This window comes from Sander vitreus, chromosome 21, assembly GCF_031162955.1.
Source record: "Sander vitreus isolate 19-12246 chromosome 21, sanVit1, whole genome shotgun sequence".
NCBI lineage: Eukaryota > Metazoa > Chordata > Actinopteri > Perciformes > Percidae > Sander > Sander vitreus.
Window position 1 is genome coordinate 5,627,921 of NC_135875.1, and position 60,948 is coordinate 5,688,868.

General features: G+C 40.0%; 4 protein-coding genes across 8 annotated transcripts; 1 reads left to right on the forward strand and 3 right to left on the reverse strand.

Annotated features, from left to right (window-relative positions):
• Positions 1-20,456: 20,456 nt before the first annotated feature.
• On the reverse strand, positions 20,457-33,423 carry arl4d (ADP-ribosylation factor-like 4D). 2 transcript variants are annotated; one of them, XM_078279233.1, is made up of 3 exons: positions 33,337-33,423; positions 22,447-22,674; positions 20,457-21,467 (listed from the first exon to the last, which is right to left on the reverse strand). In XM_078279233.1, exon 3 carries the CDS (start codon positions 21,346-21,348, stop codon positions 20,743-20,745), a length of 606 nt encoding a protein of 201 aa, XP_078135359.1. In that variant the 5' UTR covers positions 21,349-21,467; positions 22,447-22,674; positions 33,337-33,423; the 3' UTR covers positions 20,457-20,742. The 2 variants fall into 2 exon arrangements, with proteins under 2 accessions (XP_078135359.1, XP_078135360.1); XM_078279234.1 differs by lacking the exon at positions 33,337-33,423 and adding an exon at positions 23,328-24,829.
• On the reverse strand, positions 25,654-33,429 carry tmem106a (transmembrane protein 106A). Of its 4 annotated transcripts, none has more exons than XR_013503730.1 (9): positions 33,337-33,428; positions 29,463-29,648; positions 29,131-29,194; positions 28,809-28,962; positions 27,668-27,808; positions 27,536-27,579; positions 27,377-27,430; positions 26,131-26,351; positions 25,654-25,855 (listed from the first exon to the last, which is right to left on the reverse strand). XR_013503730.1 is itself a non-coding variant. In XM_078279231.1 (9 exons), exons 3-9 carry the CDS (start codon positions 29,617-29,619, stop codon positions 26,243-26,245), a joined length of 723 nt encoding a protein of 240 aa, XP_078135357.1. In that variant the 5' UTR covers positions 29,620-29,648; positions 30,098-30,375; positions 33,337-33,429; the 3' UTR covers positions 25,654-26,242. The 4 variants fall into 4 exon arrangements, 3 of the variants coding, with proteins under 3 accessions (XP_078135357.1, XP_078135356.1, XP_078135358.1); XM_078279231.1 differs by adding an exon at positions 30,098-30,375 and having other exon boundaries at positions 25,654-26,351; positions 33,337-33,429; XM_078279230.1 differs by having other exon boundaries at positions 25,654-26,351.
• Positions 33,430-36,788: 3,359 nt separating this feature from the next.
• nbr1a (NBR1 autophagy cargo receptor a) lies at positions 36,789-53,445 on the reverse strand. The gene is given in 23 exon segments (XM_078278711.1): positions 36,789-37,005; positions 38,652-38,751; positions 39,053-39,140; positions 39,545-39,630; positions 40,631-41,097; positions 42,319-42,470; positions 43,841-44,008; positions 44,467-44,494; positions 44,496-44,647; positions 45,341-45,451; positions 45,629-45,704; positions 45,862-45,984; positions 48,269-48,514; positions 48,912-49,071; positions 49,415-49,714; positions 49,983-50,102; positions 50,786-51,009; positions 51,125-51,202; positions 51,582-51,764; positions 52,161-52,183; positions 52,424-52,442; positions 52,828-52,890; positions 53,230-53,445. Coding segments are annotated over 23 exon segments (3,258 nt in total). The 5' UTR covers positions 53,332-53,445; the 3' UTR covers positions 36,789-36,816.
• A 537-nt stretch (positions 53,446-53,982) lies between these two features.
• psme3 (proteasome activator subunit 3) lies at positions 53,983-60,121 on the forward strand. Its single transcript, XM_078279719.1, has 10 exons — positions 53,983-54,139; positions 55,393-55,425; positions 55,513-55,575; positions 56,320-56,424; positions 56,964-57,012; positions 57,969-58,087; positions 58,568-58,704; positions 58,896-58,950; positions 59,549-59,635; positions 59,747-60,121. The coding sequence occupies exons 1-10, from the start codon at positions 54,098-54,100 to the stop codon at positions 59,825-59,827; spliced, it is 771 nt and encodes a 256-aa protein (XP_078135845.1). The 5' UTR covers positions 53,983-54,097; the 3' UTR covers positions 59,828-60,121.
• Positions 60,122-60,948: the final 827 nt, after the last annotated feature.

The window sequence follows — 60,948 nt, forward strand, 5'->3', positions numbered from 1 at the left end:
GAAAGTACCCTGCACGCTCAAATCTGATTTGAAGTGACCCTGTTGTGACTAATATCTGATATTAGCTTTGTTATCTTAATTTAAAAAAGCCTGCATGGAGTCTGTGAGTGGCTGATTAGAGCAACAACAGCTGAGTCCCACATGTAAGATTTATTTATTTGTTTGTTTTTTGCTTATTTTTTGTAATTCCGACAGGACTGTTGAGATATTAGGCCCTGCCAGATGCATTGGATAATGTTTGAATGCACATTTCTAACTAATTTGAATTGGGGTTTCACATCTTCTCTCTTTATAAGATCCGGCGGGGGAGAGTTCTAGCCCGACCAGGCTCCTCTCCTTAACCTGTCTCCCTTAATTATGCTGTTATAGTTTTAGACTGCTGGGGGACTTCCTTTGACACACTGAGCTTCTCTCTCCTCTCTTTTTCCATCTGTGTGCATCCTTGTCCCAGAAATGCTTGTTACTAACTTAGCTCTGGGGAGCTTATTCCCCAGAGTACTTATGTTTTTTTTTTCTCCCAGCATGTTTCCTTGGCTTAGGGTGGCACCTAAATCATGGTTGCAGCTGTCCCGGTGGTCCTGCTCCGCGCCCTGCTATGCCCTGTTACGCCCTGCTACGCTCTGCCGTGCCCTGCTACGTCCTGTAACGCCCTGCATTGCCCTGCTACGCCATGAACTACTACAACTACTATTTCTAGTCATTGTTCAATTATCTTTATTGTGACTATTATTGACACTGTTCATCACACCCCCAACCGGCACCGTCAGACACCGCCTACCAAGATCCTGGGTCTGTCCGAGGTTTCTCCCTAAAAGGAAGTTTTCCTCACCACTCGAGGTTTCTCCCTAAAAGGGAGTTCTCCCTCGCCACTGTCGCACTAAATGCTTGCTCTTCAGGGAATTACTGAAATTGTTGGGTCTTTGTAAATTATAGAGTGTGGTCTAGACCTACTCTATCTGTAAAGTGTCCTGATATAACTAAATATTGAATAAGTGGAAGGGATTATAAGGGGTTAAATCTTCTTTCTCTTTCCTACGTTTGTCACCAAAACATCTATACAGAAAGAGAAGCCTGGTAATCATTGTCAAGCTTTCCCCAGATAGCTCAAAGCACCTCTGAGTGGAAAAACAGTTTGGTTTGCATCTTTCTCAGCTACATCTACTAGCAGGGCCGATTGAATATGGGCCCACTATCATCATGTAATATTCATATTATGTGGGATTTACCTTCGCTCGTGCACATGCAGTGGGCAGATATCTCAATCTAAATAGCGCAACCTCCTCAAAACTTGCGTGGGTGAAACACGCAATAATGGGTTTCCATCTCCGTGACCAAGACAGTATCCCATCTATGAAATTACACTCATTACTGTCAGAGAAACACCAGTAGAGGTCTACATTTAACAACAAAACTTTCCTACACTTAAAAAAATAAATGAAGCTCTTTTCTTATTTATTTTCTTATTTTTTTATTTACCTTTATTTAACTAGGAAAAGACTCGCTGAGATTAAAAAGCTCTTTTTCAAGAGTGTCCTGGACAGGCAGCAGTACAACCACACATACACACAAACACAAAATACACAAAAACACTAAAGACATAAAACAACTGAAACAGCAAATCCCTCACCGTCAACCACAATCCTAAATGCATCAGGCAAAACATCTACAGACAGATGTGGCTGCCTCCAAGTCAATCAACATCCTCTTAAAGTGCTCATATTATGCTTTTTGGCTTCCCCTTACCTTTATTGTGTTATATATCTTTTTGTGCACGTTATAGGTTTAAAAAGTGAAAAAGACCAAAGTCCACCCCAAAGGGACTTACCATCTCCAACAGAAAACACTGTTCTCAAACTGCTCCAAACAGCTCTATAGTAGTCCAGCCTTTACTTCAGAGACGAACGTGCGTCACTTTATAACACAGGTTATAATGCTCGCCTAGCTGCTAGCGTGGCACGCCCTCATACTCTGCAACTGACTGGCTAGCAGTACTTACCTAGGTACTGCACATGTACGACTCCCAACAAAGATGGAACAGAAGTGAGATGTCTCACTCTGTAGCTAAAACAGAGAGCTCAACACACAGGGTGAAAAGAGGAGTTGCAGCAATGTGCAGTACAACAAAAATATAGTGTTTTTAGAAAATTAAACCATGTAAACCTATTCTGGTACGACCTCTAAATACAATTATGAACCTGAAAATGAGCATAATATGAGCACTTTAAAAGCGACCAATGAGACCAGCTCAATACATTTCATGGATTTCTCTCTTTTCTTCTTAATTCTAGATGTAAGATTCCTACCCAACAGCAACCTTTTGCTGAATTATCCAGATGGTCTCTGCATGTGCTGTACTATGCTTGCTCTATTGTAATGCATATCTGCACGTGGTGCCTTTTAGCCCTGAGCCCTTTTCATACCAGAATCAGTGCGTCTCAATCAATCTGAGTTCCTTTTATTCACAGTGACCCTTACTCGGTCCGGCTTTAACCAGAAGCTTTTGTAGCCAGTCAGTAGAAGGTTATTTGTCTTATGTCAGAGGATATGTAACAATAGAAGTTTCTCCAGGAGGGGGGGGGGGCAAACAATTGTGAAGTGTGATCACCAACCATCTGCCTGACTGGCCACCTTGATACAACTTCAGGAGAGGCGTGTAATCTAAATGCTGATGCCTTTGGATAGTGCAAAGAATTTAAAGTAAAAGGGTAAAACCACAATCACAGTGTGAAACAGGATATGTGAGATTACTTGGCTGCCTCCCAGTGTTTGCGTACATGCATCTAATCTGTGTGTAAATGGGCCATTCTGGTCTGTTAGTTGGAGTGTACTGATGATTCTGGCCTAGCTGACCACTCTTCTGGGTGGTCACTCTGTGCCCATATTAATCTCACAGCCGAAAGAAGAGGTCCTGACCTCGGGTGTTTTGCTTTCAGGGGAGGTCATTTTCAGTCTGAGCAGTCTGCTCATTTCTGATGTGACTTGTAAATGCAGAGCTGCACTTGGTCAAAAAGTGACTTTTAGTCTGAGTCTGTATTCCTCAGTGGTTAATTAAAATGAAAGCCTGCAGTTTACTGAAAAATATAAATATAGTTGGTTTGAAATGAAAAGAATTATTATTATTTATTCGAAATAATTCAACAGAGAGAAACCAGTATAGTTGCTACTGATAGGGTGAATTTCTCTGTCGATTAATCAGCCCATTATTTTCTCTATTAGTGACATTTAGTCTATAAAATGTCCAACAAATGTGTAAAATTTCCATCAGGACATAGATTTATTTATTTATTTAGTCTGACCAACAGTCCAAAAACCCCAATATACTAAGTTTACTGAATTTACACAAGACAAAAAAAACAGCAAAAAGTGAGGAGCTGGAATGAGTTAACGTTTGAAATTCTTGCCTGAAAAATTACTTAGGATTAATTGATTCTTAAAATACTTGGAAATAATTTAACCTCTAGATTTTGGGATGAAAATCTAACAGGTAACACTCATGACGTAATGAGGACACAAGTTCACACACACCATAAAGTTTTACGTACGTAGGAATATAAATTCTTGGCTGTAAAGAAAGCCTCACATGTTGTTCAATGGAAGGAAAATGACATTTGGTGAACCGATGGTCAGACAGCAAATCTGAAGCCGACATGTGGAACAAAGAATTTAGAGTTCATCTCGGATGTTTATCACAAAATCTGGAATGTCGTATGAGAACAATACAGTGGTAACATGTACGTTACCTTCTGTATCTCGTCTGCTGTACATCCTGAACACATCTTGTGATTATTACTTAAGCACATTTAGCATGTAATGTTTAACACAGTCACTAAGTTAGTTTAGCATGTTAGCTTGCTAGCTAATTAGCACTAAACACAAAGTAGAGCAGAGGCTGACGGGAATGTCATTAGTTTTGCTGTTGATGGCGCTAGATGAAAAGTCAGAGCGTCAACAAAGATATTGCAATTCATCCTGTGGGCAACATGAACATCTGAACCAAATTTCATAGCAGTCCATCCAATAGTTGTTTAGATAGCTCACTCAAAACCACAAATCAATCATCAAAAACTGTATTGTTACACAAATTAGCCATTGAATTAATTTAATTTAAAGGAAGCTACAATTCTCCTTTCACATTTCTCTAAGAAGACTGGGCAACCGTATAATCCTTCTTTCCTGATTCCTCTCCAATCATCTAAATTATTAACATTATAAATCCAGGCACATTAATGCATTATTTAGTAGGGTCCTTCATATTACGCCTATAAAACCTATAAAACAGACTAGAGGCTTCTTGTAGTTCATACCCTGACTGGATTCTCCTCCCTCTAACTTACAGTTTCATAACCCACTTCCATAATTCACTAACATAAGGTTGTAACACGTTTAGCTGCCCAGCACATGCTTACAGTGATTAGAAGCTTAGCCTATTAACATGTGGGGAAACTGATAACATTCTCCCTCTACAACAAACACTTTGCACCACAAACAAAGCTCAGTCTTATAAGCAGAGTGGCATGTTTGAGGAAAGGATTGCTCCCATTTTCTGAAATGCGATTTACAGCCGTGTTTGGCTTACAATGGCCTCATTGTCGAAACGTGATCGGGCTTAATGTTATTTCAACAACAGAGAGTGATAATGGGATTACCACAGCCACCCTGTATCGTCTCAGGTAATCTGTGATCAAATAATGACCCCCAGGAAAAGAGTCTGAGGGTATAAAGACAAGGCAAGCTGTTTGTCTGAGCTGACAGGGTCACTAATCACTTGGAGGAGGTTTGGAGGAAACCAAGCACAGTCCAGTGAATCCACAACTCGTGACGTCAGTGTGACGATATCAAATTCATATATTCCCCCCAGCAGTTGTTATGTAAGCTTGCTAGATCATATCATATCACAACTCTGAACTGTTTTCACATTACACAGATAATAGTTACAGAGAGAACAAGTAAATCCATGACTACCTGACCTGCTTTTAAAAGCCAACCGGATATATAGATCACCTGTGTGCTCATGTGTTTGTTGCATGTTTGCTTTGTGAGACTGGATTTGAGCAAAGACAAAAAATAGTTTTCTTTCCTGCCGAGTGTTAAATGAGAGGATCGATATGCATCGATCTTCCCATCTAAATCTCGGCAAGGAAGCAAATTTCCAAAAATGTCAAACTATTCCTTGAATTGACTTTAATTATACTACACTGTAAATCCAGACTTAGTTGTAATTAAAGTTTTTAGTGGTCACTACTTATTCTTTCATGATTTGTTAAAAACCATATTCATTACTAAATCACATTTGTTGTTTGTAATTATCAGCTTAAGTATGCAGTGCACAGATCATGTTAAGCAGAGATAAGTAAGGATGTTAAGTTTCTGTATGGGAGGGGCAGAGTAATTTGAGGCGGTGCAAAGGCTCATGGGAAAAAAATATATGTTCTGAACGGTTTCTGCCCTAGTTAAAGTGTGTTTTAATAATGTTATTTGGGTTTTAGTTTTGTATGGTTGACTAAATGTTCATGTTTATCTACATTCATTGTTGTACCATGACCGAGACCCGGGTGGGGACCGATGGCCTCTGGGAGAACGTTCAATGTCAAATATTCAGGTTGGAAATAGAGTTTTTTATGCAGAACAACAATACATTGGGAAACTTAAATGTTTTAAGATTAGTCTTATCCTTTTGTTTATTTGAATAGAATGTATTTAATATGTTATTCTTAAAATCATACTATCATAAAGGAAAATAAACAATATTTATATCAACAAATTATTTTAGAAGTGATTTCAAGTAGCCTTAAGTTTTATATTTATAATGTTTCTTTGCATGGTTAACATGTTTATTTCAGACAACATTACTCTGGAAAAATAATAATTCATGTTTACTAATGATTTTTAGTAATGACTACTAATATAAACTTGATTAGTCTACTGCATCAACTCAACACAACAAAGTTTCACCTTGTGTAACAGCTTAAACGGTTTAAGGCAAAGGGGTTCCACACAAATTTCTAGTAAAGTCAACTAATTCAGGATAATAGTGTAGTTCTTGTTTCAGTCGGTTTGTTCTCTGGGCAAGTACTGGCCAGATTGTAATGAAATTTGATCTTGATATCCCCAGAAGACGGTTTTCTAATGATTTTGGTGACCCTGTGACCTCTTCTTTACCATTAGGGCGGGATCAGACTACACACTGAGATGGTCACTGTGTCAGATTAGGCGATCAGAGAGTTATAAATTCTTGCAGTGACTTGGCCGAGAGACATTGGCAGACCCTGACTAATTGTAGCTTTCATGACGTAGGTAGGTAGGTGGTCCAGGTCAGGAACCAAATACCAACCTCATTGTTCCTCCTGACAGCACCCGCAACGAAAGTTTCCATATGTAATCACAGTTATACGGATGTAAAGGTGGAATGGTAAACCTGGAATTGTCACTGGACCATTTGGTAGACAAAGGATGAGGAGAGCATTTAGTGACCCACAAGTGTGATTAATTCAATCCCATTGCCAGGCACGAACGTCTATATTGGACGAGTCTGCAAAACCCTTGAAAATGTTCAATACCAAAGCATTTTATTTTACATTTTCTGCACATGGCAACTACAGCATGGTAAAGTTCATCCAATCACCTGCCAGTGCCTGCCCTTTCCCAAACAGTTTCCAATGACGGCTTCTCAGATGGTTCTGTGTGTTATGGCTGCCACAGAAAAGCTACAAATCCACTAAATGGAGCTCCTCAGGGGCTTTAATAACTAGCCTGTGTGATCGAGCTCATGGCTGTGTGCAGTTTTTTGGACAGTGTCCATTAGTCCACTTTTATCTTTAGACCCAAACTATTACAGAGCTGGATGGAGCTGATGAGACATACTGACATGTGGCCAAAGGGAAGTAGATCAGCGTGTAATTTCTGTTTAATTTACTACTTAATGCTCACTTTTGGCAGGACTGGTGTGCCAAATGTGGTCAATTAGAATCTGCTCTCGGTGTCTCTACTTACAGGAAGTATAAGGGAAAACTGTTCACAGAAAACCAAGTGTGGTCAGGCCACTAGACCGATCGATTGGTGACCTGCATCCAATGCGAAGCTCTAAATCCTGAGAAGTCTCGATCATGGTCGACTGAGGATCTTGTGTCAAGATCAGTGTGAAGAGATTTATTTCTACCCTTACAGGGCTGATACGAATCCAGGCAGTCTGCCATAATGTTCTGTTCTGGAACATCATAAATCAGAGGAGCATTACAGGGTTTGCAGGGATAGTGTGACGGATAAACGCACCCAAACATATGTTACCCACTTTTACACGGGGGAAATGCAGTTTCACCCTTTTACATCTTTTCAGGTTCACATGAATCTTGATAGGACAATATCTGATGCAGACTGTGACAAATTAACCCCAAAAATCTAAATAAATGAGGGCATTAAGGCTTCACATTCACTGTGGGTCTCATTACAGAAAAAAATAAAAATCCTATCTTATCTAAGTTTAGGATGACATTCATTTTTGGTATTATAGAAACCTACTGCATTTAGGAGAAAAATCTATCTTAGGACAGGAATTTAGCTATTACAAAACACTTTCAAGTTAGGAATCCTAAGTTAGGATGGCATGGAAAAAAAAAAAACTGCAAAAAAACGGCGGCAGCCCTTCATTTTCTCAAACTAGATACTCTTTGAAAGGATCAGCAAATAAGTACAATAAGATATGGGGACCTTTCTTAGATTATGTTAGAAGAACAAATCACATTACCTGACTCCCAGTAGAATGAGTAGAGACAGGTATATGTATTTTTCATTGGTGGATATGTATGGAAGTTCCGTAATGTATGAGGCAGTAGTGTTCAATACGTTCAATGTAAGAATGTCTCCTTGAAATGAAAAACCTGTCATGTTCATGTTGAATTGCAATAATAATGATAATAAAAAAAATGAATAAAAAAAACGCCAGCAGCACTGTTGTTTGGTCTGTATATCAATGAGAATAAAGATGGGGGAACAACATTAACCCAAACATCATGATTTAAAGGCTACTTAAACTGTATTATGACGCTTTCAATTACCAGGACCATGTATGGAAATGTATCGACTGCCAAGACGTTTCATTTTGAAAATGAAACGTCTTGAATGAATGAAAGACGTTCTTTTTTTGTCCATGGTAGCAAGATAGCTAGCCAGTGAAAAGCGAGAGTCATTCATATTATGGCTTGTCCATCTCGAGTAGCATTCATTCTAAACATAGATACAGGCTTGACAAGGCGTGTTCTGTTTGATGAATCAAAGGCGATTATAGCTAGGATTTCTTAAGTAAAATAAGATAGGACACAGTCACACACAGTCACAGTTTTTTCTGAGAAAAAACATGTCTAATTCTACAACCAATAGTATGAACACCACTAATTTTGCATTCTGCATAACATTAAATATACTACATTGTCTCATATCATGAATATTTATTTGGCACACACCTTTACTGAACATTACTGTAATGCATTATGGACAATAGTGTACATTATCTCAAAAACATTAAATTAACAATGTAGTTTTACTTTTTCTGTTGAATAAGGGCTTCTCATCCACTCTCAGGCCCTTGCTGTTGTCCCTCTGTATGTGTGTGTGTGTGTGTGTGTGTGTGTGTGTGTGTGTGTGTGTGTGTGTGTGTGTGTGTGTGTGTGTGTGTGTATGTAACCTTGACAGAGAAATCTAAGCTTCATTGAGTGCCTGCGAGCGCTGTGCTATCTTTAGCTTTTGTTGAAGCTTTTACCACTGGCCTCCTCCTACTCTTCCCACTCTTCCTCCTCTTCCATTCCCCTCAGCCCACTCACTCTTGGCTGCACATGCAACCATGCACACTTATGCATGCTTGCACACAACCAAACCCCACACACACACTACTGTAACATACATATGCACACTGCATAACTGTTACTGGGCAGAAAAGAGGAAGCAACCTACTTCTGGGATAAAAACATAAACCTGATGTTTGTTTCTAGCTGCCAAGTGAAAGACTGAATCGTGCTCCCTGAGCGGCCCTGATTCCTGCCTGGAGGCAAGTTATGCTGTAAACCAAGAGCCTCACAGGATACACACTTGTATACCTATTGGCCAAAAATGTATTAAATTCAGTCAGTAGTGTGCTCATAGACTATAAACTATTAATAAATGAATTTGCCCTGAACCTAACTGTGCTTACACCAGTTATAATTCATCAGAGTGTAATGGCCCAGCGCCTCTTTTTCTTTTTCTTCTAGAACATTTATATTACATATTATGAACATGAGCTATTGTTACAACGGGTGTGAAATGCATTCATTGTTTCACTTATTCTACCTTTTAATTAGCCATTCACATGCTGGTGCAGAGCAGGTGGACTCTGTGACACTATCGCAGCAATTTTTGACTATTTCTCAAGAAAGCACTTCTTATTTTACAGAAATTTTGGCAAAACAATAGTAGCTCCTTGTAGATGGATTAGTTACAACAATCACTGTAAACCCAGAAAAAGTTTAATTATGTTAAAACCATATGCATTACTAAATCACATTAGTTGTTAAGTATGCAGTGCACAGATCTTATTAAGCAGAGATAGCTAAGGATGTTAAAGGTCCTGTAGGTAGGATTGTGAAGATCCAGGACTTAGCCAAAGAATTTGAACATCGACAACTTCTCAGTCCCTCCCCCCCCTTTTTGCTAAAGCCCAAACGGTCTTCTAAGCCCCTCCCCCCACAAGGGAGAATTCATGTGTGTAAAATATACGTAAAATACATGTTCTGAACGGTTTCTGTCTTAGTTAAAGTGTGTATTAATAATGTTCTGTAGATGTTGGATGTGCATTTATGTTATCTGGGTTTTAATTTTGTACGGTTGACGTGTTCATGTTTATCCACATTTATTGTTGTACCATGACCGAGACCCAGGTGGGGACTGATCGGGTCTGGGCAGCAAGAAAATATTGCCTAACCCTAACCCTGCTCTGTCTGCTTGTTTTTACATTTGGGGTTTTGTGCAGATTAAACAAATTAGATAATGTTAATGAGCTTTTACTTTCAGAAAGAGCCAAGCTAGCTGTTTCCCGCTGCTTCCAGTTCTTATGCTAAGCTAAGCTAAGTGTCTTCTAGCTGTAGCTTCATATTTAACAGACACGTGAGAGTGGTATTGATCTTCTAATCTAACTCTCAGCAAATAAACAAATAACCGTATTTTGCTTTTATTACTTTTGCATCATTATATGCACATTTTGCCAAAACTTAGCCTGGCATGTTTGTACATTTTGGGATGATTATATACAAAGTTTGAATAGCATGACCCACTGTGGCTCAGTGATGTTTAAATAAAGGTGGAAACAGAACAGACATAATTTGTATACAGTAATAATACAAAATATAACATATAACATACATACAGACATACATACAAATTCATATGTAGGACGACTTTTAGAGCAACCTCTGAGATATTTTGCTTTGGATGTGAATGAATCGTTTTAGTTTTTTTTATTCAAACCTCTCTGCATATTAGTCATCATACTGTACATCTACTTGTCATCAGGCGAGCAAGTGCATTTCTCCTCCCAGCATGTGAAAATGACCTGGGAACTATTCACGCATTCTTAATATTCATTCAATCATGTCAGTGTGAGGTTGTTTAATAATAGTAATTGTTACAGCGCAGAATGAAAGTTATTGGTGTCAGCGTGCACCTGTAATTGTGTCCTCCTCCCTCTCCTCCTCTCTCTCTCTCTCTCTCTCTCTCTCTCTCTCTCTCTCTCTCTCTCTCTCTCTGTTTCTGCATTGCAGTGTCTGAAGCCGTCAAGAGAGCATATGCACCGTGTGTCACTGCTGGCCTCTGCTGCCTGTCATCTCTCCCCTGTGCACCGGCCACCAGGCAACCCATGGAGTAATACGATACACACTTCCTCTGTCCTCCCGCTTCACCTTCTGAGCTGTTTGTCCCCTGACGCATGCAGAGCCATGAGCTTTACACTGCAACCGACAGCGATGAGAAAGTCGCTGCTTTTCTCTGTGCTTCTAGGATCAGCAAATCTGACTAATATAATATGTTTCTTGATTGTTTATATAGGCTGTAAAATAAAATTTAAAAATAAAAAAAATAAAAAATAAACAAGAGATTACATCTGGGTGCATTTATTCTCCCTTCTTCTTAACAAATGTTTAGATATTCTGTGTATTTTCCTGCTAACCTTCTGCAGTTTTTCCAGCCAGCTGTTCTGTTCTAAATCCCAGTATGTGCATAGATAAAACACAGCTTGTGAATAATGAATGGGATGGCAGATTGTGGCCTCTACTGCCTTAATAGAAACTACATCCAAGTAAAAACAAGTGCCACACTGAAGTTCTCAAAACCACTGCATTTCCCTAAAATTGCAGCGTGTCCTTGACAGAATGACAGGGTGTTTAGTCGCATTCAACTGATGCCTGAGGCGGGGTTTTTTTTATGTCGCGCTCTCCGAGTTTCCACTCAGGTTTAATAAGTTCCTAATGAAAGAGGGCCAGCGGAAGCTGTTTGAGTCAATCTCCCCGTTCACAGTTACAGATCATTGGATGCTCCATTTAGGGTGATTTAAATGTGTGCCATGGGACATATTCCAAAAAGCATTCACACAATGGCTCCCCATTTACTTTCCTCTTTCTTCTCTTCTATTATAGTAATGAAAGCGGGGGTGTCTCAGGCAACAGACAAAAGAAAGCACAATAGTTATACCCCCCCTCCTCCTCCTCTTCATCTCTCCTCTCCTTGGAAATGGCATGATGGTTTCAAGTGTGCACCCCGGTGTCATTGTTAAATAAATATATAAAGCTGCACCCTTAATCGAGTGAGACAAAAACTACCAACTCTGCTGCATTTCTCCACGTTGCACCATATGGAAAAAAAATAACGAGGGAAATGAAGCATCTTCTGTTGTTTCATCAACAATGTGCAGCTGGAATTGATAAGGAAAGGTAGAAAAATGTGGGGAAATTATGTTCTCAGGATCTGCAGGACAATATATTCTGTATATTTCTTAATCATTTGGCAGGGCATGGGTCTTCACATGCAGGGTGTTATCATCCATTAGCTCTCCTGTCTGGACGTGACTTTAGGCTATTTGTGACCAACTGGTTTCAAACCACAGGTGCTTCCTGGCAACACTCCAAGCTTTAGGTCCGTCTAACAGGATTAAAGCAACACTGGATCCAGGACTTTGTGTGTGTCACCTGTTCATACAGGTACATGCAATTAAATAAACAGCTACTGTTCAATGCCATTGGAGCTTGATGTACATTGACGTTATATAAGATAGAAGGCTGAATGGGGTCTCTATTATGTGTCTTTGTAATTCATCTTCAGGTTTTATTCTCAACACAACAAGAGAAACTATGAAATGTTACAACACAAAGTTCATTCTGGAAACATAACATCTGTACATAATTGATATTATGAGTTTAATATAATGCAATAGAAAATACATAAACAAGCCGAGAGAGTAATTCAAGGAAGAATTTGATATTTGGGTAAATTTGCATCTTTGCTTTCTTACCGAGAGTCAGATGAGAAGATTGATACCACCTCTCACGTTTGTACTGTAAATATGAAGCTGGAGCCAGGAGACTGTTAGCTTAGCTTAGCATGAAAACAGGAAACGGGTAGAAACAGCTATAGTCTGGCTCTGTTAGCTATAGCCCCAGGAACATCACTAGGCTGTGAGGCGATTTTGGCACATGGCATCCAGTTTTTCTTCATACATCCGTGCATTGACAGTGATGACAACACTCCAGAAAGTCACTGCACCCAGCCAAGAAATAGTCAGGTGCACACTTGGGTTTTTGTGGGGTTTAAAGTAACAAACAAGCTAGAGGGTAATTGAGACAAAGCTTGATATTATGTAATAATGGCAGCTAATGGAGAAGATTTCTGTAACCAAGGATGAGATGATGCATTAAAAGGGTATGCAGTATGCATTTCAGAGAAATTGGTCTTTGCAACATTGTTTTAGTCATCTTTTGTTAATTGTTTCATCACCAGGAATATCCAGTACAAACCAGCCTCTCAAACGAGCTGACAAAGTGCAGATCAGGCCAAAACATGAGCAAATGGAGACTGTGCCGAATTATTTTAGGGCCAACACATTTGAGTCCAGGTTGATAGAGTGAGATTCAAGTGAATTACCACATCCCCTTGTGGGAATGAACTCACTGTTGTTAAATCAGCACTAATATTTCCTGTGTAGTCATGGCCACTAGAGGACTGGGAATTTACCGCTGAGCCTCAATAAAAAAAATTTAAAAACCCGTCTCTTTAGCCAAGCATGATGCCCGTTCAGAGGTATCCTGATTTGGAGCGGTGGCCTGACAGTCTGGCCAACTTCAGACCCTCAAACAGTGAAATCTTTGATAAAATAACACGAAAAAGCAACAAAAGGAATGCTGTGAAGACCAGAGCATGGTTGGGATGAACAAAAAGGCCACTATGGGTGCCTCATTTGGGAGATCAAGCCCCAAATACCAGATCTGATCCGCATGGATTCCCCTTCACAAACTTGGTCAAGATTCCTGGGATCTTCTCCACAATACAGTTTTCAGTCCATTGTGCACACATAATGAGCATTTATAACCAACCTATAACTGAGACAACTGAGTTTGTTATTTTCTTCTAAAGTCTTCGCATTTTGTGAGAGGAAATAGAAACCATGATGATACTGCAGCTTTGTCGTTTGTGTTATTGAGTGACTTTGGTGTTTTAAAAGGGTCAGAAACTATCAAAACTAACTAACCAATCGAGGAAGCGGTAGCCCAGCAACTCCTGTGTTCTGCGAGGTAAAATTACTGCTTTTGTCAAAGGAGTCTGGTGGCTTTGAAGAGAGCGACATACAGTAACGGTTTCAGTTCCCCGTCGTAAAGATCTGTTTGACAGCAGCTAATCTGTGAAAAATGTTCAGAACAGTCCAACACTGCAGTCTTGACTGAAAAGGAAATGTGGTGGTAAGAAAAAGGTAAAGAGATCCTTGGATTCAGCTTAATAAGGCTGTTGCTTCTCCTTGCAGTATTCTATGTAGCCTACTGTACTCGACACCGGCATTTGTCAACCCAATAAATAAAAATGTTTTTCTTCCTTTTGTACGTGCAAATAAATAGACAAGCCAAACACACCTATTCATTTTCATTTCAGTTCACCCTTAGTATCTAGGTTAGGGTTGGGTTATACATCTGCTCAGAGACCATGACTAAAATATTGATGAGAAGTCGTGCCTACTAGAGGTGCTCAGAATCGAAATGGTAATGTGTGATACGGTCAAAAACTTGAAAAGTGGACCTTGAGTTAAGATCGTTCTTAAAATGTCTTACTCAAAATGACAGAAATAGTGCATTCCATGCAGGTAGTTTATCGTCTCTACCAGTCTGTAATGTCAAAATCGGCAAGACCTGTAATTCCATGAAACTGAGGAAGTATTTCTGAAACCTTTTCCTCTTTTGTCTGACGAAGAAATGATTCCAAGAAAGGAAGGAAGACTAACACCAGAGAGAGGGAAAAAACAGATATGCATGAACTTTTTCTCCCAGAAAGAAAAACCTTCCCAGCACGGTTCGGTCCAGGATGATTTGTTTTTGCCATGAGCTCCACAGCTCACGTGCACTCTCACTCCCACGTGTTCAAGGCTGAACAACAACAAAAAACTCAACGCCGCCGGCATTTACAGCTGGTCCTGCATCCAGGGGAGAGCCACAGCACAGGGGTCCCACATTTGATAGAGCTCTGATCTTGATCTGCCAGGTGGGACGCAGTGTCAACAAAAAGCCACGCGGGAACAGACAGTACGACCTCAAAGATGAATTGTGTGTTTCAGTGGATCGAGTCAGTTTTTCTTATGCATTATTATAAGGTACAAATATGTGTTAGGTGTAAGGTGCTGTAACTGCTCATGCGCCATAATAAACATCCAAATATTCCCTCTGTAGGAGTGGTGGAAGGTAAATAAGCACATTCACTCCAGTACTTCCCTTACAGTTTTGAGATACTTGTACTTAACTTGAGTATTTGCATTTTAAACTTCTACAGAGGCAAATAATGTACTTTTTATCACATTGATTTGACGTCTTTACAATAAAGTAACTCGGCAGAATAAGATTGTACATACAAAACGTATGCTTAAATGATAGGAATTGCATTGGTTTAGATTAAAGTTACCTTAAACTCGGCCAGCTACAACTTTAAAGTACTGCTTACATGTTGATGAAATAATACAATATATAGTAATATAACACAGGGGCATTCTGCCATACTTTTTCCTACTTGGCTGATAATATTTTGCTTGTATTGGAGTATTTTCCATATTATTTCTATAGTATTGCTAGCTTTACTTAAGTAAAAGATAAGATACTTCTTCCACCCCTGCTCTGCTCCGATGAAACTGTACTAATGAAACACTGTAGCATACAGTAAGATTTAGCAAAAGTGAAGCATTGCATTGTGGGATTTTGTCAGGGCACTATATAGTGTAAACATTTTACACTTTCAGACTCTCAAATAAAATGCAGAGGAGTAAATATACTGTTGTGCACTAAGTAATAAATAAGGGGTGATTTCTTTACACGGCCGTTGTCTTAAGCATGCACTGAATTCACAAAGTTCATCTTTAACAGCGCCAATTATTTATGTCTCACACTTATCACATTAAATCATTCCATTCCATTAAATCAATCCACATTATTCCCAAAGTCAGCACATTCCCCGATCCGCCCACTGCCGAGGTGACACAAATAAACAGCCCTGATCTTGATACAGCAGCTCACAGCACGTCTGATCCACAGCGATCTGGTTGCAGCTCAGGGGCCTGTCTGGTTTTAAACGGCAGTAATAGTCGGGATTAACAAGAGCTGGTTTTGTACACCCAGCTACCTGGCAAGCGCCAGATGGGTTTCTGGGTAATCCTAGCTGGGATCAGGGGTAGTCCCAGGGTGGCGGTGTGGGAGTACACTGGAATAATCGCTGCCAAATTAAGACAAAAGAAAATACATCATAAAACGTTGCATAGATGTGAAGAATGTATCCAAATCTGTAAAATAATCCCAAACCAGATGTTTAAAAATGACACCATTATGCATCACCTCATCAGAACGTCACATCAACAAAACACAAGAAGAGGTTCTTCTTGAAAAGTGATTAAATGTTGACCCTTTGAGAGTCTATGTGGAAACATTAAATCATCCATGAAGTCATATTTAAACCCCCCCCTGCAGCTAAACAAGTTTGGCCATTAAGTTTAAATCACAGTAAATATGAGGCCCATAATTTCCTTAAGGCTCCCATGAGCAATGAATCATCCTTGACTCTGACTTAAAGTGCATTTATGAATATGATTAAATCCTCCCTGACCCCTGATGTGATACCAAATATAAAAATGATGACCATCTTTTAGCAGATGCCAAAGGATGAATAAAACAGATGATTGTATCCATATGTTTTGGTGCGAACTCGGAGGTAAAGGCAATTTCATACAACCAAAGAAGCCCCATCTACTGTGACTTTGTCTTTTCAAGAAATACAGCCTTGGTGTTTCTTCGCCTGAAGCCTCCAGGGTGAAAGACTGCACTATGTGGTAAAGTCAGGCTTCAGCTTCCCTCACAATCCGTCCCCATCCATTCAATCCTAAAAGCTTGACTCGAAATGTCCAATGGCCAAGTGGCAGCTTTACGACCTTTCAGGAATAAAAGCTAAAGCAACTAAGTCAGCCCTCCCACAAACATTGGTCCTTTTGAACCCACAAAGGACCTTCACTCTGCAGAGTGTCCCGGAGAGCCAACTCACCTCTGACTACAGAACCATCCCCCCCCTTCCTACATCCATGTCAACAAGGTTGATTTCCTAGAAAGACACTGGTGTGAAATTTCAGATATTTTCATCCACAGAGCAAAGGAAAGTGTAAGAGCAAATGAAACAGAGGTTGTCAACACATTTTATAACTGAAGGAGATTAAATACAGACACACGGAGGGAGAGACAAAGAACTGGAAAATAAAATGTGAAAAGAAAGAGACAGATATCAGGATTCCAGTATTGATCTGAGCTTCTTTTTCTAATCTCCCTGCCCGCTCAGTAACCTCAGCTGGATTGGACATCCAGCCACAGAAAAGCAATTTGACCCCCACAGGTCACTTTTTAGTGACTGCTGACTCCAGCTTGCCATGGTGACAGAAGAATTATGTCTAGACCCCGTTGGGACACGTTAAGAGGCTTGGATTTGTGCCAAGCGCCCTATTGCTTTTCATCATGGGTGCTATAAAGAGGCTGCAGCAGAGAATTATTGCTCTGTTGTTATTTATCTGGGTATTTTATAACTTTTGTGTTCCTGTTTTTAGCCACTTTTGCATCGTGGCACTATGAATGCCAATGCGGATTAGCCGTTTCGTCAGTCTATCCACCACTTTGTCCCAGATTTATTTATCTCCACAACTACTGAATTCATTGCCATGGCATTTTGACATTCATGGTTCCCAGAGGATGAAGCTTAATGGCGTTGGTGTTTCTCTCTTTTCCTCTAGCGCCACCATAGGGTTCACATCTGTGAATTTTGAATGATTTGTCTCGACAACTGGATGGCGAGTGATTCTTGAATTTTATTATAGACATTCTTGTTCCCCTTAGGATGAATTGTATTAACTTAGGTGACCATTTGATTTGACCTCTTACTTAATTCTCAAACATTATACCTGCTAAACATCGGTAGGCTATGTTAGCATTGTCATCATGAGCATTTTAGCGTGCTGACATTAGCTCAAAGCAACGCTGTGCCTTATGCTGCATTCATGTGGTGATGATTGAAAAAAAGATTTCACGTGAACGCCCCCTCAAGTCAGAACAACAACTCGGGAAGTCGGCAAAGATTTTGGTTTATGTCCTTGGGTTGACTGATTGACTGACTGACTAAGCCTGTCTTTGATTTATGTCACATGGTTCCAGGGATATACCTTGCGACGTGCGTCTAATCCCTGACACATAATCCCCAAAGTCTTCCCTCTTTTGTGTGTTTCCTGTCAGCCACCTAAAACAGAAGCTGCAGGCAAAAAACAGGGAGACTGTACAGTGTGTGACAGAAACATGCACAAGAAAAAAGATGCAGTGCACATGCAGCTCCCTCAGGTTTTCCCCCCCTCTGGATGGATCACGGCTTCAATTCAGTCAATCAAGTGTGCAGTGTACTGTCACCACAACAGCACCTTTCCTCAGCTGCAATACAGTGTCTTTTACACCTTTTACTCGGAGAATTTCAGTCTTGGTGGTCGATTGATGCCTCCACATGCCCACAGTGTGTCTCAGCTGTTGAAAAAAAAACACCACATCATGATGCAAATGTATTCAGGGACCAGCTGCTGTGTCAAGATGATTCATTTCTGCAAAAGACATCCTTGAAAGTTTTAATGAACTCACCGATGTTAATAATGGGGACGCCGAGGTAACACAAGTCAAGACGTGTGCGTGGGTGTGTAGGTGTCTTTTTTATATTATATGCGCATGCATTTATGTCTGTTTTGACATTTAGCATTTAAGAAGACTCAGCAGGAGGCATCTGATTAGGCAGCAAGCCATTATCTCATCATGTCAAGCAACACAAATATGCAGCGGGAGCACACACACACACACATGCACACGCACGCACACACACACACACACACACACACACACACACACACACACACACACACACATCCTTTAACACGTACAGAATGTAAACAAATAGATGTAATGGTTTCTGCTGATCACGAAATGACGCAGCAATGATAAACTATTACAACATGTCATGTTCTGATGACCTTTAAATGTAAATGCACAACAAACAGCCACGAGCTGTATTTCCATACACAGTGACGTGTCTTTGACGGAATCTTCTCAAAAAACATGAAGGTGAAATAAAAAATATGCACCAGGCATCCTTTACTGTTATTCTAGCTGCATATAGGCTGTACACGCATTTATTGTATATATGCACATTCATATATTATATATATATTAAAAAACAGCAATTTCAGGACACCTCTTTGATCAGATGTTTTAATCTTGGGTCATAATACATATAAACATGACTACAAACTTCTGCCGCTGACTTAAATAAAGTGGTCTCCACCCAAAATGTCATGACTTCCTTCTGTTTTGTTTTGGAAGTCAGCGTATCAGACGTACAGTACAGCAGAGCATCTGCTGATGATGGCCTCAGGTGGTTCAATCCCACAGCAGGACTGAACCTGCTCTCCACCTCTGAACCAACTCACCACTAATTGATGCAATTACAATGTCAGCAGCTGGCAGACCAAAAGATGGGAATCAAAGTAAATGGATTGTTTTGGTCTGTGTGGGGGAGGAGGAGGAGAGGACTCCCCCCTCTCTCTGAAGGCCTCATTTGCTGATTCAGGCACGAATAGGGAGGAGAACATTTAGATGGAAGTCATTATATAATCCAATATTTACATTTAGCTCTGTTTTTGGTCTGTTTTTGGTCTTCATCTACTCCTGAGAGAAATAGCTGACTCTTTAGCTGCTAAATGCTCTACATTTACCAACTAGTCGCTAACTTTGCCTGTCTGCCGTTTGGTGCTGGGCAGGTAGAGAATATTGACCAAATATCAACATTGGTATTGGCCTCAAATATCCAGTACCCTATCTGTGGGGCTATATTGTGGGAATTTAGTGCACAGTGAGGGTTTTATAGAGCATTTTCACTAAAAGACAGTTGTCTGCTGCTTTCGACACAAAGCAAGAGCGGCGAGAATGAACCAAAACATTAAAATTGTGGGCCGAAGAAACCAAAACAATGAGCTAAAAAGATGCTTCGTAGAGGAACTGGGAAAATGAGGGACCCCTTGTACATGCACATACAATACAGTACAGTATAATTACAGTCCTATGATTAATATACAAATATAATAATTATATAATTAAGGAGGACAAACTTTGTCAGCCCAAATCTTACTGAGAAATGTTTGCAGATATTTTGGCTCAGTATTTTAACATTGTAACCATTTCTTAGGCCCAAACCTAAACCATCAAAGTGTTCCTTAATTCACTTCCATTAAGTACAAGTAAAGCATTGAATGTTCTGTACAGTGCTTAGATTTATTATTCAGTGTTACAAAAATGTACAATTTGTATAAACATTATTATTATAGTAAATGAAACTTAACTTCTGTGGCCACGAGGAGAATGCACTTGGGATTACTGTTTCCATGGCAATTAAAAGTAATATCAATTGGAGCTCCATCACCAATGAACTCTGTTTCTTTTCACATCATTTACAAGAGAAAAGTCCCTCTGTCCAACACAAACACAAACATGTGGAATAAATATTTCAGGGAAGCATCAGCGGAACAAAAACAGCTAATACCATAAGTGGGGGAGAATCTGTGTGAAGAATTATTTTATATAATATAGGGACCTAATGGATTCACACGTGTTCATATATTAGTCCTATACAGTTAACAGGGAAATGTCTTGCTAACATTCTAGAAGGGTAGAAAAGCACTTAGTGAAGACTAACTGCTATCAAGGTTCCCTTTAAATCTATACCTTGAGCTTTCGAGGGGCAGCTGCAGGAGTTCAGAACAAAGAATATGTCAATACTGCTTCAATTATTATGAGCAAATCCATTTCTCCTGACCCTCCGGCCGTGTGTAATTCTTGTTTTGTTGGCACAAATCGTTCTCCCATTAAAAGGGCCCATTAAAGTGTCTCAACAGTGGATAAATCTCCTCATGTCCACAGCGTGAGTTCATCTCTTTCTGTTTCTGTTGTGCTTCACCATCTTCTTCCTCTTCAGGATCATCTCATAAAGTTTCTCCAGACCTGGCTGGAGTCCCTGACCGTCCACGGCGCTGCAGCTTTGCACGTGATGCAGCGTGTACATGCTCAGTTCATGGACGGAAAGCAGCTTCTCCACCTCGCTGACAGACAAGGCTGAATCCTGGTCCTGCTTGTTGGCCAGGATGAGCACAGGGACCCCCTGGTTCTCTGAGGTGCGGGTGATCTTGTGGAGCTCCACTTTGGCCTCCTCCATCCGCTCCAGCTCAGTGGAGTCCACCACGAACACCATCCCGTCTGTCCGCCGGGTGTAAGACTTCCACAGTGGGCGCAGCTTCTCCTGGCCGCCCACATCCCACACCTGGAAGTTTATGGTCCGAGACGGCCCCACAGCCACCTTGATCTTCTCCGTGTTGAAGCCCTTGGTGGGGATGGTCTTCACAAACTCCTTCAGTTTGAGCCTGTACAGCAGAGAGGTTTTACCGGCCGAGTCGAGCCCGATAACCACCACGTGCAGAGACTGGAAGTTTGGCAGGAACGACGTGTTGGGAGCCATATCAGTCAGCTGGTTCCCCATGATTGCAGCCAGCAATTCACACCTACTTTGGTAAGGTGACAGATTCCTGATTGAATCCTTTTTCAGTGGAGTGGCATTTGCTCCTCAGAGGCCAATGGGATCAGATGGTGCCGGAGACCCTATCCAAACAAACACAGAGTTAACATTTAATGAGAAGACAATGGGGGCTTCAGCAATGTGTGTTTGCAATCTGCTATTTCACAATCTCATCTGAAGAATTTACTTGATAGTGATGATTATCATTGGAGGCAAATGCCAAAGTGCTTGATGTAATTTCATCCTATCAACACAGAATTACCTGCTGTGTTCACACCTGAGATTTATCACTTGACTTTAAGACAACATCGTTTATTTAATCATTGGCTGCACACTTCAGTAACTCATTCTTCCACATTACAGGGTCACACAACAGCTAATTGGGTGGCTGAGGTTATCTGGAGCCTAAATCCTCTTAACACTGCTAAACCTGAAAAGGATTTTCTTGGGGCAGATTGATTTCAATGCAGTGGATGGATAATATGTCCATGAGGACTGCTGCAGCAGCACTAATCCAGTTGTTGTTGTTGTTGTTGTTGTTGTTTTTGTTGTTGACATCCTGATACCCATCAAACAGCTGCCTTTGACCAGAATACAGACATTGCGTGTTTGCAGGAATATATCTATTATTTACTCGTGATGAGCCCTAAAATTCTGATGCTATATATTATAAGAGCATCATTCAATGATGATATTGTTTATAGAGAGAAACATGTTTGTTGTCATGTTTGTTGAATCGATGTTTTTAATTGCTTGACTGTATTTTAAATGATTCTGTTGGGAATAAAGCCACCTTAGTTTTCTTCCTCTCCTGCACCATGCCATATTTATATTGCACGTTATTGACAGATGTTCCATTTGTGTGCAAACACAAATAAATGAAGCAACTTCAAAATATCCTACAGAGAGCCTGTGATGTTAACTTTAAGGGATGACCAGATCCAAATGAGAGCTACTTAGCTATATAAGAATGCATGCAGGTTACACACAAGAACAAAAATCACCAGCGTGGGAAACTGTTCTCCTCCATGCATGTTTAAAAAAAAAAAATCATATTCATACCTTTTTAAATGTGCGGCGAAAACATCATCCGCACGCAATAAACACGTCCATGGTAAACAGATTAGGTTCGTCCCAGCGGTCACATCCGCTCCCGTTCTCCTCCAGCAGAACTGAGGAGCTCCGTCCGTGGAGGCACGAGAGCACACAGCACCTAAAGCCCTGGTGACGTCACGGCCACCTGGACGGCTGCTCCGCGCCCCCTGCCGGTACAGTGGGGAGCTGCACGGTCTGTGGTGAAAAACCACACTGTAAGCCCTTGATGTAAATTAACATATCAAATCTGACAGTATCTTACTGTTTTAATGTTCTACAGGATCATACTGTAAATGGCAATGCATTCTGGGAGAAAATAATAATATTACAGCACTATCTGCGAATGTTACAGATTACAGGTATTTACATGTTAACACCAATGCATCTTGGGAAAATAAAGGAAAAGGCGGGAACTACACTCCAGCCGGTATATTACTGTAAATTCAAATAATACAGTAAGAAACTGTCTGTTATACATTAAAATACCTTAACATTTAAAAACCTGTATCCTTACTGTAAATAAACAGTAGTTTACTGGCGAAGCTGCTGCCGGTATATTACTGTAAATTTACAGTGAAAAGTTTTACAGTGGCGCCCGGATCGCTCAGTTGGTAGAGCGGGCGCCCATATATAGAGGTTTACTCCTCGATGCAGCGGGCCAGGGTTCGACCTCGACCTGCAGCCCTTTGCTGCATGTCATTCCCCCCTCTCTCTATCCCCTTTCATTTCTTCAGCTGTCCTGTCAATAAAGGCCTAAAAATGCCCGAAAAATAATCTTAACATTTTTTTTTTTTACAGTGATTTGAGTGACAATCAGAGGTGGAGGAAGGAAGCAGGGTTTTCCCTACCATTATAAGTCTGGTGCAGCACCCGAGCCATTTTTGTCAGCACCTGTAAGCTGAATGAATGTGAAATATAGCAATAAAAAGTGCCAAAATTGTTGAAAAACAATCAAACTAACTAAAAGACTGTTCTCAGATCTAATGATTGTAGTTGGACTTCTTCAGCAAGTAAAAGTAGCAATACTACAAAGGAAAAACATTTTGTTACAGGTAAAAGTCCTGCATTTAAAATGTTACTTAAGTAAAAGTAGGCTACGAAAGTATTAGCATCAAAATATAGTTAGAGTATCAAAAATATTGTACTTCTCATTTTGCAGAAGGCTCCTTTCAGAGCAATATATACATAATATTACTGGATTATAGTTATTGATGCATTCATGGCTTCACATCAATGTTGCAGCTGGTGGTCCAGTATAAAGTAGCAGAAAATAGACACACAAGTATTATCAGCAAAGTATGTAAAATACATTCATGTAATTTGCTTTAATTAAGACAAGTATGCTACATCTTACAGTATATGCCAGAGCTTTATTGTCACTCTAACAAAGCTTTGGCTCCACCCTGTGGAGTACTTCAAGAACTGCAGAAAAATGTGGGTCTTATTGTAGATTATTTACTTTTTTCTGTACTATAATGAAAGAAAAAAAACAAACATTCTGATCTGTGCTGACGTAACACTGAAATAATAATGACTAAACTGTTTTCTATCAAAGTGGACACAACACCACTCTTTGATTAGATTTTAATCTGCAGTTTAATCGTGGAAGAAGTACTCATATCCTTTACTTAAAGCTATAGTCCGTAGTTTCTCGTTGCTAGTAGCCAAGGAGGACATGTACCCTGTTTCCACCAAGGCATTTTAAGAGCTGGTTCAGAGCCGGTACCTAATCTCCAAAAACCAGTTATTCGAGTTTCGACAGCCAAAGAACTGGCTCTTGGCCAGGAAAACTGGTTCCAGAGCGGCACCAACTCTTTGCTGGTCTTGAACCAGTCTTGAATCACAATATTTCTTACTTCAGGGCCTCGGGGCGGGGTTATCGTGACAAACGACACCAACGAAAGTGTTGTGATGTTCCCCGGTGGGGACAAAATGTATCCCCCCCCTCACAGTTATCAATGCTTCTTCACCAATAGACCATATACAGTCATGTGAACAAATTAGGACACCCATGCTAAAGTTTACTAAAAAGAGGAATAAAAAAATCATCGTTAGGAAATTGATCTTAATGCCTTAATTAAAAAAATTAGGAAAAATCCAATCTTTATTTCTTTTTCTTTGTGAATGAGTAATGTATCGTAAATAAATAAATGTTCTTCCATAAATACAGGGGGCATAAGTACTGTAAGTACACCCCTATGTTAAATTCCCATAGAGGCAGGCTGATTTTTCTTTTTAAAGGCCAGTTATTTCATGGATCCAGGATACTATGATCCTGATAAAGTTCCCTTGGCCTTTGGAATTAAAATAGCCCCACATCATCACATACCCTTCACCATACCTAGAGATTGGCATGGTTTTATTTCAGTTAGCCTAATAGCTGGTTTGACATTGAGAGATGATTTTATGGAAAGTACCCCATGCCAATCTCTAGGTATGGTGAAGGGGATGTGATGATGTGGGGCTATTTTAAGTTCACAAAGAAAATTGGTGTCCTTAAAGATTGGATTTTTCCTCATTTTTTTTAATTAAGGCATTAAGATCATTTTTCAAAAGATGATTTTTTTTATTCCTCTTTTTAGTCAACTTTAGCATGGGTGTCCTAATTTTGTCACATGACTGTATTATATACCTAAAATAGAAGTATTTTAAACTAAGTAAAAAGCTGTAACGTGAATATAGAATGATAAAATCAGAGCAGGAGTTGATGGTTGTATTAACCACTACAGAGCTCCGGGAGCGGCTCCCAGCGACAGTTGTTCAGTTAGCTTTGTAGCAACTCATTTGGCAATGGCTTGAATGTAACAGACATTCATTAATATCAAAAAGTTACACACTAAAGCATTAAGTAAAATAAATACCATAATGTAAAAATACTTAGTTGTGTTCATTTGTCATTTGAGTGTTGCAGAACATAAATAGAAGTTGTGACATAGCTGGATACATAATGGTAGTTTCAGTGAGGAGGTCATCATGGGTTACAGTATAAACAGGGAAGTGTATTGCGTGTCTGTGTACACACCGTTAGGACTTTTCTCCACACAGTGGAAAAAGGCTCCTCGTGTTATCTTCGTCAGGAATTGCAGCAGCGATTAATTCAGTTCCAACGCAATGAGGATCCATTTAATTCACAATTTACTACAGTCTAAAATGTACCAGCAAACACAAACAGAATCGAAACGCCACAGTTTATTTTAAAATTATCAGAGATCCTATTTACACATTATATGGCATCATGCCCAAAAATTAGTTGAAGAAAAAAATACACATTTTCAAACTAAAATACACAGTTTTACATTTTGAATTTAAGAAATTGTGCTTGTTTCACAAACTTTCATGAGATTATTTTGCCTGTTATACAGATTTACAGGTGGATCTGGAACAAATAAGAGCAAAAAAATTAAGTGTACCTGAATCATCTATATATTTAAATTACAACATTGTAGTGATTGATTAAAGTATAAGGTATGCTAAAACAACATACAGAATAAAATCGGTGGTGGAATGTAACTACATTTACTTATTTGTTACTTTTTTGTTGCTAATACTTGTTCTTCTAATCAAGTAAAATGTTGAATTCAGGACTTTGTAACAGAGTATTTCTACTTAGTTTTTCTTAAGTTAAAGACATGAATCACATGCATTTCTTACAGTAGTTATCCTTCACAAAGTCACATCCCACACAGAAGAGGAAAAGGGTGCAATGCGCCCAGAATATTCATCATTTCACACTCCCACTTTGGCGTTTTTCGTTTTGATTTCATCATCTGACAGGATGTGGGGTTGTTGAATTGGTGCCACAGTCAATATACTCAAATGCGCTCAAGGAAAGCTGCTCCGTGTGAGAGAGATATGAAATATTCATTGTCATTCTGGTGGAAAAAAGGACAAAAAAACATTATGAGAGACAGTGGGAGCCAGCATGTTTTTATAACATTTTAAAGCAGCGGCTGGATCAAATGACTGTGTGTAATGTAAACTGTTTTAGTGTATTTCAGCTCTTTGTTTTGGTTTTCCAACCTACAAAAAGAGCCTGATGTTTTTCTCAAGGGTTGGTTGAGACCAAAAAAGAGCTAAAAAGACAGAAATACGACTCCACATGAATGCTAATTACTCTGCTTCCACTGAAGGGTAAGGCATGGCTCGACTCAACTTTTTTTTGGGGGGGGTTTTCCATTTGCAAAAGTTGTGGATAGTACCTGGTACTTTTTTTGGTATCACCTCGGTTGAGGTTCCAAGCGAGCTGAGCCGATACAAGAAGGTTGAGTTAAAACACTGCAGACCACTGATTGGTCAGAGAGAACCGTCACTAGCTCGACACAGGACATCCCGCACAAACCAGCCATTTTTAAATAGCCAAACTACCGCCTGTAGCCAATACAGTACAAGCTGACTAGGGGTACCTCCCTCAGCAAACACTGACAGCTTCTGTTGTACGTATTTACACTTTGCCAAAAAGCATCTGCCAAATGAATGTTATGTAATATTTAGTAGTTGTAGTGAGCAGTCACATGGTTACTGCAGTCTGCCTCACAAGAGGTTTGATGTCATTAATCTTGAGTTTGAATGTGACGCATTGAGATGCTTGTGAGGAAACTCTTGACCACACTTGAGGTACAAAAGCAGCTGGTCACCAGCAGCAATGTTTTCTCTGAGTGTAAACAAAACACAAGTGAAAATTAAAAAGCCACATTTGTTTTTGTGGTTAAATTCCACTCGTCTTTGAGTGGATTCTAAAAACAGAAAGGAACCTTAAAAGAACATTTCAGATTAAAAGATGTGAGCCTTTTCTTACAGTTGTGGTTTATGACCATGCCTTTTAACACCCTGTGGGTTTGAGATATGCTGTGAAGTGGCTACCTCTTCCGTAGATTTTCAGATTGAGACTGACACTTACTGCAGCTCCAGAAATAACGTGCGAATCTTGATAGAGCTCGACTTGCAGTAAGAGCTGAAAGAGATAAAAAGCCGTTGATGTGTGGACATATTCAGATGTATAAACAACAACGATGGACGTAGTATTTTATCATTTTATGACACAATATTTCTGACTTACTTTAAGCCATTATCGGTAATAAGCAGGTCAATTTCAATGGTGTACTGCAAAAGAACGAGGGGTGAGAAATGATTGCATGGCAAATACATCAACAGCATATTTTGAATGTGATTCCTCCTGTGTCAAACTCACAGATTTCTTTGAGCGGGATTGAATGGCAGTCATGTTAGATATGTTGGTTTTACCCACAACTGCGTTTAACACCAGACCCTGAACGTCGAACTTGACAATCTGAACCGGGACAAAGTTCTCGTTGGACATGCTGATGAGATTCTAGGAGAGGAAACACACACACACACACACACACGCGCACACACGCACACGCACGTGCGTGCACACACACACACACACACACACACACATACAGCTCGTGAGGTGCAACCATCACACCTTTCCATCATTAAAAAGTCTCAGGGAACTTTGTCCTTCACCTAACTACAGCAGCTATCTACAGATTGTCATGTGAATGCAATTCAGACAGTTCTGTGTGGACGGTGTTGTGTGTGTGGTGGCTCAGGAAGTTCAGTGGCAAACAGATATGTAACCATTTATAGTTCATGTATATATAGAGGTCATCAGTGACCACCCACTTTTTGAACGGCTCCAGTTCCGGAAGTGATTTTCCCCAGTTCAGTTGCTCCATTGGCGTTCCAGAAAATGCTCATACAAATAGTTTTAAGCCTGGAACCAATCCATACAGCTACAAGATGAAGCGTGACCATAACACATGACATTTGATTCGACTCAAAATGGGTTTTTTTGTTTAAAAACAGCACCAAAAAGGAAGAGGTACAAGACTGTGTACAGAAACAATCACAGACTTAAGTGGTAGCACCTCGCTAGCCGTTCGCAAGTATGGTAAACATTTCCATGGTAACAGCTCGGTCGACCAATCAGAGACGTCGCTGTTACGCTTAGTGTTGTGGGTAGTGTAGTACTTCTCCATGACATCATGAATAAAACATGTTTTTCTTAAAACAATGGTTTAGACATTATGGCTAATAATCAAAATCCTTAAGAAGAAAATGAATGGGATTTTCACTTCCGGAACCACACTGTTACCACATATACAGTAGAAAACTAATAAATTGGTATTTTTGGCTTTGTAGGGCAGAGTACTGCACTGTAGTTCTTTAAGTTACTGTACCATAGACATAAAAACAATCCCTGCACATGCCTATACTTCCTCCGTAAAGTAATTTTAATACAAAAAAAGAGGTGGCACAGATTCACACATAACTGGCTGCCCTGCCTTAGTGTTCCTATTACTCACGGTGACCTCCATTTCAATTGTATTCGGGTTGAAATAGACCATGACTGACAGCACAGACACAGGCGTCAGGATGACACTCCGGGGGAAGAGGAAGAAGAGGATCAGACAGCAAAGGAAGAGACACACAGCCATGGAGATGCACATGTACAGCTTCCTGAAATGCAATACGATCAAGCTAAATTGTAAATGACAGTCTGCAACCTTTACGAACATGTGCATGTGCAAGAGACATAAACATGCTGACACTGTGTATGAAAAAAATCTGTTTGCATACAATTATATTTAAACTGTGCAAATCCACAAACACACATATATCCCTTACGTGCGTCTGGGTTTCAGCCTCACATCATTACACGGTATTACAGCAACTAGCTGGTCTTCATGGCCTATGAATGCAAAACAAAAAGACAGAAGGAAATAATGTCCTTCCAATGCTTTGTTTTTACCAGAAACATGATGTAAAAGTGTGGCTAAACAGAGGCAACTGCACATAAGAGTTTGTACTTTCCATATGACTTAGTTCCCTGAGTTGTTACAATGTGAAATGAAATAGTTATCTGAGGATGAGGGGCTCAGTTAGCAGCCTATGTTGAGGCACTGAAGGTGCTTAAAATGCAGTCAAAAGATATGTTTTTTTCAAGGCAGAAAACCAACCTCTGGGGATTCGCCCGGTGCCGCGACATGTGGGGCAGGTGTCTGCCGTCGAGAGTCCAGCAATGGCACCGTACGGAGGGAACTGCTTCAGTGTTCTCACCTCCTCCATCAGATCAGGTCCTTCTGTAGATTTGCTGTTTTTTACTGCTATAACCATGATACCTTTATCAAAAGAAAAAGTCCAGTCTAAAGAAGAAGAACAAAGGAAGAACAATGCTGTAATGCACTTAAAACTCACACTCATCAAATAGCCTAATTACAGTATGTAGACCTATAGTGCAGCATTAAGAAATGTCCTAATTCTAGTCCTTCCTGAAACGCTTTGGGGAGTTAGCAGAGTATTGTGTCTTGACCTATAATGCCAGCCTTCATAACAAACCTTGTGGTAAATACATTTTTTACTTCCCGATGGTGATTCCGATACCTGAACTTGCATTTCGGCTGATACCGAGTACCGATAAGTGTATATATATTATATTATATTTAATTTACATATACTGTATATTTATATGATATTATTATTATTTTACAGCTGTATACTACTAACCTGTATAGATGTGGTATGATTACTATCATTGTTGTATGGCCTGACTCAGGTTAAAGGGGAACTATGCAGTTTTTTTAGCATCATTTACCTTAACTGAACAGCTTCAGAGTCATTGGAATGGTTATATGACTTTTTTTCCCGGTTGAATGGTGGTCGTCTCGCTCCCTTCTAGCGCCTGTAAGTGGAAAAACCACCCTTGCAACTTTCGGCAGGCGAGCCGCCGGCCTCAGCGTCAGGAAGTATCACGTGATATCAGGTCTCGCGATGTAACAAATTGCTTCACGGCACTGCACACATACGCCCATTCAGGAACCGGCTAACAAGGTAGCGATGGAGTTTTTCACACTATCGTCATGGCTGAGCCGGCTAAAAAAAGAAGCAGAAAGCTAGGAAAGCATTGTCGGAGGAACAGAGAAAGAGGAAACGGCAGACTGACCGAGCGAGGAGTCAGACTTGAGTAAACATCAGACTTGCATTTTCAGAATGGCGAGAACTTAGACAAACAGAATCCTGCAAATCCGATGCTGACTTGGCGTTCTTGCTGTTGCACTTGTAAGTATCTTTGGGATAAATTCAGTTTAATCTTTGTATTTCTTGTTATCGTGACATCAGGATGTTTGTTATTGACTGTAAAGGTTTTTATTATGATCGCTGTCTGTTACGGGCTTACTAGCTTGCTTACTAGCTGTCTACCTCAGTGGACATGGCTCCGTGCGTTCGCCGGCTTCTACGAAATCAAATGCACATGACCAGAGGGAGAAGATGGGAGAGGGGGAGAGTCGCCAAGGAGTTTCTACAACAGTGTTGCCAAATATCTATTCCGAAGCTGTAGGGGGAGCTCTATAGAGAAACCTGCGAGCAAAAAGCACGAAAACAGCAAAGAAATTGCCAAAACTACATAGCGCCCCTTTAAACCCTTTGTAACCATAAACAGATACACACAGAGAATGAATGCCATCACATTTTCCTTCATTATCTAGTTTGACAGTCAGTCATAACTGAAAAAAGAACACAAATAATCTAATTTAAAGTGTGGTTAATTTTGTCAAAGCTAAAGTCAATTACATGGATTGGTGTATTGACTCGCGTATTCGCTGATACAAACTTTTTAGGCAGTATTGGAGGTGTTTCTGACATGATATTGTATCGTCGTGATCAGAACAACTCCAGAGGAGAGTAAATTGTGACCTTGCAGCTAAAAAGTGCTTGTCATTAGAAAAGAATGTGTGTTTGATGTGGGAGAACAGGCAACAGATACTGGTATATATGTGTCAATTACAAAGTAGCCATGTTGGGAGACTTTGTTTTAGAGTTATGTGACAGAATTCCTCTACAACAACCTTTAAATGGCCAATAAAGCTCATTATTGTGTCAGGATGTGAGCAGGGTCCGCAGTGTGATAGTGACAGAAAAACACCTTCAGACAGTGACATTATTTTATGATGCTATTGCAAATTCAAAGTGTGATTAAACTTCTTTAATTTTTTTTTTCAATTAAATATATTCTCTTAGATATCCTGGATTTTGGCTTTTAATAGTCAAATGTACATTAGCTTTCAGTATCACCAGTGTTGTCATGTCTCCTCTTGGATTAAATAGATATATGCAGGGTTTTTGCCAGCATTTATTTCTTGCAATGATGCAATAATAAGCACTTACTGTGTAATGTTCCAAATGTCACTGGAGACTGAATCATTCTGCTTTCACAATGTGTTTAAATTGTGAAACCTGAGCCAAAGCTGTATAAAAACTGTTCTACATTTCAGAGCAACCCATATGTAACAAAAAATACAGTCACATTAGTTTATTTTTTATTTAGTCATCTGCAGCTACACACTAAACCTATATAACCTATGGTATGTACAGTATATATACATACATACCAGCTACACAGCAGCTACATTCCATAGTTTTATATAGGTATATATTATATAGGTATAGTGTAGCTGCAGATGACTTAATAACAAATAAACAAATGTCACTAAGTGTATAAATATATATATATATATATTAGAGCTGCAAAGATTAATCGATTAATCGATTAGTTGTCAACTCTTAAATTAATCGCCAACTATTTTGATAATTGATTAGTCGGTTTGAGTAATGTTTTAAGGAAAAAGTAAAAATTATTTGATTCCAGCTTCTTAAATGTGAATATTTTCTAGTTTCTTCTCTCCTCTGTGACAGTAAACTGAATATCTTTGAGTTGTGGACAAAACAAGACATTTGAGGAAGTCATCTGGGGCTTTTGGGAAACACTGATCCACATTTTTCACCATTTTCTGACATTTTAGAGACCAAACAACTAATCGATCAATCGAGAAAAAAATCAACAGATTAATCGACTATGAAAATAATCGTTAGTTGCAGCCCTAATATATATATATATATATATATATATATATATATATATATATATATATATATATATATATATATACATATACACACACTGTATATGTAGTATATAGTGTACACATTTTAATAAAAATAGCCTTATTTTGAAATTTGAACTCAACAGATTGACAGATAGATTTGGACTCCCTCCACTTGTTCCAATGAAGAAGCTGAACTGGTTTGTTTTGTTTGGTTATGTTGCACTGAAGCTCCACAAACACACAGTGAGGCAAAAAAAAAGTAAAATGTCACAGTTGGATTATTATTCTGCAGTAGTTGAAGGTAACTCAGTATATTTACTTTATACTTCTTGAAGATTTTACAAACAGATAAAATTATCTTATAAAATATGACGCATTACTATTAATTTGACTACCCATCATCCTCAAACGTCAGAATGAACTCCACCACGACCAGCTACAACAGTAGGCCTACACTTACACATTAATGCATCAGTAACAATAATCCAATAATATAATATAACTCACAGGGACATTTTTCTCTGCATTATAGTCATTGCTACAGTACTACGGTGACATTTCCAATAGCCTACATTACTTTTACTTATAATGCAGTATTTTTATATTGCGGTTTTGCTATTTAAATACACAAAGGATGTGAATATTTCCTCCACCTGTTATTCTGTGTTCAAATATCAATTTGAGTGAATAGCAGGATCGTAATCGTTTTTGGTCGGTAGCATTTATATTAGAAACATGAATTGTAGCCTACTGTTTAATTAGCATTACAGCTGACATTTCTCACATCTTAAGACAATATTAAGGAAGGTTCACTCAGAAGGAAACTGTGGTTTCGACTTTAGAGATCATTTATTACTAAAGTTACTTGGAGGACATATTTTCGTATCTTGAAAGCTTTTTAAGGTTTTTATGCTGCTGTGTGAAACACATGAGTGAAATGAGCACTCACCTCAAAACACGACTCCAGTGTGAAGACTAAACTGCTCCACCGCTGGCTTCCTTATACTTTAAGTCTTGTTCTAAAGTGAGAGTGCCGACAAACTCTGCAAAACAAAACTGCAAAACTGCAAAAGTAGGAGGAACACTTCCTTGTTCTTGAGGTGACAGATCAGTTCAGGCTGCAGATCACATGTGTTGCTGTTCATTAACTCTCCTTTCTTTATAGGCTAGCCTACAACCTTTATGCAACACATATTTACGGACAATTTAAAATGAATGCAACTAACACAAATGTAAGACGTGTTATAGTTTAGGCCATTTAAAAAAAAATAAATCTCATTTATTATACCATGGGCGGATGAACCTAATAATTGCTGTTGGGCCCCTCTTGACCCCCAAAGTATCTAAAATTGTCTCCACATTGACAAACTGCACTAAAATGCTTTTAAATGTCTTCATTAATGATAAAAAAAAAAAACAGAATATAATATACTTTTTGTACAAACCATTTTGATGCCTCAATGAGATGCTGCTGATAATACTTCTGTACTTTTACTGAAGTATCATTTTGAGTGTGTATTTAGCCTACGTGTATATGTATATGTGTATATGCGTATATACATTTTTTTCTTTTCCCTTTCTCTCAATTATGTGCATGTTTTGTGCATATGTAAACATGAATGTAAATGTATGTATGAGTTGTTTATATATATATATATATATATATATAAATGTAGTGTGCATATATTATATATATAATACTATTATTTAATGTTTACTCTGTATGTGTGCTGTGTGTCTGATATGTTGCTGCTGCAACGCCGTTATTTCCCATTTTTTTGGGATCAATAAAAATCGATCTATCTATCTATCTATATATATATATATATATATATATATATATGCACACTACATTTTTGTTTATGCATGCCCTGTTTTCTGTTTTGGTGAAAGATAAATTGTCAAGATGTTTAAAATATGAACTCCCAATAGTAAAGAAATGGGAGAGAGAGCTGAGCCCTGAGGGGAACGCAATCAATTGGGAGACAGTTTGGGACAACATTTCCCACTGTTCCAAGAACCCAAATCACCAGCAGATCCACTTCAACATATGCCATAGGACATATTGGACTCCTCAGAAGAGATATGTCTCTAAAGTCATTCCTACTCCCTATTGCACGTTCTGTCAACCTGAATAAACTGGAACTTTCCTGCACATGGGAGTGTGAACAGGTGCATGAGTTCTGGAATAAAACAACATCAATAATATCTGATGTGATAGGATGGCGAATCCCTACTGACCCAATTGTTAGTCTAAATTACACCTGCTTGGGAGACAGAGGAAAGTTTGGCTAGCCGGCTCAACCGCAACCAAGAAAATAATAGCTTTGTATAAAACAGTGGTTGGCGTATTTTCTAGACATAGTTATGCTTGAGCTCTCTACAGCAAGGATTAACAAAGCCAAATCATCAACTACAGACCTATGGAAAAATGCAGCAGCACAAGTATTAGACCTAATGACCTCAGCGCCTCAAGAACTAGAGGAGAGTGACTAGGCAAGGTGTGATTTCTGTTTGTTTGTTTTGTTTTCCTCGAGACCGCAGAGGGTGGGGGGTGGTTGAGGGTTTTTGTTCTTGTTCAGTTTGTGTTTCTCTGTTCTGTATGTATGCATATTAAAAAAAAACAATAAAAAATTGATCTAAAAAAAAAAGAAATGAACCGAGCTAACGATATGTATTGACACAATAAAGTATACAAATAAAAAAATAACATTTTGAGTTGAGGACTTTTACTTTTAATCAAGTATTTTTAGACTGTGGTGTTTCTACATTTACTTTACAAGTAAAGGATCTGAGTACTAAGTCCCTGAAGGTCTGGGTCCCTGGGACAGTTACCTGCTCAGTATAGCAGCTTTGACATACACAACGGATTTTAAAAGATGTTAAACCCAACCTCATTCTGTCAATAATGCTGTATAATCAGTACTATAATGTATGCAACCTCTGTACTTGTGACACTATCCAGTTTATTACAAACTGTAAAGACATACAGAGCGTGGAATGTGGCATGACCTACATTTAGACATTTTTCATTAACAGAAGAGACAAGAGAGATGTGCAAATAGTTTATTGGCGGATTGACAGTAGAGGGGATTTAATGTATACACTCTGTGACTGAGGAACGATTTGACAAGCATAGATATATTAAGAATTATTCTCTCTCTCGAGCATGAAAACATGAACAATCAACGAAAGAACGTGGTTAAAAAAAAATCCTCAACCACACGCACACGCACACAAAATAGACATTAAAAGACATCTGCACACACCACAAATGTCAAATCACCACATGTAAATTTCAGGAAAGTAATAATCATGTTTCATGAAGGCAATGTAATGAAATAAAATATACTTGGTTCCACTATGACAGTGAGGAATGTGTTGTTAGAGACATCTCAGTTTGGATTAGAGCTAAATGACAGTTGAATGAGGACACGTAAAGATGCAGGCAAGGGGTCGTTGAACCATGATGCAAAGCAGACATTTTCTACTGTGACTGTGCTAAGACCACGAGAACACGGTGCATCTCTAAAGCGTCTACCTGTCATGCAGGTGTCTCCTAAAAAGCAGTAGAAAACATCCGAGTCTGAACAGTGATCCGTTCGGACAGTTTTTGTATACATTCCACATGTCAACGTCTAAAATAACAGTACTCTGATACAGAAAAAAGATTGCATTGTTTAGGCAGATTTCACTACGATAATTGAGAAAAAAAAGTCTTAAAGATTTGTTGTTCTCACTACTTGCACTGCTGACCCTCAACGCCCACAATCTCCACCACCTACTGTAGCTGCAGTGGCTCCTCAGAACATTTCTATCTTTTATGACATTCAACAATATTACTACTTCATTGCTCTATTTGTGAGAAGAATCTAGCCAAGCCCTGGCAAAAGACAATAATGTTTCAGTGCCCAGGAAGCAGCTACAACAGCCATACAAACACTAAAAGATGAGCTGAAATACACTTTTGTCCTTTTCTAAACTACAACTCCCAGCTCCCTTTGACCAACACATGAGGCTCTATGGCCCCAGGTAAACAAGGCATGGCAAAGGTTAACCACTATTCATAAAAACTCACAAGTGTGTATATGGTTGAATTTGTTAAGATGCTAAATCAAAAAGGCAAAGGCAGGAGAAGCCATTCATTCCTTTCTCTCAAGTTCGAGAAATAAATGCTCCTCTTTCATTTTTCATTATTGTCTTATTAACGTTACTCTTGGTTCAAATAAACGATCCACCCTTTGGAACATCAATTAATTGCCCAAATCATGAACAGGTTTTCTCCTTTTTACATAATTCAAACAAAATCTAGACACTGGAAAGGGTGATATATATGCAGGTCATAATCTAAATATTCTCTTTACATTATGTTTAAAAGTCAAATCAATTCTTATAGTAGCCTTTTTTAACTCCACAGATTCCCCTTCTCTCAGTGCTTAGTGTTGACAGCTTTGTTCTGGCCGTCTTCGGCTATCTGCACCAGCTCGTTGACGGTGTGCAGAAGGCTGTAGCCGTGTTTCCTCAGCAGCCGCTGGTTCAGACGCTGGTCTCTGAAGCCCATCTCCAGCAGCATCGCCATCAGGGAAGGGTCCTGCCTGGTCGCTGGGTCGATGCCTCGCTGGAGGGGGAGCAACAGAGATGAGACTAACGATTATTCTCATTGTCGTTTGTTTGGTCTATAAAATGTTAGAAAATGGTGAAAAATGTCATTCAGTCTTTTCCATTTTAAAGCAACACCAAAGCACTTTTCCTCTTCGGTCCCCCTACAAGTTGGAAGCGGAGTTGTCCATTACCGTTCTCATTCGAACTACTCGATCTGGCAAACTTGCATAGTGCGGTTACAGCCGATAGAGGGCCGCAAAGTGAATGCAGAAGTGCCGTTCACCCTGTTACGAGTTGATGAACCACTGAAACATTTTAAAAGGTACAAAAGAATCTTTGGTGTTGCTTTAAATTTGGAATGTCTTGTTTTGTCCACAACTCAAAGCTATTCAGTTTACTATTGTAAGGTATTTTATTGTGTTACCTCTCAGTTGAAGGTTAAGAGGAAGTTACAGTAAACCATAAGAGCTTTTATTGTGACGGGAAAAACGGAAGTAGACAAAGTGCTGTATTGACTGGCCGTTGACTGTGTTGGGGGTGAATAAAGTGGTCTATATCCTTGACATTCCACTTCCGGGATTCCTCCGGTGCCACAGGAAATTCCGCCGGATGCGTGCATGTCCGTTTCCTTACGCTTTCTTTGTGTTGTATTTTTGGATTTCTGAGGACTATGGTTAACCGCTCCTCAAATCTCTGCAGGGTAAATCCAGACAGCTATCTATCCAATCTGAGTTTTTTCTCGCACGACTATTTGACAGCGGCTCCGTGCGGAGCTTAGCGCCGCCCCTGACAATTGTGATTGGTTTAAAGAAATGCCAATAAACCAGAGCACGTTTTTCTCCCATCCCAGAATGCTGCGTGGAGTAGCCAGAACCTCCTCCGCTCCGCAGCGTGTGGATGGTCTGGCAAAGCGTGACTAAATAAAGTGAGACATGCAGTGCCGTCTTGGTTCCGGCATTGGAAGCCTGTGTTTCTTTATTTTATAGTCAAACCTGAGTCTAGGCAATATAATAAACCCTCGGTTACATTGGTGGCAGCGGTGGGATATTTTCTCCATTGAGGCCAATCGTAAGTTTACTACATCGTTAGGCAGTCTGTCAAGTACAGTCAGTTAGCGTTAGCCACTGCTAACTCTGCGCTAGCTTAACTTTTTACAGTGTATAGCAGCACGAGTATTAGATTCCGCTCGCTGTGCCTCGGGCATTTTCACGTTCTAGTAAAAGTTAGAGAGGGTAGTAAGAGGAAAGAAGACGAAACGACACATTGTGGAAGTTTGAAGGAGACCCGCTGGACTGTCGGAGCGTCGCGGGGACAGGCCCTTCAACAACGTCAGGATTGAACTCCTGCCACACTTCAACTGAGACGTACCACAATGAAATACCTTACACTATCATAGAGGAGTGAAGAAACTACAAACTATTCACATTTAAAAAGTTGGAACCTGATATATTTTTTTTTTTTTCATGAATAAATGACTCAAACCGATTAATTGGTTATTAAAAAAAGTTGGTGATCAATTTAATAGTTGACAACTAATCGATTAATTGAATGATCCTTGCGGCTCTAAATCTTACCCACTTCTAGAAACGTAATCTTGTCACTATAACTGTAATATATTTGTTGCTATGCGTGATGTTTAGACAGGGTTTCTGTGTGATGTACCTGTATTGAGCAGTTTGGTCCAGTGAAGAGAGCTTTATAAGCAGACGCTGCCACAGAAAGGGCGCCCTTGACAAGTCCCTCTGTGATGCCTCCTTGGCCCCTTGTATAAAGACAGGGATGTGGTTATGCTGGGTTACATAACAGCATTGCAGAGAACAATGTGTTCCAGTTGGACTTGTTTTAAACAAAAAGGACACAGGTTAGAAACCCCAAAAAATGCAAGTTAAGAGGTGGATCACATTGCTTTATGTGATAATACAGACTCTTTGTTAGAAGTTATTAGATCAGGTTGTTATATAAGAAGATGATGACGACAGAGAAACGCAGTCAACACAAAAGAGTAACTAAAGCAAGAGTTTCCTTCATAAAACGGAAACAACTAGTTTTACACTGAATTGCACCTCGGCTGCAAAGCGTTGCTGGGTCTGGGGTTATATGTCTCAAAGGCACTGGATGCTGAGCCTGCTGATCTTGACAAACCAGATGATACTGCAGAAAAGGGAAACAAACACACACACACACACACACACACACAGACACACAGACACACACAGTATTAGAGGAGGAACGCAGCATTCTGCAGAATCAACTGATCCTAAAAGCTTGAGTGCGATCTCACTTCCTGTATCCCCACAAAGGGCAAAATGTGTTTCCTTTCTGTGAGGCAACACTGAAGTGGAACCTTCAAAGTACCATAAAAACAAGCTGTTATAGTATATTGATACTAGTGTGTGTGTGTGTGTGTGTGTGTGTGTGTGTGTGTGTGTGTGTGTGTGTGTGTGTTCTGAGCAAACAGATGCATGAATGGTAAACGTCTTATGTGCCATGAGTGCCTGTATGTACTATGATACTGTGATGTGCTTATGTCCAGTCATTCAAAAAGTAAAACTCACCATTTAGGTGGACCCTTGGTTGGTGTGGCTCATATGGGTCACAGGCTGGAGGACTGGGGTCCTCAGCCAGGTACAGTGCCTCAGACCTGAAACATATAGAAAATAATAGTAGTAGGAATTAAACCATAGACAAGCTGTAGCAGGGAGATACACATGTAAATGGACTGGGATCATTTCTAGGTACCCTTGTATTTTAATTATAAATGTGAATATTTAATGGATACAATCAACAGTGCAAAAACTGTTGGAAATTGCATGATATTTTGGATGATATTGTCTTTTTCCTACATTCTGTTCTTCACCTCCTGATACAAACAATAACCAATTCCAAGCTGTTCTCACTGCAAGAAGACCCTGATAATCTCTTGCAAAAAACATCAACTCTTATTCTTATACTGGGCTTCCACTTCCCAATGCTCACTCTGTCACTTTTTGGCCCACTTCACTATGTGCATTGATACCAGACAAGTTTAGCAGGAAACGGGACACATTTCTAAGCACGAGAACATAAAATCTATCAGACATACAGTTTGAATACACAAAATATATATACAAATATTAGGGCTGTCAATCGATTAAAATATTTAACCAATCGCATGATTGTCCATAGTTAACTCGCGATTAATTGCAAATAATTGGTACATTTTTATATCTGTTCTAAATGTACTTTAAAAGGTATGTTTTTCAAGCTTTTAACGCTCCAGAGGTATTTCAGACTCGACTACTCTGGTGGTAACTAAATTCACATCGACAGTACGTGCAAATTACTTGTGGAAGGGCTTTAAAAGAAACGCAACTTGCCATTCAAAAGACCCTTTTCTTTATCCATTTCTGCTCAAGGAGCTTCGTTTGTGCTAGCCATCCACAACGTTCCTGCTGCATCGCTTCCTGATTCCACACGTTAATCGCGCGTCAGAAAAATGAGTGGCATTGGAAGGAATTTGCTTGAATTAGTTATTAACGCATTCATTTTGACAGCCCGTTAAAAAAATATCCACAATATCACTGTTGAGATATTTGGAACGGTTTGTTTTAATGCGTGCTGCAGGTTTCTGAACTGCACGGGGACCATTTGACTGATCTGACCTGGGTGAGTAGAGCATCGGTGGAGGTAGCAGGGGGTCAGGCAGCACTGGTGGTGGCACTACTTCAGGGGTGAGCGTCACAGCGTCCAGGGTTTGAGAGGCACACAGCATCTGGTTCACACTGCTGTGGGTGGGAGGGACCGCCAGAGGCCACGTGTTCACAGATGAATCCTCCGCGTCGACTACCTCTGCTTCGTCCTGCCTCTCTCTCAGCGGTGCCACCTCGCCTGGCTCAGAGTTGGAGTCTTCCTCTTCCTCTCCCTCCTGCTGTGTGTCCGGGTCGGCTGAGGTCACATCATCATCATCATCATCATCATCATCATCATCATCATCAGCAGCAGCAGCATCAGGCTGCGACATGGCGGAGCTGTACATGGACTCGCCCAGAGGCCGGCTGGTGTCGAAGCAGTCCGGGAGCACAATGATGTAATCATCACAGGAGGAGACTGAGGAGGTCTGGCTGCTGACCTGAGACACAGGAGGACAAGATGGAGACATTTATGGACTTTGATCCATGAGAACGACTACGCTAACAACTTCTAACTAGGGCTGGGTATCGTTCAAATATTTATATTTTATTTTTAGATACCAATCCCAATACCATGACTTCAATACCGGCTCCTAGATTATACATTTTTTCCAATACCGATTTTATAAAACAAAAATAAATTACAGTATTACACATTACAGTACAAATCTTTTTATTTTTTATTTTACAGCTACGTCAGCCCTGTCTCTACGACGTGTGCCACGTTAGACAGCCAATCACAAACATTATTAGATCTTGGTAGAAGCATGCTGCATGCTTATTGGCTCACTGACGCTGATGACATTTACTCCTTAGCGACTGAAATTGGGTATTGAATGACAAGGCATTTTTTCGATACTTGATAATACAGAGGCAATTCGGTCGGTGCCTATTGTATTGAATTTGGTACCCAGCCCTAGTCTGGCGGTCACCAGACCAAGCTCAATCTTTTAAGATTGAACATTAGTCTGGGGAGTCTGCTCTGTGTTTTCTACTGCACATGAGGCGTGATCAACGGGCATAGTTCAAATGACTCTGTACACAATTGGATAGTCCTTCAACCAATCAGACCAACGATCCGGGAGACGTACAGCTGAGCTCCATTCTTTTGGCCACCAGAGTGTAAATTAGGCTGGTAAATTAGGCTTTTACCAAATCCGGTCGGTAGTAAGGCAAACACATCCTTCTTCTGTAGGAACTGTTCCAGGGCGAGTTTCTGTTCCGTTTTCAGAGAAAACTTGCCTTTGAAATCTTTTAAAACAGCAGCGACAGCGGCATCAACGGGTTGCTGCGCTTCGGTGGCCACCATGTTGAATGTAAACGAAAAGCGGCTTGCTGTCACTTCTCTATCGTCATCGTGTTAAACCCGCCAATAGCGCGCCAGGTGGATAAGCCAGTTTGTGATTGGTCCCCGCAGATTTGTAACGGAAGCAGGATAGAAAGATGTACAGGTTTCCAGCCTGAGCTGCAGGGCGAAATCAAATCGCCAGCAGGTCGGGCTGGGTTTACCCAGTCTAACCCAGCCCTACTCCTAACCTCATTATTCCAGAATGTACATTTACTGTTGTGGTTTTGTCCCTTTGAGAATCATCATTTATCATTTATGAGCCGCTTTGTCCTATAAAACAGAAGTGTTAGCACAAAAAGGTTAAAAACCTCACCTCCTCCCAGTCTTCTCCTTTGGTTCCACCCTCCTCTTTCTCGTCTTGACTGTCCCTCATGTTCTCCCTGTCATCCAGGACCATGACCTCTTCGTCCTCGTCATCATGATGTGAGCCGATATGCAGGTTTTCATTCGCTGGTTCCAGCAGAACTAAAAACACACACACACACACACACACACACACACACACACACACACACACACACACACAAATGAGCATCTAAAAATCGCAGGTGAGGCTCAACGTATAATTACCACAACAGTCATGACATGGAACTGAAAACACATTAGTTTTAAGTAGGGCTGGGTATCGTTAAAAAATTCCCCAATACTGGTACCCATACAAATACCATGACTTCGATACCGGTTCGATACCAATTTTAACATTACACATTTATTTTCTCGCTCCTACTACGTGAGCTCTGTCTCTGTGCGTAACGTTAAGTTTTTCCTGCGTGTCTCTACGACATGTAACGTTAGACAGCCAATCCAAAACATTACTATGCATGCTGACTGGCTCACTGACACTGATGAGATCTACTCCTTAGGTATTAAAATTGGGTAATGAATGACGAGGCATTTTTCGATACTCGATAGTTTAGAGGCGATTCGGTACCCAGCCCTAGCTTTAAGATAAGTTAAATCAAGCAGTCCTGTTATTGTTTTTTTTTTTATTTAAAGTGACTATATGTAACTTTTAAATGTTTCTGAAACTGTGTAGTGTTCCATCTGATGATTGTAAATGAGCTGTAACAGCAAACAGGACTAACTAGTGAAAAGATCGCTAGTTTTATATAGTTTTTATCGATGCCTCTGGCCGGGTCTGAATTTCCCCGCAAAGTCACAAAATGATTTACGGCAGGTAGTAGGCGCTACAGAGCACACATTCTGACGGGTCACACATTTTGGCTGAACACCGGAAAAGCCTGCGTTAGTGAGTATGCAGGTACAAGGTAGCAGGAGATGTCTTTATGTAGGCCTATTTGTATTTGAATTTTATTTTAGAAGTTATGTGCTGTAGTGACGGCTGATACTGGGCCAGGACCATCACAGGAAAGAAGGAAATGAAACGAAGAACAACTAAAAGCTAAAAAGGGAAAGCGAAAGACAGCGGGCGAAACCGAGTCACACTCGGTCGGGCTTTCAACAGATGGAGACAATTACGGGATTGTAAATGATTCAAAAACGTCTCCAAATTGGCCCTCAGGTATGCAATATGTGTATTTCATTCATAAAATAACTATGCAAAATATTCATTGCAACTATATGATCTCCCGGTAACGCTAACTCAGTAATACAGTAGGCAATACAGCACTGTAAAGAAAAGACCTTTACGACAGCAGTTGTGGTAAAAAACACTACCGCTTTTGTCCAAAGCGGCCGCTAGAATCAACACAAACTGAAAGTTACATATAGCCACTTTAAAGACGTGTCAATGTATTCAACAGAAAAAAATAAATGAGGGGAAAATTGAGATGGCGAATTGCAAACAGATATAATCCTGGGAGTCATCCTCTCACCTGGCCTTGTCTCCTCTTCCTGGGTGATCTGGTTGAGGCCGGTGTTGAGAGGCACAGCTGAACTCTCAAGTCTAATGGCGCAGATCTCCTCATTTCCCTCTTGCACTGTCTCCATCTTGTCAGCCTCTACAGCTCTCTCGAAGCAAAAGCTGGTGCCCCGGGAAACAACTGAAACTAAATGGAATAAAAAACAAAAACAAAGTCAGAGTCCCTCATTATACAGCAACTTTTAAACACAAAAATATACTGTATTTCTTAACATAGGTTTGTTTGATTTTGGTCACAGTATATAATAGTAGGGCTGCGACTAATTATTTTCATTATCCTGCAGATTATTATCTCGACCAACCGATTAAATCATTGATTCTCAAAGTGCAAGAACTTTAAATGTCTTTGTTTTGTCCAAAACCAAAAATATATTCACTTTAATATGATATACAACAGAGAAAAGCAGGAAGCCTTCATATTTGAGGGGTTGAAAACGGCATTTTCTTCCATTTTTAATTCATTGATTATCAAAATAGTTGGCATTACTTTTCCGTCGATAGACAAATCGATTAGTCAACTCTGGTACGCGGCTCTAACTAATAATGAGTGTGATTGTGGGAGGCACGGTGGCTCCTCACCCTGTGGTTTGTGGCTGCTGTGCTGGGACTCTGCGCAGGGGTCTGTGATCAGGGGCCTCCTCTAAGGTGAGGGAGCGGATGACCGTCTCGCAGAGGAACTGGGCTCCGCTGATCTCCTCCTCCCTGTCCTCATCCCGGGTCACAGGCTCCAGCAGCTCCGTCTGCTGCCTCAGTTTCCCTCCTAGGCATATATTAAAAGAATAATCCACTGACAGTGTTGGGCAAGTTAACCAGGAAGTGTAATATGATACTCCGATTCTCCAATGGTTCCGGTTTTGTTCCATCCTCCGGCATACCACACCGGGAGCGTCTTGGCTGCCCGACTTGCAGATTTTATTGTCTCTACTTTGTACTTTACAGAACAATCACGTGTTTATTAAGCTAGTGTCTACCTTCCACTCCAAGCACTCCTGTAATTAAACTCTCACACTTTTCTGGTGTTGTCCTTTAAAAAAAAATCTGTGATGTCGTATTATGTGGCCTCTGGTCGCGCACTCAAAACCCTGGCGCGCCAACGAGATCTACGTCATTTTGACGTCACATTGGCACGCGCCAGCTCGGCTACGGCGACTGTAAAACGGCCCTTATGCTAGCAGTGGCTAATGAAGCCTCGAGCCGCTAGCCTCAAAATACAAATCTGTTGGAGTTCCCAGTTCAAATTTAGCTCAACAGTTCAAAAAAACATCTCCAGTGAGAGTTACCTTTACATAAATGTGCTTAAAGAGGTTTCTGCTTAAATGATACGCAATATTTTTTGCCTCAGCTGATTTTTTTTTTTTTCTCACTTGAGTTGCATCTTCTTGTCAAGGAACAGCCAACATCACATTCATACTAAGCACACACTGTACTCTGGAGGTTTTAGGTTTAAACTTACCAAAAAGTTTTCGGACCCCTGTGACTTCTGCGTCTTCTTTCATCTGGGAAAAGATGGCCTTCTCCAACACTGGTGCATCATGGGGCAGAGGAGATATGCAGGGAGTCAAATCTACAAATTAGGTAGGAGAAACACAACACAGTTTAACCACTTAAGACTTGAAAACTAGAGAAATGTATTCAAGCCATTATGTTTCCTACAAAAGCCAAGGCAATTTTGGACGTTGCATAAGAAACTATTTCGGTTAAATCATTTTCTCCAGTGTTTAAAGCGTCATATATTACTTACCCACAGGAGTGTTGTTAGGAACCTTCTCCAACTCTTGCACAATATTTATATCCAGCAACTCAAATGACAGTAGATCCTGAAAAAAAAAAACAGAAGACATGCATGTATGAAGGATGTTCAGCTGATCACTGATCAATCTACAGTATGTTTGTGCTGTCACAGAACAAAGCAGGAGTATTGACTGAAACTACATGTTTCAGGTCGCTGAATGTCAGATCTTTCGGAGTGTGCACCTGTGCAGTGAGGAGGTCGACTGAGGGGAAGTAGTAGTCCTCGTGGTTCAGGTCTACAAACAAGCCAGGATTGCTGTCCCTGGCCCTAACCTCCTCCTTCTCCACTGGCCTCACCTCCTCCTTCTGAAGCACACAAGAATGGCATCATGAGTAACACTACAGGGTGCATACAAAGATGAGTTCCACCTTTTAAGAGTAAGACACAAGAACAGCATCCCTATGGATTTAAGGATTCCAGTATTATTATGGATGATCCGTTTTTTTTTTTAAATCCTCCACACCTGTTCACATGAACTGTTTCCTTTATTACCCAGGAACCACACCGACTGCAATACATTTTTTATACTGCCATATTCATGTTGAACTTTGAATTAGAGCTGGGCGATATGAAAAAACAAAATCAAATATCACGATATTTTTGACCAAATACCTCAATATCGATATTGCAGCGATATTGTAGGGTTGACAATTTGTGTTTGTGTTTTTTTGATAAATAATCATCATTAATGTGCATATAATAACTAAGTGGGTAAAGGCAAATAATAAAAAAAAAAAAGCTAGAACAGTCTGGTAGGGTCAAAAAATTAAATCACTTTTACTGTAGTTACACAAATACAAATTATGATATGTGTGGAACACTTCCACCCATCACATATCACAGATCATTTGTATTTGTGCTGGCATTTATGTCTAAAAATCGTAATATCGTGATATGACACAAGTGTTATCTGTCCCTGGTTTTAAAGCCTTTAAAACCAGGGACAGATAACACTTGTGTCATATCACGATATCCAAAATCTGAGACGATATCCAGTCTCACATCACGGTATTGATATAATATCGATATTTTGCCCAGCCCTACTTTGAATTTGACCTATTTTAGATCTAGGTATTTAATTTACTTTAAAAAATCTGGAAAAGGCATTTGTGGTGGAAGAAGTACTCAGATCCTTTAGGGTTCATTCAGACTAAATCAGGCGGTCTGGGGATTCGCCCCAGGGTTCTGCGACGGTGGGAGTGTCACTTAAAAGGCCCATTTGTGTGACGTCCTGTTGTGTTCTTTAATTTTTACTTCATATTTTCACAATTATTGTTTCCCGTCAGATTGTTTATAGATCTCGACATTCCCGACTGCATTTGAAGGCAGCTTCATTTCACAGCGAAAGAGAGAAAGACGGAGCAACTCTGCTTTGTTGTTGCAGGAAAAGTAAACTGTTACACCAACTCCTGGGCAGTTGTGCTTGTGTTTCGTTTTTTTACCCCCATAGTGTTTTAAAACTTTCTCGTGGCAGCGATAGAGGCAGAGATGTTTACTGCACGGGACTCCCACACCACCTCAAAACGGACTGACAAGTCTGATCGGCGGTTACATGATTGGCCACTGCAGGGTGACGTTGGGTTGTTTTTCTCCAAAAGTTACATGTGTCTTTTTGACACAACTTTTTTGCTGTAGGCCACTGTGCTTTCAGCTCCCTCCTGCAGCTCCCACCGCCGCAGCCTAAACGCACTACCCCCATTCAAAATGAATGGAAATACTTGCGTTTTCGTCAGACCGCCTGACGATTGCTGAAATATATGTGAACGCAGCCTTACTTAAATAAAAGTATCAATGCAACAAGTAAAAGTCCTGCATTCAAAATCTTACTTACAAAGAAGTATATAAGTATTATCAATACTAAAAGTACTGGCTATGCAGTATAATGTCCCATAATTAGATTGTTCGTATGTGTAAGCAGTGTTTTTACTGTTGTAACTGGTTGGGGTGGAGACAACTTTAAGATACAGTGAGGTTGTTTTGTCCAGTGGTTCCCAACCTAAGGGTCGGGTCCCTTAAAAGGCTCACCAGATAAATCTGAGGGGGTCATGACATGATTAATGGGAGAGGAGAGAAAGTTCAGTTTTCAGGTCTCTAATCTTTGCTTTTTTTGTGAAATATTGGATAATTTTACCTCTTTGGGCCTTAAAGAGTTGAAACAATCTGAGAAAATCCCTCTTTGGTAGAACGGCTGACAACTCATCTGAAACGTGACAAGGGGCCTAAGCAGACACTTTTTGTAAGTCCCATGCCAAGTGGTTTGGAACTTGTGGTTTAATCTCAACATTGTTCTATATTTTATATCTACATTTTCGTAATGCAAAAACTTACTCTGCAAAGTAACTAGTAATTACATCTGTCAAATAAATGTAGTGCAGAAAGAAAATATATTATTTCCCTTTTGAAATGTAGTGGAGTAAAAGTAACATAAAATGGATATACTCAAGTAAAGTACAGGTACATGAGTAAATCTACTTAGTTACTTTCCATCGCTGATCAAGTACCACAAATAATGCCATAATCTAGGTGTGCATGTCAACAGCTGATGTTCTCGCTGCAGCAGTACAGGGTGTCATTGGATATCAGACTTGCCAGTCGTTTGCTCTGATGCCCGAGTGTGTTGTGGCCGTCGTCGGGGTCGACCACGATGCTGCACCAGACACGCGGGCCAAACTGACACCCGCAGTGCGCCAGCCGCCAGTGGGAGGTGTACGTCCCCTCCATCACAGGAGCGACAAAGGCCACACTGACCACTCCCACTTGTCCGGGCAGCAGCAAGGGGACCGGCATCTCCCTCTTCTCTGATGCCAGGTCGAGGTTTCCCCACATGAACACTAGCTGGGTGCACGTACACACATACACAAAACACAAAATAGGAATACACATGCGAAAAAGCACAAAGACGAGAGCATGCAGCCAAAGTCACACGGCAGAAAAATAATATTTGCTCGAGTGAGGGAGGGACACACACACACACACACACACACACACACGCACACACACACACACACACTGACAAAGACTTAAAAACTTAAACCATAAAACAGATTTAACTGAATTAAAATAATAAACATCTCAGACAGAAAAGGCATTAGTAGTATTAGGCTGGGTAAGAAATCTTAGCTGGTGTTAGTGGATAAGAAGTAGGCAATGAGCTGAGTGGGGACTCAAAGTGGAAGTGAAGCAGGGGGACAAGAGAGAGTGGGGCTGTCCTCTCGGCGGGTGGGAGGGGTACCTTAGTCTCTGAGGTCCAGCTGATAGTGCCCGAGTTCCTCATCTTCCAGTATTTGATGAACTTGGTATCAGGCTCCAGACGGGTGCCGTCCGGCAGATTTTCGTCCAGAAACAAGGCAGCCATAGTAGGAACCAAGGACGTGTGCGAGACCCCGGGACTCCTAGTTTCAAGTGTACAGAGCATTGTTGAAAATAGCCCTGGTTTCTTATAATACCCATCTCTTTTGTTCTCTACGAAACAAAAAAAGCAGGACCCCAGATTTTTTTTTTGCAGCTCAAAAGCAATTTTTCTTAGAAAATCTATGAAGCAGCAGCAGCAGTTTTCACATTGAGGTAGTTCCAACATTTTCCACCACCCCAGAGCAGCCAGCGATACACTCATACAGACTAGATTACAAAGATGGCATATTTTGATTTCTTTTCTCGGAAAAAAAGACTTTATTGCATCCATGCTGGGTTTGAGGTACCCAGCACTGGCGGACGCCCTTCCGAGGTGGCGCTTACTCTGGACTGGAGGCCTGGGGATCAGGGGCCGGGGCAGGGATGGAACCTTGGGCTGGGGCTGGACCTGAGGCTGTTTCTGAGGCAGCAGGGGGGGGCAGGGCTGGGACCTGGGTGGAGGCGGAGGCCATGTTTGTCAGGTTGACTCTGCCTGAGGTAGACGGCCCACTCCACTGCAGCCCCCTCTTCTCCAGTCTCAGTTTCTTCTTGATTTCCTTCACTTCAGCTCTTAGCTGCCTCCTTTCAGCTTTGAGGCGCTGTCGCTCGGCCTTGCGCACTGTCCTGTCTCCTCGCCTTGGGAACCTGGTTTGAAATGTCATCAGGAACACCTATTTGTTGACTATCAAGAGTTTATTTTCCAAGAACAAAACACATACACACTCATAATGCATTCTTTTCAGTAATCTAGCTGCTAACACATTTTGCAGTCCTGCTTTGCATCTATTCATATTTATGTTTTCCTCCAATAAAGCAGAAGAAGTGATAGCAAAAAGGGCTAGCACTGTTGCAAGTAACAATGTCTTATTGTTTCAAGAAGTGGGAAGATTGATCCTCGCTCTTGGGGGTTTACCTCAACTCTCCCGACATTCCATGTTCAGGGATGGAGAGAGGGGTCTTGGTTCTCACGAGGTTGTGGCTGGGGTCATGGCTATGTCTGCACATCTCACACAGGATGCAGGACGGGCACACACTGCCAGGGAACAAGCCAACAAAAACATCAATATCAGTGAAAGACACAAAGGTCTAAAGTGCCGTCTCTCCAGGAACTGTACGCCTCCAGGACGCTGAGGTGGGCAGGAAAGATTGTAGCTCACGATCACTTTCACCCCGGACACAAACTGTTTGAGCCCCTCCCCTTCTGGCACGAGGCTGTGGTCCATCAGGACCAAAACATCATGCCACAAAAACAGTTTCTTCCCCTCAGTGGGGCCCCGGAACCCCACTGACTGACACCTTAATCCTATATCCTGTTCCCTGCACATTCTATATATCCTAAACTTCTGCACAACCCTCTACATTTTTGGACATTCTGCACTAACCCAATTAATGCTAACTAGTTGTTTGTTTGTTTGTTTGTTTGTTTGTTTGTATGTATGTATGTATTAATTTGTTTCTGTATTTATTGTTGGTTTATATTATTGTTTTTATGTATGCACCTTCAACCAAGACAAATTCCTAGTAAGTGGTACTTACCTGGCATGTGACATGTTTAAAGCATCACCGCCGTCACTTACTGATTCATCAGGAGAAACATTTTCAGAATTTGAAAAACGTGTGCCATGCTAAATCAAATTCTGCATCTTACATAAGCCACTTAGTTACCCATTTCCCTCACAATACTTGATATTATATTAAAGTGTTTCCCATGCCTACCTGCACTTGTAGGCCCCTTCAGAGGTGAGTTTGTTGCAGCTGCTGCAGTTCGGGGTGTAGCCAAGGGATCCAGTTGAGGTGGAGGGGCCTGGCCTGGGCCCTATGGGGCCGCCACTAGCTCCACTGGCCTCAAGGGGCCCATCAGATGATTTGTGGGTACAACACTGGCCAGAAAAGTCATTGCACATCCTTTCCACCACCTCTTTCACCACCTCATCTTTAAACTATGAAAACAAGAGTTTGATTTATGTAAGTAGAAGCTAAACATGACCTTTTGCTCAGAGACAACAATATTAATAATGCATCTTAAACATAACAAGTCAAAAATCATTATTTTACCTTCTCCATGTACGATCTAAACCACATGGGAGGGGGGTCATCTTCTGGCTTGTTCCCCTTGTTTTCCTTTACTGTGACCTGTAACAAAATACATCAGGTTGTCACATATGCTAAGTTCAATGATCTTACATATTTGAGTTGAGCTTGATTTTAATATTTAGACACAAACTGACTGTTTCACTCCCACAAATCCTGTAAGATTTCAATCATTGCTAGATAAACACATATGGAAGACTGGTATCTGACCTAAAGATAAGTTGATTTGAGGCAACAACCACATCCAAATTACATCAGAAACTACAACACAAGAGCCGATAAACAGTTGCTGACACTTGTGCCAAGTAGAATGTAGATTTACGGTGGCTCATTAATGCCAAAAACACTGTAAACACTGAACATGTGAGAGTGTATAAGAAGAAGAAAGTGGAGGAAGAGGAGAATCCATTTGGTTCCTTACAGCGTCTCGCTCTGGGGTGACCTGTGTGCCTTTATCCACCGTTTTGACCCTTGATGGATAAGGAGGAGCAGGCCGGAGGTCTCCTTTCAGCTCCTTCACCTCCGTCTTCAGTGGGCCTCCACAGGCCTGCCCTTTCATCTTGTACACGTTCATGTGCAACTGGTTCCCCTGCTTCTCGGCACTCTGTTTGGGGAATACAAACAAACACATACAAAACTGACACAAAACAATGTAAGATAATACTATTGCTTTCCTCTGTGCATTCTGTTCAACTGTAACAATGTGAATGCTGCCACACTTGAACAATTACATATTTGTAAGTACAGTCACAGAGTACATATTGTATGTATGAGGTCATATTTTCTTGTGTGCGTAGAAAGTATTTTCTTTTCTATCTTCATTCATTGACTGAGTTCTACTGCCACTACAATGTCCACTAAAGTTTCTCATATCCTGCATCCTCTCTGCACTTCTGTAATGACATGGACGTGTTAATGTAATTAACTTGTTGACTGTTATGTGCTGTTAAATGTAATCCTGTCTTCACTATTCGAAAGAATTCCAGCAGCGTCCCAGTACCTTGATTGCTTCTTCATATTCATCTGAAATAAAAAAAAATCAACAGTAAGTTGCATAGTAACTAATTACTTGCAATATGCCCATATGATATGTAGAATAAAAAGTATTCCACTTTTTTTTGTATTGTTTATTCTATTGCATATATTTTTACTCCTATCCATCCATCAATCTATCCATTTTTTTTTATTTAAAATGTTCTATTTCAAATACATACATTAAGATACATACATTAAGATAAACAAATAAAAAAGTATTTTTCTCACCTTGACTGTTTATGCAAATCTGAAATAAAAGTGAGGTCAGAATGAGTCAATGTACTTACACCCAACCAAAACATCATTATATTATTTTTGCAATGAATGTAAAAAGCAGAGGTGGTAGAAGAAGTTAGTGCATAAACTAAAGGTTATGAACTTCTTTTTAAAATACAAAAATGTTAAATTATCTGGTTATCCTATCGGTATCGGTATTATCCATATCGTTCATCCCTACAAATAAATGTAGTGGAGTAAAAGTACTATATTGGCTTCCAAAATGTAGATGTATAAAGTAGCATAAAATAGAAATACTCAATCAAAGTACAAGTACTTCTAAATCGTACTTAAGTACAGTACTTAGTAGAGTAAATGTACTAAAAACGCACACACATTTACAAACACTCCCTTACCTCTTCATTATCCTCATCGAAGTATTTGACTTGAAAGTGGTTGATCCCAAAAGACGCTTTGATCTGAAATATAATTTCAAAAAGTTGACTATCAAATTCACAGCAAACATTATGTTCTTAAATAAAAATAAAAACTCCCTTCCGTGTTTTGAGAAAGATCAGTAATGGCACGTTGAAAATTAGCTCTACAGTACAGCTAGCTACAGTACAAACGCATTATAGGAAATCCTTGCGTATTTATTGAAGCTATCTTAAAAAAATGAGCACTTATGTACATTTTGTCGCAACAGTATCGACTGTCCTTCAGGTGGTCTATTGTTTACGTGTCTAGGCCATGTCTGGGCCTTTGCTTTTCACCAAACTGCGCCAGCGTTTAGCCAACACACTCAGCTAGCAGCTTACCCAGGCTTCAACGGACTCCCACTCCAGTTTGTCCAAATCCTGAGCCAGAAATCTCTTCACATTTCCCCGGAAATTGACTTTAATCGTAACAGGCAGCCCCATGTCAGCCGTTTATGAGCATATAATGGCTATCATTTGCGGTGACACCGGCCTATTTGATCCCTGTTGCCCTCGACTGTCTTTTCTTGTTTACATCGTCAGCTGCGTCTAGAAAAATACGGTGACGTTTTCGCGCAGGCGCAGTTGAAACCTTTTTTTTCTTCTTCAAATAAACAACGATCCTTTACTTATGTTTTTAACCAGATACATAAGAAAACACACATGAAAGCAAAAAAGAAGAAAAACATAAATTAAACAAAATAAAGTCACACAAAACATGACATGGGTCAGCAAAGAATAAATAGAAAATAAATGAAGTGAATAGGGAGCACAATCTTACAGTTTTAAGAGCTTAATAGTTTTATGCCGAAGTTATTTCCTTAATATATAATGTTAGCACCATTTCTTGAACACATTAAAGTGAGGTCTTACTTCAAATTGACTTTAATGAATGTAAAGCTTTGCAAAGAATATTATGAGATTAATAAGAAAATGTTCTTTCTCATATATAGCAAAAAAAAACAACAACAAAGAACACATTTTTCCAGTAAAAGTTCAAAATGACAGGTAATATTATCCAAGATAAATCTACAAATATCTCAGGTCAAAACCTTTTTTTTCTTCTCCTCCTGTCCATGGATGTCGCGTGTCAACGACGTCATCTTTGAGCTCACAAAGTGTGGCTAGGTAATAAGCCACACACACACACATTTACAGGTGAATTTAATGCTGTTGGGACAATCGCTCTTCGCCTATTTGATCACATAAGATGTCTTCACTCCTCAAGGTGGACAATGAAATTAAAACCAAGGTAAGGTTGTGTGTTTTGGAAACCCCAGGTGAGGTTATACGACGTGTTGTTGCCATTTGCTTGCTAGCATGTTAGCCACGTTTTTGTAGCATGATGTGAGAGCCATGATAAGGGCCAGGCTAATATAGCGGCTAGCTTACACCGGCTTGTTTCCCGCCTGTTACAACACACCTGCCAAACCTCCCAAAAGGTGCTGTGTCACAGTGACGTTAAGCTTCACGTAGGTGTGAAGGGAAGTTAACGTTGCAGCGCTGTTAGGATCAATACAAGTTACTATTGGAAGAGCACATGCACAAAAAAGGCCTTAGCTACCAAGTTAGCCAATTCATCAAGCTACCGTTGTCATACCTGAGACATGTCATGACGTTATAGCTTTTAACATTTATACTGACACACTAGCTACATTTATAGAGTCCACGGTGGTAGCTTAATAACAGTGGTGGTATTCAGATAATTTACTTCAGGGAAAGTACTGATACAACAATACTCCACTACAAGTAAAAGTCCTGCATTCAAAACCTTACTTAAGTTAAAGTATGTATCAGCAAAATTTACTTTAAGTATTCATTGTGCAGTACAATGTTCCCTCCGTGTTTTCCTATTACATATGAAGTTTACTTGCTGCATTAATGTGTATTTTGTATTTTCATACTGTAGATGTTTAAGGTTGTGCTAATTTTAACTCCCATATACTGTTGGGTAGTTTAATCTACAGCAATGCATCGTATTCTACAAGATCATCATATGTTTGTAGCGTAGCCGTCCTGTGAGAACCACGTATCTCTAAAAAGTCAATTTTTTATGGTGTCAGAAAAACAGCTCTGTGATTATGCATTTTCCAACTTATCCAAGAGGCATTTTAAATACTTTATTTAGCTTATAAGGGAGGATAATTTCATCAACACAAAGGAATCCTTCAGTTTATCACAAACTGGACAGGATGAGGATGGAAAACTGTCATCTGAAAAGTGACTAAGCTGTCAGACAAATGTAGTGGTAAAAAAGTAAAATATTTCCCTCTGAGATGTAGTGGAGTGGAAGTACAAAGTAAAGTACAAGTACCTCGAATTTGTACTTAGGTACAGTACTTGAGTAAATGTCCTTAGTTACTTTCCACCACTGCTAAATAAACCCACTTCAAGTCTAATTAAACGTATGTCTGCAACCTCGTTTAGCCAGGCTAAATAAGTGGATTTACATATGGACTGTTGCAGTCGGTCTGATATTTGGACTCTTGTCTTATGTGTTTGCAGGTTGATGCTTTCAGGGAACGTATCACTTCAGAGGTAAGTATCATGTAGCAAACACAGCTATCAAAACTTTTTTTGATTTCCAAGCAACTAAAAGGTAGCTGCTTTTTTTTTTTTTTTCAGGCAGAGGATCTAGTTGCAAATTTTTTCCCAAAGAAGTTGCTGGAACTTGATCACTTCTTAAAGGTATGTTACATGTTCATTTAACTAAACACACACTGCATCGTCTAAGATCTGTGTACATCTTGGTTAGGAGTGTGCAATATATAGATTCTCACGGTATATGTAGTTTTATACACTATGTATCACGATAAAGTAAACTTTATGAGAAATCAGTTGATAAACTGTTAATGGATAGAGGTATTTCTCGTCCATTTTGGGTTAAAAGTTGTTTCATGGACGAGAAGTGTTTAGTACGTCTGCAATATCGTGAAAACTGGGAAAATTCCAGCTGCTTGAAAAGATCATGTTAATGTTGTGAATTTTGTGGTGAGAGTGTTTTGCCTAGTGATGGCGAGAAACCTTATGGAGCATTGAAGCTTTCCAGCAAAGTGGTTCGCAATTTCACGAGGCTTCATTAGCTCACAATACCACCTGTTGCACCTTGAAAACGATAGGCTTGGCTGGGATAAGCGTAATGTGTGCAAAGTGTCTGTAAAGCGCTCAAAAGTGCAAGGCGGAGACTAAACAAACTTCTGGTCCGCCACTTAATATGTTTGTGTGGGAACTTGGAATTGAAGTATGTGCCGCAAGCAAAACAAGTCTAATAATTTCTGTTAATTGTGATTGCATTCGGTGTACATTAGCACCGTTGCACCCCTATCTCACGGTATACTTTTCGTTATATCACCCAACCCCTAATCTTGTCCAGTCACAGAGCATCATTTGGCAAGGAAAAATAGTACAGCTAGTGTCATTGTTGTTTTTCAGGATCCAATCATAAACATCGCTGACCTGAAGGAGATACACTCGGAGATAAACCTGACGGTGCCCGACCCCATTTTGCTCTCAAACCTGCATGACGGACTAGAAGCGGTGAGGCTCCTCGATGCTTATAATAACTTGTGGTTATAACGTTGTGCCTCCGTAGATTCAGGTAGGCTTGGCAGCTGCATGATAAGGGAATGTGTTGTTTCAGGACGGTCTCCTTTTGGAGGTCGGTGGGCCTGCCACACTTTTGCATACTTTGCAGAGAGAGAGAGGGATGGGCTGAACTAGCCTTTAGCATCTGTGTTTTAGGCGCCTGCAATATCTTTGTTTACCTTGCAGGTTCAGCTAAACTTAACACCTCCAGCATGAGTTTAAATACATCTTCAGGAAGACGGGAACCTCAGAGAGTTGGGACGGCACGACACGATAACACATCGTGGTTAAACTGTACTGCCTGCCTAAATTCTTTCCTCAATTGAGTGTTCATTAAATGCTTCTGTGTAATTCATCAAGGTGTCTCCAATCTTCTTCACGTATGTAAAACTTAGTTGTGCTGCTCCTGAGTTTTTCCTTGACATAACTACTGTGTGTGTGCAGAGCAGAGGTGAGAGTGTAGCCTGATCCTGTGATTATCTGTTTCACAGCAAAATGCCAAAAAGCGAAAGCTCGAGGATGGAGATGATGAGGCCATGGGTGAGTATAAGACTATTAAGTAGGTCATATAGACTTAAAGTGAAACTTTTTTTTGGGTTAGGCCTCCTGCACACTGGCTGCGTGGCGTTTCTATTGCGTGTCGACTGTGTGGCGTTTTCTGTCTTTGCACACCAGAAATGTGTTTGACGCAGCGCTGCTGCTGCTAGCCTTGTCTGTACACATGTATGTTTCCCATTGATAAAATGAAATGTTAAACATACTATATCTATCTATCTATCTATCACTGATTTGATAACAGCAAAGACAAATAGGCTACAGGATATTTCGTTCTGTATTGCAATATTTGAAAATCGATTATCATTCTTTTTCTAAATTACATTTATATCTGCATTTATGTTAAAACCTAGAGACTTTCAAACATCAAAATGTCATTTATTAAATGTATTTGTGTCAAAATGACATATAAACATCTTTTCGTATTCTATGTTGACTGGAAACGCTTCCAACACGCTTGCGTGTCGTGTGAAAAATAGGCGCCGGTTCTATTTCTAGCATGCACGCGTTTTTGGCGCGGCTCGAGCTGCGCCTGAGACGTGTGTGTCACGCAGGCAGTGTGCAGGCTCTAACCTGTTAACATGGGAGCCGAAATAAAAACGGACACGCCACGTATCTGACACTCACGCCACGCAGCCAGTGTGCAGGAGGCCTTAGATGGACACAATTTCACGCTCAAAAATATTGATTTAAATCTTATTCTGCTGTGAATTACAGCCTCCTTATGTTTGGATATGAGTGGTCACATGACTGTGCATTAGCTCACATTAGAGGAGCAACTTTTGTTTTTCTTGCAAGACAAACGTGCAACTAAAATGCATTATACAGTCTTTTTCTTACACATGGTTATACACTGTAGACCAATCATTCCTGGGCCGTTTTATATATGTTTGAAGCTCAAGTTATGTTCCCCTCCTTTCTCTCGTTCCTGTGTCACCCAGTGACTGGCACCAAGGTCTTTGTCATGCCTGGTGGGATGATGAAGAGCAACGGAAGCCTTGTTGATCTTATTGAAAAGGTCAAACCAGAGATCAGGACACTTATAGAGAAATGTAACACAGTAAGTAATAGCTCTAATGTCTTCAATCAAGGACCCTACTCCTGCATCAGAAGTTTCTCTCAGTGAAGTTATATTACTTTTGGGATTGGCAACTGTAACCCTACCTGAGCTGTTAAGCAGGAAATATGAAATAAATAAGTGTCGGACTAATGAAGATTTGTTGTTAAAAGGGAGGGAAAACAATCTGAGTTGTCTGGCCTGTCATAATTCGAAACTTACTCTGCAGCATGCGATATCCTCTGAGACTTCTCACGGGGAAAGAGACGTGCTTACATGTTGTTTAACAACGTATTCTAGCTTCGAGGTATAACGCTCCAACATGTAAATGCATGTAGGGCACTGATGTAAGAAACCTTCTGCTGAGCAATCCTTCTCGAACAGTTACTGCAATTGATGTGACTTCTGTACATCTTTGCTTCACTGATAGCATCCAGATGTGGCATTCTCCTTTTTTCTTAGCAGTTTTCTTTTCCTCTGCAGGTCAAAATGTGGGTTCAGCTGCTTATCCCCAGGATAGAGGATGGCAACAACTTTGGAGTGTCAATCCAGGAGGAGACGGTAGCTGAACTCAGAACAGTTGAAGGAGAGGCAGCATCTTACCTCGACCAGATATCACGGTTTGTAGAAGTCCTAACCATCTTGTATGAGGCATCAACGTTGTGCCACGTCAGATTGCTTAGCTGCTACGTATTTTTCCTGTTTGTTTACTTATTTGTAAATTATTATTATTATTATTATTATTATTATTATTATTAATGAGATTGTTTCTGCATTGTTCAGCAAGTTTACCCATCTTCTTTACTTTTAGATACTACATCACAAGGGCAAAGCTGGTTTCTAAAATAGCAAAATATCCACATGTGGTAAGTGAATGTTATTTGAGAAGAATCACAAAGTAGACAGCATACAGTGGATCTAAAAGGGAAAGTCGAGCACAACATTTTCTTAATCTGTTTTCATTATCATTATTGATTAGTGAATGAGTCCGTATGATGCTTTTGGGCTTAAGTTGACAATGACTACGTTTTACATAGACATATTTTAGTTTTAGCCCTAATTCCGAAAAAGACGATATTCCCAGTAAGCTGTTTACATGGCTATTGAAAGTGAATATTCCACTAATATTCCCCTTAACATGTAGTCGGTCAAAACAGGATTTTTTCAAAGTTTACCAGCGGTGGCAGACTTGTTGGACCGTGCAAACACAGCGTCCCTCTTTCATTCCTTCCGAATGCGCTGTATACATGTCCAAAGAAAGCCTCTAAAACCTGAATAATACTGGAATATCCCACATGTCTTAATCGGAAAATGCTATATTCTGAAAAAAGGCCTTCTTCAGAATATCCAACCGGGATATGCTGTTTACATGACCCGTATCAAATTCGGACTATTGTCATATTCGGAATAGTAGTGGAACATTGGTGTGCATGTAAACGTACTGATTGAATGTATTTTTATTAGGAGGACTATCGGCGCACAGTAACCGAGATTGATGAGAAGGAATACATCAGTCTGAAGATCATAGTTTCTGAGCTCCGAAATCAATACGTAAGTTACCTTCATATTTCTCAGATCACAATCCATTAAGGTTTATTTTAGTTAATGGAAGTATTTTCCACGTGATTATAATGTCTTTTGTCTTTTCTTTTTCCTGTGAAGGTAACGTTACACGACATGATCCTGAAGAACATTGAGAAGATCAAGAGGCCTCGGAGCAGTAATACTGACGCATTGTACTGATGTTCATCCAGCCATCTCAGCCTCCACCCCCCCCCCCGCCCCCACCCCCGCCCCCCCCCCCGTCAACTCCCTGCCATGCCTGTTGAGCTATAGTAGCCCGGCCCTGGGCCACAGGACTTCCAGTACAATCAACACAGTACAAAAACAATAGATAGACACAGCACACACATTTTTATTTTAAATGTAAAAATATGTTTCTGGATTTAACCCCTATGAGGGGAAAATGGGGAGAAAGCTCATAGACAACACAAACCGCTATGTATTTTTTAATTTTAATTAAACATTTCGTCCTCAGATCTTTCGTGAAATTGCTTCATTTATAGCTCTTAAAAAGAATTCAGAGTAAAGTGGTTTGTTTTATGCTCACATCACAGAATTTTACTTTGACTCTTAACTGCATCTACGCAACACAAAAAGCTGTTGTTTTTTTTCTTCCGCGAATGTTATACATTACACAGTATAGTCGTAACATATATGAACAGGTTTTAGGTCCACAAGCCTTTTCGTTTTCAGTGAAAATTCACAAGTTACCAAAGCATCTCTTATGTTGAGGGAGGCGTTGATTCTGTTGAATAAATTTTTTTTTAATAAGACAATTCTTTTTGGCATTTATGTGTTTCCAAAAAATTGGATATTGGTTATTGGATAAAGTTATTGGGGTTTTTTATGCACATATCAAGAGGCTCATGCACACAGTCATACTGTAGATTTATGTTCAGGCATATAGTAAGAATACTTATTATTATTATTATTATTATTATTATTATTATTAGAATTGAGGAAAACATTGGGTAGCGATGTTTCCTGTTGACCTGCAGATGGCACTGTGGCATTCAGTACATCAGCAGACTTCACAGCTGGACTGGAGGGAAGACACAAGCGCACTACACTCAATTAAAATACTGACACTGAAGTAAATGCCAACATATACAGATTTGGTTTGAGTTTTGTTTTTTATATTGAGTTCTTTGTAAAGTGTGCAGTTCTGCCCAAAATGCACATTTGTCTTAGTGTATAAAGAAGAAAAAATAGAAATGTTTAAATTCTTAAACTTCCAAAAAATTTGATTAAAATGAATTTTTACAGTCTATTGACTGTCAATGATGGTAGATTATGAGTCA

What these genes read in the sequence shown, in the direction of transcription:
- psme3 (XM_078279719.1), top strand. Translation starts at nt 54,098, where the DNA reads ATGTCTTCACTCCTCAAGGTGGACAATGAAATTAAAACCAAG. An exon ending in ACAATGAAATTAAAACCAAG is followed by an intron (nt 54,140 to 55,392) that starts GTAAGGTTGTGT and finishes ATGTGTTTGCAG; the next exon opens with GTTGATGCTTTCAGGGAACG. An exon ending in TACCTCGACCAGATATCACG is followed by an intron (nt 58,705 to 58,895) that starts GTTTGTAGAAGT and finishes CTTTACTTTTAG; the next exon opens with ATACTACATCACAAGGGCAA.
- arl4d (XM_078279233.1), bottom strand. Translation starts at nt 21,348, where the DNA reads ATGGGGAACCAGCTGACTGATATGGCTCCCAACACGTCGTTCCTGCCA.
- tmem106a (XM_078279231.1), bottom strand. Translation starts at nt 29,619, where the DNA reads ATGGTTATAGCAGTAAAAAACAGCAAATCTACAGAAGGACCTGATCTG. An exon ending in CAATTGAAATGGAGGTCACC is followed by an intron (nt 27,809 to 28,808) that starts GTGAGTAATAGG and finishes TTCCTCTCCTAG; the next exon opens with AATCTCATCAGCATGTCCAA. An exon ending in ATTACCGATAATGGCTTAAA is followed by an intron (nt 27,431 to 27,535) that starts GTAAGTCAGAAA and finishes TATCTCTTTCAG; the next exon opens with CTCTTACTGCAAGTCGAGCT.